This window comes from Ixodes scapularis, unplaced genomic scaffold (assembly GCF_016920785.2).
Source record: "Ixodes scapularis isolate PalLabHiFi unplaced genomic scaffold, ASM1692078v2 PGA_scaffold5__190_contigs__length_132052651, whole genome shotgun sequence".
Taxonomy (NCBI): Eukaryota; Metazoa; Arthropoda; class Arachnida; order Ixodida; family Ixodidae; genus Ixodes; species Ixodes scapularis.
This window is the reverse complement of record NW_024609880.1, coordinates 115,280,031-115,352,119: the sequence shown is the minus strand read 5'-3', so window position 1 is coordinate 115,352,119 and position 72,089 is coordinate 115,280,031. Positions and strand designations below refer to the sequence as shown.

The 72,089-nt window shown below is 42.9% G+C and overlaps 2 protein-coding genes across 2 annotated transcripts; one reads left to right on the top strand and one right to left on the bottom strand.

Moving 5' to 3' along the window:
• Nucleotides 1–37,942: 37,942 nt before the first annotated feature.
• Nucleotides 37,943–53,264, top strand: LOC115315120. Its single transcript, XM_040214306.1, has 6 exons — nucleotides 37,943–38,080; nucleotides 39,882–40,042; nucleotides 41,523–41,602; nucleotides 44,112–44,210; nucleotides 44,304–44,429; nucleotides 52,990–53,264. The coding sequence occupies exons 1-6, from the start codon at nucleotides 37,943–37,945 to the stop codon at nucleotides 53,262–53,264; spliced, it is 879 nt and encodes a 292-aa protein (XP_040070240.1).
• A 6,297-nt stretch (nucleotides 53,265–59,561) lies between these two features.
• Nucleotides 59,562–70,691, bottom strand: LOC115315119. Its single transcript, XM_040214305.3, has 5 exons — nucleotides 70,486–70,691; nucleotides 70,215–70,366; nucleotides 64,211–64,278; nucleotides 62,301–62,381; nucleotides 59,562–60,034 (listed from the first exon to the last, which is right to left on the bottom strand). Exons 1-5 carry the CDS (start codon nucleotides 70,591–70,593, stop codon nucleotides 59,913–59,915), a joined length of 531 nt encoding a protein of 176 aa, XP_040070239.1. The 5' UTR covers nucleotides 70,594–70,691; the 3' UTR covers nucleotides 59,562–59,912.
• Between the last annotated feature and the right edge of the window lie 1,398 nt (nucleotides 70,692–72,089).

Genomic DNA, 72,089 nt, shown 5'->3' with positions numbered 1-72,089 from the left:
ATTTGTCCGCTTTTCGTGAAACACCCAGTACATGTTTGTGCTTATTCGTAACGCCAATTGGACTACGACCGACAACGACGAGCCATCGAATCAAACCAAATGTCCCGGGAGCGTCACTTGAACTTCGGGGAGGGTAAAGTAACAAGCAGGGTGCGTATAGTCACGTGATATTTTCGCCGTGCTCGATTGGTTGGAAAGACTTGTGGCATCTGCCGCCGTTTGCCGTCAGGCAAAGAGTTGCAGAAAGGCTTTACACTATGCGCTATTCTGTAGAATTCATGAGAGCGAAGAAACGCAAATATGTGTGAAACTGAAAAGGCTTTTGTGTAATTCATATTGGTAGGCATGTTCTGTTATCATGAAATGATTACCCAACAAACCTTTTAGACATTAACATAACTATACTTACTGCAAAGAATAGAATGGCAGGGAGGAGCTTCGGGTGTCCGCCTCCAGCGCAAGCTTCCTACCTTCGACAACGTTTCGGCGTCCGTGCACCTCGAACGCGCGCGCTCAGCCAAAGGAACACGCAAGCATAGCCTCCTCTATACTCAGAAAGCCTGGCAGTTCGACGACAGAGCAATAGCATGCCCGGTCGCAGATTTAGAGCGTGAGAATCTGGTAGCAGAGAGCATTTCTCGGAGAACCTGAACGTCAGCGCAGAGCTTTTGCAGCGGCGAGGAACCGAAATATGGTTTTCAAAGCCGTCGAGAAAAGAAGCGGTAGCGCGAGGAACGCGAGGAGCACGGGAGGACAGTCCATCGCTCGGGACAAGTGTGTTTTGGCGTCTCGCCGCAGCCGGGCGTCCGTCACGTGGCTCCCCTCTCATCTGTTGTTTGCCGCTCTACCTTTTTAATTTCGGCGGCCGCTTCTCGTGGCGATCTGTCAGGCTTTGTAAGTATAGAGGAGGCTATGGCGCAGGGCATGGAGCGCGTGTGCTGGAAGCTGGACGTTGGTAAGACAGGCCCCTTCTCGTTCTCATTTTGTCTGTGACTATAGATTGTTGTTGTTTACGAACCCGAAGTATATTCAAGTCTTGAGTCCTAAAAGAAAACGGAAGAATCCCCTAAATGTATATAGTGAAAACCATTAATGACGACGCCACGTGCAGACGATTTCGAAGAAAAACCAGCACCTTTTTGTGCGATTGATTATATATTATTCTCAATTTTCTGCCACGTCATTTCATGTTAAACTTTACATGCGCTCTACTGTCGTCTGTGTTGATCTAGTACGAAATAATACCACAAAAGGAATTTTAAATTGAGAATATTTAATTTTATTTTGCAAGTCATTGAATCCTATAACGTTCAGAGCGCGACACTGTTAGCGCGAACAAGCGATCGCCGGTTTTTTCCAGTTTTATTCTTTGAAAGCAATTGATGTAATCCAAGTTATTATCGCTACGGAAAGAGCTCATTTAGTTTTAGAATGTAAGCGATAAAACTTCGTGCTCGCTAATGCTATTTAGAAGTAAAATGCGAAAATGCGCCGATGTCGTGTTCGTGCTAACAGTGTCGTGATGTGTACCTCTTTGTGAGAATGGTGGTTCTCTATTTCGTCCGTTTTATGCACCTTCACGTTCTTAAACCTCGATAGTGAACAACGCATTTTGAAAACTTCAATTTGCGAAGGACTTCAATTTCAGGGCATCTGAGCTATTGTAGTTCACCACATTTCACACCCCATTTTCACAATCCGCAACTTTCAAAGTTGTGCCCAAGACAGGTGCAACCCTGGTATATCATACGTTAGGTAACTATAATTATTAAATTACGGCTTGTTACGTTTTGTATTAATTTGCTTCTACATCCTGCTAGATTTTTTTTTTTTACATAATGACGTTGCACTCAACGAATACGCCCCGGGAAAGTAAACGCTCGGGCCTGTCTTGACAGCAAGACGGGACACAATGTCGCCAAACAGTTTACTCAGCCGCTGTCTTGCTGCCTTTTAAACTGAAACCGCCGCATTGCCTATTCATATTTTCATTTCTTTAATCCTTCCTGCAATACAAAAGAAGTGGCCGGATGAAATTTCATACCCAGATTCAGGCTGTGGGAAGTGCTCCCACGCAGCTCTGTGGTGTACTTAGTGAAGCAAGTAAAAACAACTTTCCATGAAACATCATCTTCGTCAAGCAGAATTATCATTCCACATTCACGGACGAGATAAAATTGTATACAAAAAAATAAACCAATTAATTTAACTATAAACTTAAGTGAAAGCCTAAGCCTTCAGTTTCTTCAAACTAAGCTTAGTTTTTCGACTCCAACTAGTTCATTGTGAATTGTGTTATACCTTAATTTACAGTTTAATTTTTGAAGTTTTCTACGTAGTAAAAAATCTTTAGTCGCAATATTGTTTCGCAGACTGAATATATAAGGCAATTTGGAGCTTACATATATAAAAACCTTGCGAAAAAACATTTCGGCCAATTTTTCACCTCTCCTTTTAAAAGCTTACAGCCGAACTGTCTTTTGTCAGCTTCTTGCACACAGTGCCCATTTCGTCATTGCCTGAGTGACTTCAGACGATGTCATACTGGTCCCTGGGCAGAACCAAAAGTGCAAAACGACAAACGCAGAAATCATTATCACACCGCATGCATACTTCATTTTTAGACGAAAACTTTTTGAAGGCGAAAGTCCTCTATGTCCCATTACGGAAAAAGGTGTCGGCGTTATGCCCGAAAGATGGCCATAAAAATACGTCATCAAGGTCAAAGCAAACGTGCCTCAGAGATAGAACACAAAGAAAAGCATAGCAACGCAGTTGCTTCGTCACGAAGGCGTAAAGCCGGCGGGGGCGCCGCGCCTACGCAGTGAGGGAGCGTGATGTCACCCCCAAAGTACCGTGCGCAAAAGGAAGACGTGACGCGCTGACTCCGGCGCGTCATTGGCGCTTCGGACTTTCAGTTGTGCTCGTTGCGTGCTTCGTGCGATGGAATGTGAAGCGACCGCGCCTACATCTACAGCCTCGACATCGGCAGCAGCTCTACATCTACGGCGGCACACCGAATAATATTCCGGTGGAAACAAATGTAATACGTGTATAAACATTATTCGAAAACATTTCAACCGCGGGACTATGATGCTTTCGCGTTGCTAAACGTAAGCAATTGTCTTCGGCGTGTGTTTTTCAATCTTGTTTAATTTTTTTTTTGTTGGACAGGTGGTGGTATCGTTCCAGAATGTTTATGAAAGACAACGCATATTCTGAACGATCCAATATTAATCTTGAAAAAATAACTCGGCTTGAGTTTATTTATTTATTTTCTACTTGTCTGTGTCGTCTAAGTGGACGGTAGAGAAAAAAAAGGTCAACAATGCGATTTTTTTCAGAACAGCAGCGTTTCGTTTGTGTTCCGACTGGTGACTCCCTGATCAAGAAACAGAATAAGTAAACATTAAGAGTATAATTAAATATATCTTGAGCTTATCTTGAAACAAACTTTTGATTTCAAATCATATTAAAACTGGTCCGAAATCATGATTCAGTACACTTCTTAAATTACGATTTAAATCATCTCAATTTTCATTCGCCACCCTGTGTCAAAGGTAGAGGTCTACACAAAGTAAGTTTGAGAATCTTCATAATAGAAGAATTATATTTTATGATGTTAGTGCGACACGTGAATCTAAAACATTCTTCTCAAAGCAATCAAAGCAAAAAAACAATAATTCCTATTATTTGTTGAAGTGTTGAAGTAAGCTTTACTCTTCCCCTTCAAGAAAATATAATTGCGAATAACATTAACATTTTAATATTACAAAATTTTAAATAAAAAGCAAGCATAATTTATTCTTACATTTCGGTGTCAAAGGTTTTCGCATGACCTACTGGCGATATAGACTGGTTCTTCATATTACCTAACTTTTTCCAAAAAAGACAGTGTGCAGTTTAATGGAAAGAGCTATAGTTATAGGGACTCTTTTCTGCTACTGGTTTTTGTGCAACCAGGTGAAAATGAAATGCTTATCGAAATTTTCTTTTGGGGACGTCCAGAAAAAAATTAGTTTTAAAGAGTTTTATGGGCTTAGCTCAAAGAGATACTAAACCGATCTTACGAGCTCACAAAACAAGCCTGGACGGATAGGCGCGACGCTGCAAAATCCAAAAACATCACTCATACAGCAAAAACGGTTAGCCGAATCTTTTTTTTTTGGAAAATGAGTGCGCGATTGAAAATGGCTCACGAGGCCCACGAGACAAGTCCATGTCACGATTCCCATTCACTTTCCTTCTCACTACGTCCCGCCGAGCTGGTGAACCGAAGCAAAGAGGATAGAAGCGAGACCGCTTCCAACGTTCCCAAATGTTCTAGGAGGACCATGACGTAAAAGACCTCGCTTGATCGCGCCCCTTTTTTCAAAAGTACGAGCATCCGTTTGAGATATCGATGTGTGAGTGATGGTTCGGAGATTGTAGCATCCCGTTCAACGCTTCTCCGGCCTTATTTTGCGAAATACAAATTTCGGTTCATTATCCCTTTAAAGGCAACTTTCAGCGAATAGTGATATATTCGCAAAGAGGAATAACGAATCTACGTTTTGTGGAAGACATATCGTGCCTCATTCAGATAGTACAATAGCTCTCCCTGGTTTCAAGGCACCCCATTGACGAGCATGAATTTAAGTAAAAGTTCACTATAAACTTAAATCTACAAAAGCATAAGTACCAAAAGCACATAAATATTCAATTTACTTTAATGAGTCTGAAATTTTTAAATCGGCGATCATTGACATGTCGAAGGCTTTCGACAGAGTCAATCATAATCGGCTCCTGCGTAAACTAGAGGACTACGGCCTCTGTTCAACGTATTGTAATTGGTTTAGCAGCTACCTCAGCGATCGTACAAACTCAGTTCGTGTATCGGGATTTATGTCCAAAACCTTTATTTCGTCGTCAGGGGTGCCTCAGAGAAGCAACTTGGGTCCACTTTTGTTTTTAATCGTTGTAAATGACATTGCATCTTCGGTAAAAAATTCTGAAGTGCTTTTATTCGCCGACGATATAAAGTTGCTACTTCAGGTTAGTTCGCATTTTTAATTCACACTTCTTCAAAGCGATGTCGATAACATAGCTAGGTGGTACTTTAATAATGATTTCCTGCTTAATGAACATAAAACACAGGCTATTGGTGTTTGTAGAAAGCGAAAGCCCCTTGCGTTCAGTTATATCTTAGATGGGGTCGTCATCCAACGAGTGGGTGTTGATCGTGGTCTTGAAGTTTTTATAGATAAGGCGTTGAATTTTAATCATCACGTGTCGGTCGCATGCAACGCATCACTTAAAACATTGGGAGCAATTTTACGTTTCGCAAGACAATTTTCTTCCTGTGCATGTATCGTTTGTTTATTCTGTTGTCTAATTCGCTCAAAAACTGATTATAATAAAACAAAACAGTTTTATTATAATCACGATCGGCTGCTCGAGAAACTTGGTTTAATAACTCTGTTTGACAGACGGCGTTGTCGCGATATCTTGTTTTTACACAAACTTGTCAATGGGGTTATCGACTGTCCTGTGTTGTTAAGCGCTGCAGGTTTTCGCGTCCCACCACGTTCGAGCTGCAATCGCAACTTTTTCTATCCATCCCCTTTTTTTGACACGTCTCCCCTAATACGAATGCAGCATGATTTTAATAAGTTGGATTGTTCGCTCCTAGAAATATACAGTGACAAGTCAACTTTTTGGTGTAATCAAGAGCGTATATTGTTTGCATGATCCCACACTCTGAAAAAAGCCCGTGCATCCGCTTTCCCGCACAACACTCGGAGAGCCAATCACGGCAACTAACGAAGTCAGCTCGGCGAATGACGATGGCGAAACATATTTTTAGACCAAAAAACGCAGTCTGAGTTGTGACATTAAGCAATGCAAGCGTGACGTTTTGCATTAATGTCACCTCTCAGACTTCGTTTTTTTGGTATTAAAATATCTTTCGGCATCGTCATTCGCCGAGCTGCCTTCGTAAATTGCCGTGATTGGCTCTCCAAATATTGTACGGGAAAGCGGACGCACGGGAGTTTTTTAGAGTGCAGTGGTTTGTAATTTTGAGCGTTTTTTGATGTTTTGGGGTTGCTGTATTTGTATTTTCAGTGCCTCTTCTTCTTTTACCTTATCTTGCTTGTCAGATGTGACTACGTGTTCTATGTTTGTTGGATAGCTATGTTTTCTCAGTGCTTATACCTTTTATCTTGTCGGCGTTTGCTGTGTACACTGTAAAAAAAGCCCGTGCGTCTACTTCCCCGCGCAACACTCGGAGAGCTAATCACCGCAACTTACGGAGGCAGCTCGGCGAATGACGATGGCGAAACATATTTTTAGACCAAAAAACGCAGTTTGAGTTGTGACATTAAGCAATGGAAGCTTGACGTTTTGCATTAATGTCACCTCTCAGACTGCGTTTTTTGGTATTAAAATGTCTTTCGGCATCGTCATTCGCCGAGCTGCCTTCGTAAGTTGCCGTGATTGGCTCTCCAAATGTTGTACGGGAAAGCGGACGCACGGGATTTTTTTAGTGTGTAGTGGTTTGTAATTTTGGGCGTTTTTTGCTGTTTTGGGGTTGCTGTGTTTGTATTTTCAGTGCCTCTTCTTATTTTACCTTATCTTGCTTGTCAGATGTCACTACGTGTTCTATGTTTGTTGGATAGCTATGTTTTCTCAGTGCTTACACCTTTTATCTTCTCGGCGTTTGCTGTGCACACTGTGAAAAAAGCCCGTGCGTCTACTTCCCCGCACAACACTCGGAGAGCCAATCACCGGAACTTACGGAGGCAGCTCAGCGAATGGCGATGCCGAAACATATGTTTGGACCTAAAAACGCAGTCTGAGTTGTGACATTAAGCGATGCAAAACGTCACGCGTGCATTGCTTAATGTCACAGCTCAGTCTGTGTTTTTGGGTCTAAACATATGTTTCGGCACCTTCATTCCCTGAGCTGCCTCCGTAAATTGCGGTATTTGAGTCTCCGAGTGTTGTGCGGGGAAGTAGATGCACGGGCTTTTTTTAGAGTTTACCACACAAAAGGCCCTGCGCTGTTGGTGGACACATAAAATAAAGCATGTTATTATTATTATTACTATTTTTATTATTATTATTATTATTATAGCACAATATTCAGACGGTCAAGAGAAACATATTAATCCAAGCCCTACAAAAATTTGATTCATTATTATATAATGTTCCCTTTCAGATAGCTAATTATTTGCCCTGTTCCTATCCGTGTTTTGAAGCTAGTTGTGGCTAAAACAGTTAGAGCGTCCGAATCGCAGTTGCGTGGCTTCTTCGTTTAACCTTTCTTGCCTCCTGATTGGTTCCTTTGCGTTGGTATCGGCTAATGCCGCAGCCTCATTGGCTGCGGCTAATGCCGAAACTAACGCTCGCCAACGATAATGATATGCTCGCCACACCCTCCGTTTCCGAAGCTGCGATTGTAATCGAGGCTAGATATTTTTATTTTTATTTATTTACAAGACTTTTTTTTTCTGAACTGTGTTATACGGTTTTGCAGTCACGTTTCTTAAATTTGACATTGGACGATAAAAGTGCTGTTGCCAACAGCCGGCTGTTGCCCCGAATGTGACGAATTAATACACCCAATCACAGAAAATACGTTTTCGACGCGGTAAACGTGATACGCGTGTACGGCATCTGCAGCATAGGGAAAGGATTCTAACAAACTCGGTGGAGTTGCGAAGCTGGCGCTCCCTGATTTGCCACGTCGCCTTTTTGGATCATCGTGATTTCAATTACGTCTTTCCTGACCGCGCCCACACGCCATCGACCACCGTTGATTGGGGGTTTCCAAGAGCCGTCAAGAATTTAAATTTAGTACTGAGAATTATGTTCCAGAATATCGTGGATAGCCGAAAAACTGTACGTTCCCTTTCAATGTAGGTTTCAGCTTTATCACAAGCTGGTAAGCTGTCAAGGCCATTCTTGACAGCCCATCACCCCATTCCTGGGAACTGCTCATTACTGGAAATGGCTGTTGCATTGTCTAGCATGGTTGCATTGCCGAACCACGACGCGAGCGCCTCAATGTGGTGGGCGGTGTTATGTGCATACGGAATGACGGCCAAGGGTTTTCTTCTGGGTGGCCTTTGCGGCTAAGAGGGTGCTTGGGGAGCTTATATATATCTCTTTAAGGAGGCCTCTAAGAGATATTCAGGATAGCCGTCTTTTTTCAGCCTGCCCATCTGGAGCATAATGCAGTTCCCTGTAAAAGCGGGACATGACTTTGATCGAAAAGAGGTCAGGATAAATTTTATAGTACCCAGCGTGATGGTTCTTGAGTGGACAATAGCGAAAGGGAATAGGGGTTTCTCAGAACGCTGCCTGAACTCTCAGCAAATTCCTCCGGTGCGCAGCACTAGGTTAAGGTCTATGTACTGGAGGTCACCCTCCGACGGACTCTCCCTCTTAAATCGATGTAAGGCAAGAGGAACTCGAAGTGAGTGCCTCCAGGGTGGTCTTAGAGATGGCGTTCTCTTGGCGAATGACGTGCTAATCGTCGACGTTGCGGTACACCAGACGTCCTGGGGCTGAACTATCCAGCACTGCCCTGATGGACCAATCTACGCAGCTGAGAACAATATCGCTTAGCACAGGTTCTAGGAACAACTCGATGCACACCCCGACCTCTGAATGTACACCTTCCCCTCGTTTTTCACAACTGTAGATCTAAGATAGTGGTCAAATTAGTGCCAGGAACATTTCAACCGAGATTCCCAAAGAGTTCTGGAACCCGCACTGGTAATTTTCGAGTATGGCCCTGCTAACGGACCCCACAAGAAAACTGATGTCTAAGGAGAACATGCCAAGCGGGCTGGAGGATGCAAGAAGAGAAACAAAGATTGGTTATCCCTATACACGTGACCGTACCAAATCCTGGTGCTTTTAAGCAAAACCGTGCCGATATTTGTATTGCGATCGCTGTAAAAAACTTCATAAACTATTTTTCAATACTGTTAGCCGCAGAGATTATGTCTGCCTCTGATAAAAACTCAAAATACAGCACCACGGCTGACGGCATCTAGCGTAGTCATTGCCAAGCTGCACGAGTTATTGTCGTAAAATCACATTTCGGACTTAAAACAAAGGAAACATAACTTATCACGTCGGTACTGTTATTAAAGATGAATAAGCAATTATCTGCACGCGGTACTTTGTTAAAATCTACACATAAAACTATAAGGTCACGTGTCTAGTGGTCAACAATATGCAACATAACGGCGGCCGGTTGTGGGTCACTTTCCGCTGTCAGTTTATCGCTCTAAACCCCTCCTTGGTCTTCAGGCTCAATCACCTTTCTCGCGGCTGCCAAGAGAAAAAATAACATGAACAGAACAGGCTGCAATTACTGCATATTTATTCTGCTGCTTTTTTTTTACTGCTCCCAGTCACTTTTTACCGTAAATCGACAGAAGCTGACAGACGCCTGTATTGGACCGTAGCTCATGCATGCTGAAACGCTGAACGCCACTTCCATGGTCACGTCTTCGGAGCGTTGTAGAAGTGTTTGGACGAGAGCAGAATAGCAGATGGAATAGCAGCTTTCGTGTCCGCGTCTCACTGGCATCGCAGACAACGATAGACAGTGGTGAGATAGTATACGATGCCGGAGACTGCCGCGTGTCTGCTCGCACGACTACTAGCAGGCTCAGTCAGACACCAGAGTTGACACATTGAATCTCGCGAAAGGGAGACACTAGTCTTGTTATTGTGTTTAACCGAGCAGCCGAGCCAATCCAGTAGAAATCGGCGGGGCCACTTGGTGGGATCCCATACCTTGAAAGAGATCCCATACTTGAGCACCATCTATCCCCGTGCGAGTGAAGCGCGCTCGGTGTGCCGAACATAAGGTGGCCGCCGCGTGGGACAGTCATCACCTAAATGTGTTTCTTCCACCGTGGTCTAGACTTAAGCTGAAACTCAGCATCAGAAGCCTGCCCAGCAGGTGTCCCCGCTGGAGATGAAAAACTAGCCAGTGCGGTACCCGTGCTAGACGTGTTATTAACATGTGTCACACAGTAGTGGTGAGCGACGGCACGCCGATACGCCGGCACCTGTGGGGATTGACCCAAGGGCATCCGCGCCCAACCTTCACTTCCGCACGGCAGCTGGAGATGGAAGGCACGGCGCCTGGTACATGCAACCCTTCTGCTGTATACGAGTGCCGTGCGTAAACAGACACGTCAACTGATTCTCCGGAGATCCAAAATCCTGAGATATTTTAGCATTGTTGGGTCTGACGTGACTTAGGTGCAGCAGTGGAATGCCGAAGATGGCGTCGTCTGATTGACGCTTCAATAGGCTCTACTCCCACTCACTCGATTGTTTGAGTCGTCGCCCAACGTTGGACAATAAAGAGATTGAAGTATCATCTTATAGCACGAAATGCTTTTTAACGAAAACCCCCCTGCCAAATGTTTTCGCCGTCCGCCCGTTCGTCCAGGTATTTCCCGCTAAATTTAACGGGGAAACTTCAGTAACGTGGTCTAAACACAAATTCAGTTTCCCCGCTAAATTCAGTGGGAAACGTGATGTCACGTGACCTGACGTCACGAGACCTATAGAACAATTCATTTTCCCCACTGAATTTAGCGGGGAAATTGACGTCACGTTACCTATACACCAATTCAGTTGACCCGCTAAATTTGGCGGGGAAATTGATAAAAATGTAGGTCCTTCTTCATTCTCCAAAATTAATGGTTAATGTGTTCTAAAGAAATTTAAAAGATTGTTTGTCGAATACCGCATTCCATGCATAATAGGACTTTGAAGGTAGAGATCGCTGTCAAATATCTTGCACAAAGGAAGCTATGCCTTAAACATTCACAAGGTCACGTGGCACTACCATGCTCCTTAGATGATATTTTGAGATCCCGGAGTGTAGGTGGTGATATTTCCTGTCGATTTTATAGCGATCCTGAGGATTGAAAGAATCCTATATTCGATAAAAAATGCAGTAAGTTAGTTCTCTAATTTTATGTCGTTGTGTACGTTCAAGCGAAGCAAAAAAACATTCCTATAGAAACCGTAATTATGCATTGTCATCTTTGTGTATTTTCTTTTTAAACTGAAATAAATTTTTAATTTGGCTTAGTTTTGGCATATTCGCTTATAGAAAAAAAAATATTTTGCGCCACCATTTTCATATTGATTAAAATATGATTTCGTGTAATTTTACAGTTTAAGTTATAACGCAGTAAACAGCAGCGAATTTGTCTACCGTCAAGAACGAAAAATGGCAGACAATAAATAACTGAAAAAAGTTAAAGCATAAAGGGGACCGAATTTGTGCTTATAAGCTTAAACGAACCCGACGGCAACTGTTTCATGTTGCCAGTCACTGTTACCGTTTTGCATCGCCGAACAGTTGTCCGGTCTGACTAGTTTTTCTATCTGGAAATACGACAAACAAAGCCGACGCGCTGTGTGAATTCCCATGCTCGGGAAGCAGACGATGCAGGCCTGCGTTCGTCGGGAGTTACCGGCGCAGAAGTAGAGTAATGGCCCGTTCACACATTTGCAACCGAGCAGAATCAGCTGAGACAAGATCGGCATTTAAGCATCATGCGAGGGCTTCGCACCCGCTCAGCAGCAGCACATCGGTTCCTACGCCGTCGCGAGAGGCTTAGAAACGGGTCTTGTCTCAGCCAATCCTGCTCGGTTGCAAGTGTGTCAACGGGCCTTAAAATTAAAGCGCCAGTATCATTACGTAACGTAGAGAGGATTCAGATGCATGGAAGTTAGGATAACGTCCACTGCAACTGAATAAAACGTATTTTCAAAAGGGCGTTGAAGATCTTGAGGTGGCGTCTCACACCATTGACGTCTCGCTGGCTAACGCCGGCGTGCGTCGCCTAGGAGGCGGGCGTCTGAAAGCATAAAGAGGCTCATCTATAAAAAAAAAAGTTCTCAGGGGCAACAGAAAATACTTTTCTATTTTTTATATGTTGAGAACATGAGGTGGATTGAACTTATCACTATTTTGAAAGTTCTGGGCACTGTTGCCCACATTGCTTTTTCTGGCTCTCACTAAGGCCGTTTCTGTATCAACTATAAATATTGTCATTAAATTAATACGGAAAAAGGAAGGATATGAAAATATGATATTTAATTATTAGTTATATGAGAACAAAGGAAAAATGTGTTGCAGCTAACATCCAGCTCCAAGTTTAAACATACTAAACAAAGATATCCTCATAATATCGTTTCTTTTGGGGCCTTCTATTTGGACACAAAATGGCGCCCTTGCTGTAGCCTTGAAGGCGGACAGAGCACTCGGGAGAAGTGATGCGGACGACAATGGACCTGTCGTCTGCATACTGATCATGTAGGGTGTTGCTGCTTTGCGGCATGTCGTTAACATTGAAGGAGGACAAAGTTGGACCAAGTACGCAGCCCTCTGGAACTCCAGAAAGAGCTGGGTAGCTTTGGGACATTGACCCATGGTGCCTAGCAGCACAGGTCTCCATACACATCCACAGGACATCCCTAGCAGGAACGTTTTATTTTATTTTATTTTTATTTTATTTATTTCGCAGTACCGCCAGCCCTGTTAAGGGCCAAATCAGGAGTATATAATACAAAACAAGGAATGTACACTGCACTCTGTACATCACACACACACACAATAAAAAAGCCGGTGTTACAAATCCGCTTACAGAGGCGCACGTGCCAAAGACACAAAAGCATATATTCTTTTTTTTTTATCCAAGCAACACACGTAGAGCTTTTTCGAAGTCAGAAATCGACTCGAGAGCAAGAACAGCAAACAGAAGTTTATTTTAAAAATCTATGGCCTCCACAAAAAAATGATTATTTATATATATTTATACGGGCGTGAATGGGTTCGAGCACTTTCGGGTAATGTAAGCGCTCTGAACGGGTGGCTTTTGGGTATTACATATTTAGAGCTGTCGATATTTTGAAGATGATTGTAAATGTGATAAAATAATTTCAGGCGTTGGCATATTCTCCTTTTTTTCAAGGGCTGCATATCTGCCTGCTTTTTTAGCTCCGTTACAGGCGTCGTAGTGCTGAAATTAGGTGTCTTATACAGCTTCCTTCGTAAATACCACAGTTTCGTAGTGACCTTTTCTGTTACATAATCCACATGTTTGTTCTATTTCAGATCGCTTGTAATAATCACAGCCAAGTATTTATAGCTGTAAACTTTAGTAAGCCTGACAGAGTCAACCTCCTAATCAAAGTAAAATATAGTTTTCTTATTCCTCAAGTGCATGTATTGCGTTTTCTGGGTGTTTACTATCATAATATTTTCACTACACCATGACGAGAGTCGATATTAAATATAATTTACTTCTATCTGATCGTTAACAGACGAAATTGGAGCATAGTAAATACAATCATCGCCAAACATTCTTACTTTCACGCGCCCGTTACTCCAGATAGCAAACACACTGTTGACATGTACTAAGAAAAGCTAGGAACCCAACACGGAGCCCTGTAGAAACCCTGAGTACTCTTTCAACAATGCCGAAAAGGTGCCATTTATATCGACGTACTGCCGGCGATTACTGAGATATGCGCTAATCCATCCTATAACCAATGAAAAATCACCGTAGTCAATTAAAACATTTATAATTTTAGAATCTGGGACTCGGTCGAACGCTTTAGACAGATCTATAAAAATTGCATCCACTTGCAGCCGATTATTAACATAACCAGAAATCTCATGATAGCATTCAAGTAGTTGGGTTGTTGTTGAATACTCTTGCCGAAAAGCATGCTCATTGGAACTTAGGATGCCTTTGTCCTCCATAAAAAAACGGTACACATGCATCAGACTAAACCCAGTTGTCTTGACCGTTTGGTGATTTCCTTTTCGAAATCTGAGAGGTAGTCGGGCACCTGAAAGGAGAACTTCGTCCGATTTCCCAACCCACCGATCACCCTCAGTGGTACATGTGCGGAACGCCGCCAGCGTCGCCATGTTTTCCGAGTGAGGATAAAAGCCAGGAGGCGACATCACTCCGGACTCCGATATTCGGTATTTCAAAAAGGTGAACCGTAGTGGGTTCGCAATTATGTTAAAGACATGTTTTGCGAATTCTGTTTTTAAATTTTATGAAAATGTCGCTTACAAGGCTTCTAAATTTCATAATTTTTGACATCACAAATAAAACGAAGCGAGGAGGTGAGAAGAGGAAGAGAAAAACGCCAAAAATAAAAAAGCGCCTGCGTGCGTGGAACTTTTTTTTTTCTTTTAGCGTTCTGCAATAGGTTTGTGCGTTCTACAACTGTTGGTTTCTACAACTTTTATTGTTTTAGACAACAAGCACACCTACGACCTCTGGGGTGTCGTGGCCCCTTTAAGGCTGAAGTTTATACTCGGTTTCACTTTATAAAACACTGAAATAAAAAATAATTAAACGGTTGATTTAGGGCACGTCTACTTGTTTATTATTTTTCCACGAAAAAAACAATTTTTTTCGCAATGTTTACGTTGTTAGACGCAATTTAAGTAGAGGAAGCCCACCCAAGAACGTAGTTAGCTACGCTCCATTTCTCGGTTGACATCAATTGAAGAGATGACTGACGAATGGATCGTTCGTCGAAAAATTCTTTCTCCGTGTCGTAATAGTATTTTTACCGAGGGGATAGTTCGTTGAAAAATTGTTTCTCGGTGTCGTAATAGAATTTTTAACGCAAATATTTTTGTGTATGAAACAAACAATCTAGATAGAGTCACTATTTATTTTTTTTAAATGATCCCAAAATCGTCTTTTTCGAATTGGTGTGAAACAAAAAGAAACACAGCTCCGGGCGTCTGCGGAGTTCTCAACAAGCCCAGCTCGTCAAGCTCGTATTTTTTTCAATAGTGCGAGTCGTTTTGTGTTCACCGTGGTGTTTAGAGAAAGATCTCCTCAACCCTCTCGAGCGCAGGGAGACTCAAAATTCTGGGCCTCCAACTACAGACAGACGCCAAATCGTCGTTTAGTGTCCGAGTGCTGCGCAAACAGTGCCACAGGTTGCCCACTTGATCCGAAGAGTCACTAACAACCGTAGAGGACTCAAGGAGAGATACACAATTACGATAGCTCAGGCTCTGCTGGTGAGTCTCATAGTGTACCACACGCGCTTCCTAAATTTTCGCCGAAAAGAAATCGATGCCCTTGACACCACTTACTCACATGGCGGTCAAGACGGCCATTGGCCTTCCGAAACACACTTCGACCGAGCGCCTACTCCAACTAGGCTTTCACAACACGGTAGAGGAGCGGACTGAGGCACAGTCGATTGGACAAAGAACCCGGCTCGGCCGAACTAAGTCCGGGAGGGTCCTACTTCATAGACTGGGCTATCGAACTCCAGCATCCTCCCTTGAGGAAGGAGGGCAGAAACCCGCTCCTCCAGCAATCGCCGCGAGAGTTCGGGTAATGCCCATCCCCAAGAACATGCACCCGCAAGTCAACGCGGTCAGGAGACTCGCAAGGGTCCGGTACCTACGGAGACGACATGACGGAGACCCTGACGTACTCTATACGGACACTGCTTGCTATTCTTCACCCTCGGCTGGCAAATGCATCGCGGTGTGCGACTCGGACGGCAGGAATGGGACTTGGGCATCCCTGAGGGGCTCCCCCTCCTGCGCTGAGGCCAAGGAAACGGCGATAGTTTTAGTCATATCGACCGCCCAGTATGGAGCAGACTTTGATTCCAGTACCACGGTTACCCTCATAACCGATTGTCAAGCCGCGTGCAGGGCCTGGGTTGAAAACTTCCTTTCTACCTGGATTAACCTAATTCTATCCAACTTCGATCACACAAGACTGCCTCTGGTCCAGATAATCTGGACACCCAGCCATTCCTCTCTCTCGGGCAACGGGAGCGTACACGCCCTAGCCCCACGATTAACTATCCGGGCTTTGCATAGGGAAGGGACGACAGTCGGGGACAACACTAGCCTCGAGGACGAGCAGGAACGCTAACCTCAGAAACAGCACCTAGGAGGCCTCATGTCACTGAGTGCCACTGCTCGAGGCGAAAAAAGTACCCCCCCCCCCCCCTTCCCACAAGGACCTTAAGAGGAAGGAGGCCTCCGAATGGAGGAAACTCCAGACTCTCTCCTTCCCGAACCTCCTTCACATTCATCGATTCTTTTCTGAAAGGTACCCGAGCGTATGCCCGGGCTGTCAATCACCTGAACCCTCCATCTACCACTGTACCTGGGCATGTCCCTATCCTGTTGGAATAGGAGTCATGCCCGTACCTAACCCCACTACAACCTCCTGGAAGGCCGCTCTACTCGGCTCACGGTCCGAGGAGCGGCGAGAGCTGCTTGAACGGGCTAGACGGGTAGCGGTGGCTTGCGGCGTCTTGGACTTGAGGACCGGACCCGGGGGGTTTCATCACTGAACAGATTGAATTAAAGTTTTTATCTCCACCTCCACCTCTCCTCAACAAACGTAGTTTGCCACAAACAACTGCCGCAACTCCGCGCCTTCGAAAGCCACTTTCTTGAAACACCTGAGGCTGCGTAGGAAATTTGAGACTGGGTGGAGAAGCCATTTTCTTAAACCACCTCAGACTGGGAAGCGCTGTGCGGGTGCTTGTTTTCGCAGCGGTATACTGGCCTAAGACTAGCGTCTCACGTCAACTACCCTGCTTGATCTGGACTTATTTCTTGGTTTCCACGTGTTGATGCTGAATAAAAATGTTGGTTCCCGGAAAAGTGGTCCGCTCCTTTCTGAATTCTGAAACCGTCGTGATTGCAACCATGGTTTCAATACCGAAAAGATGCCTACACAAGTAAGAACTTGCGAGCCATTTGGCTGGAGGCAATCGGGCGATCAGCAAGCATGAAGTTTACCTAGCTATGTTCCCGTCATTTCACTTCAAAGGTTAAGTAGCTAAAGTTTTCCAGTGCACCTAGCCTTCAGGGCACCAGCAGAAAGGCTTAGAGTGATAAACTGGTATCCCGTTCACCAGGCAAGAGACCTACTCCCCCCCCCCCCCCCCCCCTTTCTGGCTGCCGCCATGTTGAACAATTTTGACTATCAGATCTGAGGAGTTCGTCAGGCGCAAATGTTTGAGGGTGTCAGGGTGGGAAGACGCTTCTGCAAAACGGTGGCCAATCTCTTCTGCCTACATCCGTTCTCCCAAAATTGTACTGCGTAGGGAAACATTAGGTTTGTTTGTTATTTTTTTGTGGGAAAAACACAAAGGTATACTGCTAGGCAGACGAGCCTGTAGCGCTCTTTAAAGAATGCAGGTTGAGACTCGCACATGTTCTTTAGATTCGGATCTAAAATACCCCGACGGCATCCTCTTGAGCAACACAAAGTCCTTCCCGAGAGCGGCGTCCACCTTCCGGCCGAACGACCATTGTCCATGACGAAAAAAACTCCCGTCTTGTCCAACTTGAGAAGCTTCAGCCTGGCGCAGCGCATCTCCTCGACCACCAAACGTACAAGGGACTTGCCTGGTGGGGGAGGCAGATGGGTTCACGCGGATTGAACTGCAGCTCTCATGAACTCCTGGCGGTCATGCTCTTGGATGGAGGCGGCTACCTGGTGTACGGAGGCCAGCTGGTCCACCCTCGAACCCGAAAGATCACGAGCGATCTTCGCTCCCTGGAAAGGAAGCCCCAATGTGTCCGGGGAGAGCGGCGTGTCCCAGAGTACCATTGGAGGATCCGGTCTGACAGCGGGACTGCTATGATGGGAGGTGCGGAATTTCACCTGGACCTTTTTCCGGGCCGACTCGAGGAGCCGAGATGACTGTAACCTTGGAATTCAAGAACCCTAATTTGTTTAGAGTAGCGCCTTTCCTTTCGTAAATGGGCGCACTTACGAATCATGCGTCGACCTTACCTTATGTTGGCTCATTTAATGTAAGGTGAACTTACTCGTTTCCTTACAAATCGAAGACCGAAGTAGCTATCAGATGATTTCTTTACTTTCCGCTGTCAAGATGGCGACGCTCCGGGTTAATAGCAATTTTTCTCACGTTGTTTATTACTGTAACAGTGTGCAGGAAGAGGGGCGGTAGAGAAAGCGGAGCGCGTCTTTGATGCAGACTAGTATGCCTCACTGCGAAAAGCAACCGATTACCATTACAATTACTTTATCGAAAAATGTAACTGATTAGAGTAATCCATTACTATATTACAAAAGTAACTGAAACATTACCAGAAAGTAATTAAATCGTTTCCACGAAACTTTTTTAAACCTTTCATTTCAAAATCAAAAATGCATGCACATGTTTAAAGATGTTACTTTTTTTTTTTCGTCATTCACACATGAAGTTTCAACAGCAGCATCAACAGCTCAACAGTCAAACGTCGCTGAGCGCGTTGACATTCTAATCCTAGTATGTTGGTATCTCATTTTAGCTTTTAAGGGGTTAAAAATGTGTTTAACGTTAGTGCAACATAGAAGAGTGACACACGGGTAGACAGACGATTATTTACGTGAAAAAGCTCAGACGTATAACCTATAGTGAGCATCAGCAGTTGCTTTATTTTAGACATGTCGAACAGAGCCTGATTTTCTTCAAGTGTAAGTGCACTAAATATTTTATCTCTTTCGGAAACATATAATTGGTTACTTGTAACTTATAAGAGAAAAATAATGATTGAATTACACCGAACTTTACCGCGGGAAAAATGCACTTGAAACGTTAAAAAGTTGGAAGCAAATGTAATTTTTTACAAGTAATTAGTTCCTTCTAACTCGATACTTACAAGTCTCGTGATGGCTGTTGCCACCAGCGGCGAAAGACGCGACAGCATTGCTTGCGTCTGGCCTTCAACGAGTCCGCTGAGGGCTGTTCATTTCGGTCTCGTGTCGAGTTGAGTTTCGGGGCCCCGTCGCTTGAACCAGTGAGATTTGAATCTGTGCATCGAAGCTATTTCGCATCAGCGAATTCCAGGAAACGTCGCACCTAAAGGCTAAATTGCAAAAGAGTCTGAAATTGGCCTTTAGACTATTCACGCCGTATCAACGGTGAGTAAGTTCAGGAATGTCAACATTTAACCTGGAGGCTGTCCAACAAATGTTCCGGACGCTCCTGCTTATTCGTGCTCCTTTTGTTTTCGAGGGGGGGGGGGGGGGGGGCGGGAGGGAATTGAGAAAAAAAGTACAAATTTGTCATTCCAGCCCAGGAGGTACCATTCTTTACTACGGACAAACCTCAAGTAGACTGTGGATAAGCGGTTGCAAGCGTCGCCACGTTGAGAGACAACTCGGCGTAACAAGAATTGGGCGCTTCACGACGCCGAAGGAGAGTATTTTACTCCGTGCCCGCCAACCGCTCTCCTAGCAAAGGGGAAGTGAATGTGAAAAAGGTAGAGTTTTTCATTGAATGCCGGCGTTTCCTGCTCCGAAGATACTCGTGCTACGTAACCTTGTGGCAAACGTGGCAGGGCCGGGACAACAAGATCCAGAAAAAGTATAGCAGCAGGGCGTGGCAGCAATCAGCTAGGTCGCTTGATGAACACAGCCTTACAATGAGCGTGCATGGCAAAACGTAATGCAAGTTTCAAGCTGCTTTCAGTATTAACAGCAAAGGAAGGACAACAAAGAAGGGAACACTTTGCATTGCTCGCATACATCTAGGAAAGCCCTCTTTATATGGCAATCACGCCCCAAACAGCGAAAAAAAGAGGTAATAAAATTTTAAGAAGAAATAAACAATTTGTTTTTGTTTAATTCCTTTGTGCTCCTCTTACTGGTTCGACCTCTTGGCTCACCGTAAATCTCTTAACTCATTTAAACTCTTAATTGGACCTCAAGGATCACATTTCATATCTTGATTCATGTTCAACAAGTCAAAAAGTATAACGAGTGAGGAGTTCCAATATTACGTCTGAACTCGTCTTCGCATTTAAAACACATTGACTTCACACATATATTCCAGGACTCGTGATGACAGAGTGCAGTGTTACTACATTGCAGCACAAAAACCTCGATCGAGGACTAGAATAACCGCCTTACAGCAAACGTTTTCTTATGCCTAAAACAAAAATGAAAGCCGTTTACACTTCCCTGCATCGCCGGTTAGAGCGCAGCTCTTGAGGAGAAGGATGGAAGCGTACTGAGGGATAGGTGACTCCTTGAGGTCACGTGACCTCAGGGGCGAGGGGGGAGGGTCGTGCGAAGTCAGGGGGGTCCGTTACCTCGGGGGGGGGGGGGGGGTTACGTGACCTGGGGGGTCACGTGACCTTGTGGTTACGCCGAAGGCAACGACGACGCCGACGCCGCTCAAGCCGGAAACGGGCCCCTAAGAGCTGCGCTCTAAAAATAGAAATACTTGAACGGATTTTAATTTCCGATTAGCACCTCTTATCTAATTCTTAGCTTGTTTTAAATACACCAAATTCGCTGTAGAGTTCAGTTTGAACTAACCATAGTTTTCTTTAATAGTGGATCGTCGGAGTCGTATATATTGACTCGTTGAAACTCGACTTGAACATCTTGACTTATATTGAATCTCTTGACGCGTTTGATCTCTTGACTGGTTAAATTTCTTCACCCGTTGAATCTATTGACCTGATCCGATACACTGGATACCGATCACACCTTTGATTTATGCACCGTGTCTCTATGTGTTGGAGCTGTAGAGAAGCCAGAGGAGCGAGCGTAACTATTTGAGCGGGTCTTTTATGTAAGCGCGGTCGTGAAGTGAACGCGCCATCGAAAAGAAAATGATTGGGCTTCTAGTATCGGCTTTGCTAATACTTATGATAAAACAAAGTAGCTTTTACTGACAATTTCACAATTCGTCGTCTTCTAAAGTCAACGGTAGCCCAACGGGAAACGTAAACGTGCGAGCACATCGCACGTTGTCCCCAGACAAGGATGCGATCAAACATGGTCAAAACACGCCCGTTATTGATGCCCTTGAACTCAGCATTCTTAATTTTAGATATTTTTTTAAAGGACTTTAGATGTCAAAATAATTGCTAAAATATTTTTCTTGGGTATATTTTACATGTGCTGAGACCAAATTTCACGATAATTTCGACCCCAGATACTTTCATCCTTACCTTACTGAACGAAAGAGCCCTTCGTCTGTAGCTTACCTGATGAAAGGATAAAGTTGGCTTCTGCAACGATATGACGCCTTTCCTTAAGTAAAGCGATTTTCTTTCCTTAAATAAGATAACAATACGCAGACAGGAAAGGCCCCTTTTTGAATTCAGAGGTTAGTCCATTATACTTACCTAAAAACGTAGTTTCATAAGGCGTCTTATGTTTATTTTCAGATCAATTTTGAGATAGGAAAAGATTGAAAATAACGCAATGTTGGAAACCGCGTATTTCCCATGTCCTGTAACAGCCTGTTTGTCGTCTGCACACTGGTTTATAAGCTAGCTCCCTGGTGGCTTGCTGAAGGCGAAACTGCTGAAGACAAATAGCGCAGGCTGGCGATGAGCAAGGTAATCGCAATAATTATTAGGCTTAACCAAATATATATAATTAATGATCACCTGGAAGCAAGCTCACAAACCAGTAAACAGACGACGAACACCAGGCACATAAAACAGGAAATTTACGGACGCCGTTTTTGCTCTTTTTTATATATATTTGGCCATGTCTGTCTTGAGCATTCAAAAATATACATAAAACTTCTTTAGAAACTAAGTTTGCGTGCCCACTTTCAGGTATGTATTGTAATTTCGGAAGGCGCTCCAAATGTTTTAAGCATAGAACAAATGAACGCTGAAACTGGGCACTGGGCGGCACTTGCCACTCGCTGCTAGATGCACCACAGGCGCACTTCCCAGCATTATACGAATCGAGCAGGTTCGAGTGACGCGGCGCCGCCAGGAAGAAACGTACTGACGCCAGCACCGATTGCTAGGAATGCTGCTGTGCGGTGTCCGTTTTCGTCCCTCATGTGTCCCCTGTTTCAGTTCTTACGACCGCACCGTGTATTATTTAAGAGCTGTTGCAAGGAGAGTAGTACAATAAGGCATCACAACCTCCACAGGTTTCCTACAAAATATCTAGTCTCTAAATGCACTTTTAATTTATTTGCCCACCACTTGGCGCAAAGGAATTTAAGAAATGTCGTAAAAAGCTTGTAATTTCTAATTGCTTCTAGGATTAAACAATAAGAGTGGTTGGCAGCGCGTCTTTACAAAATAATAAATTTGAAAATATTGGAAGAACACAATAGAATAACTTCGAAATATTGGAGAACACTGACGCTTTCGCCAACACAGCTGGCATGAAATATTCAATGACGCGGGATCAGAATTCCGGGAGCGGTTTCGGGTAAGAAATGTACGCGTTAATAAAAACAAACGAACCAAATAATGCCATTGTTACTTGCTCAAAAAGTGACTGCCACGTCACATGTTACTGAGATTCGCCACGAACGCATTACTAGCTCAAAAGTAAAGCGTTAAAGCGGAAGCCGCTTTTTAATGTTGTGGCGTGGTTAAGAATGCCTTGATTTTTAAATCTATTCGTGGACATACTGAATTCCCAGATCTTGTCATATGTTACACGGAATAATCGCCTGGAGATTAGCGTTGTGGTGGGCGTAAGCACCTGTTTTGTATGAGCATAGAAACATGGACGTAACCAAAACACACACTCAGTTTCAGGTACTAGCTGGTTGCTGATACCATTATTTTCTAAACATGGAAACGCTTTTTAACGCCACCCCTAATCGCCAAATTTTCTCCGTACTTTCGTTCGTCTATGCATTCCCGGCAAAACTTAACGGGAAAACTGAATTGTATAGGTCACGTGATGTTAATTGATGTCACGGGACGCCATGTTACGTGGCCTATACTTTATTTATGTTTTCATGCCAAAAGAAGGGGGAGGAGGTGGGAGCGGAATTTATATAATAAAAAAAATAAAAAATAAAATCCCGCATTCTAAAGACGCGTTTACACTAGCGGATTCGCGGGAGGAATCGCGCAGGCAGAATGCGGATTTTTTAGGCGTGTTGCGAAATCCGCTTGTCGCTGCCGGAAAATCTGGATCAGTCCGTAGCGCATATCTGAGTTCTCCGCCAGTTACGTGTCGAATTTGCCACCCGGCTCCAAATTCCGCTTGCCCCATAGGCGGGTGCGCCCGCAAATCCGGAAGTGTAAAAGCGCCATGAGACGGTTTTTTTCTGGCAAAAACACTACATGAAACCTCTTACGATATATACCTGCAGAGCGGCATTGTTAGAAATACTGAACGTTTCAGGAGGTTCGTTCTGTAAACCCCAATTTTTGTGCGATTGATTATATATGTCTTTTAATGCTAAACTCTACTTGTTCTCCTCTGTCGTCTGCGTCCATCTTGTACGAAATAATATCACAAAATGGAGTTAAAGTTGGCAAAAATTAATTTCATTATGCTAGTCGTTGAATTCTATAACGTACCTAATTATTGAGAAAGGTGCTTCTCTATTTCTTCCGTTTTATGTATCTTAAAGTTATAAAACCTTGATAGTGAACAACACATTTTGAAAGCTTCAATTTGTAAAGGACTTTAATTTAGGAGCACCTGAGATATTGTAGTACACAAATTTTTATACCCCATTTTAACAATCGGCAACTTCCAAAGTTATTCCCAATACAGGTGCAAGCCTCGTTTGGTATATCATACTGTCACGCTTTATTCTAAGCGTGTCCCGCCCCTGGTGTTCTTTTCTATCATTTTAATCCGAACCCCTCTTTTTCTTCTTATTCTTCATATTTTTCTTCTTTTTCTGTTTCTTCTGCTGACATACTATCCACTCACAAAAAACTTAATGACAATAAGTTTGGTTCACGCTGAGCAGACCTCGTACCAAGAAGTGGTTTCCGTGAACCACAAGCATGCGCGAACGAGTATTGCGTTGCACGTGGTATACCACATCGTTCAAGCGCGTGACAACAATGAATGGTCCTTGCCAGTTACGCTGTAGCTTGGACGAAAGCCCTCGTTTTTGTGAAGCCACACTTTGTCGCCCGGTTGAAACATTTCTTGAGTGGTGTGCTTTGTCGTATCGTGCCTTCATTCGCTAGAAAGCGATAGACAGACGCCCTCGATCGAAGTCGTTTGTCCGCTGAAGACGCGTCATCAAGTCACCAACGTAAGGCGCGGGGTCAGAGGAACGGTCTGGCGAACCTGAGAAGGCGAGGTTGCGCTGCATACGAAATTCCCGTCTAAAAAGAGTCACGGCGGGTGTATACCCGGTACCTTCGTGAACTGCAGCTCAATAAGACGAACAGAGGGACGAAGCAGCCACAGTCTTCTTGATAGTTGTTGACGAACATCACCAAATTTTGGAGTATGGTTCGATTAAAACGCCCCACGAGGCGATTGGACTGGAGATGCAGCGGCGTCATCTTGTTTTCGTGATGTTAGACCGTCGAAAGGCATCTTGGAATGCCTTTGACTCGAAGTTTCGTCCCTGGTCTGAATGCAATGACAAGGGTGCGCTATAACGTGTTATCGAGTGGGTCACCAAAGCATCTGCCACGACAGGGGCAGTTTGTTTAGGAATTGTGATGGCTTCAGGCCATTTTGAGAAATAGTCTACTATGAGATGGAGAAATCAGTTGCCAGTCTGTGTTCGTGGTAGGGCACCTAGGACGTCTATGGTGACCCGTTCAAATGGTGCTCTACTGACGCGTTCTTGCAATGGCGCGTATGCTTTTTAGAGCGCAGCTCTTAGGGGCCCGTTTCCGGCTTGAGCGGCGTCGGCGTCGCCGTCGGCGTAACCGCGCGGTGCATCATGGGAAATGTCCCATAATGCACCGCGCGAGCCCCCCACCGGGGTCACGTGACCTCGTGGGGGGGGCACGGGACCCCCCGAGGTCACGTGACCCCGGTGCATCATGGGAAATGTCCCATAATGCACCGCGCGAGCCCCCACCCGGGGTCACGTGACCTCGTGGGGGGGGCACGTGACCCCCCCGAGGTCAAGTGACCCCCCGAAGTCACGTGACTCCCCTTAGGTCACGTGACCCCCTCCTCGAGGTCACGTGACCCACCGAGGTCACGTGACCCCCGCCGATGTCGCGTGACCCCCCGATGACGTCATCGTCACTGATGACGTCACCGGCATTCACATCGTCATCGTCATCATAACTGATGACGTCATCATCACTGATGACGTCACCGGCATCCACATCGTCATCGTCATCATCACTGATGACGTCACCGGCATCCACATCGTCATCGTCATCATCACTGATGACGTCACCGGCATCCGCATCGTCATCGTCATCATCACTGATGACGTTACCGACATCCGCATCGTCATCGTCATCATCACTGATGACGTCATCAGTGACGTCACTGATGTCGTCACCGGCATCCACATCGTCATCGTCATCATCACTGATGACGTCACCGGCATCCGCATCGTCATCGTCATCATCACTGATGACGTCACCGGCATCTGCATTGTCATCGTCATCGTCACTGATGACGTCATCAGCGACGTCACTGACGACGTCACCGACATTCGCATCGTCATCGTCATCATCACTGGTGAAGTCATCAGTGACGTCACTAATGACGTCATCGGTACCCGCATCGTCATCGTCACTGATGACGTCATCAGTGACGTCAGTGATGACATCATCGGCATTGGGGGTCACGTGACCCCCCAGGTCACGTGACCCCCCAAGGTCACTTGACCCCCCCTGGTTAGTTTAACCCCGCCCCCCCCCAGTGCCCTTCCCTCCTCCTCCTCAAGAGCTGCGCTCTAATTCGGCGTTACAGGGAGTTGTAAGCGGCTTTCACTTTTTGTGTGGGCCCTTACGCAAAGCCCACAGGTCGCATTTACGGCACCACAACTCGACATCGTTCTGGCACTGCAACCAGTACAAACGCTCGCGTATCTTCTGTAGGGTACGGTTTACGCCAAAATGGCCTCCTTCGAGACCGCTATAAAGCTGTCGAATATCTGGGAGCGGAATTCGGGTGGTGCAATTAGTTGCCACACGACTCGGTCATTAGTGTGTGACTCCCAGCGTCGGTACAGAAGTCCGTCACGTAACTCTTGTGTGTCCCACTGGGCCCAATATCTTAATGCTGCTGGAGATATGTGGGATATCTTAGTAAGTTGTGGGCGACGGCCGTTTAGTTTCCACTGGACGCACAGGCTGACAGCAGGATCTCGCGGCTGGGCCTCTTGTATCTCTTGCGGTTACCACATGATGTTCAAGATGGTGACAGGGCAGAGGGTGCGACTCGGGCCCGAATTACGGCGAAACGTGCTCATTTACTGTCGACAGGAGCCCTCACTACATGGCGACTAGAGAGGGAGTCAGCGTTACTATGTTGTGATCCCGCACGATATTCAATCCCGAAGTCGTACTGCTGGAGATTTTCTAGCCAGCGGGATATTTGATCTTCTGCTTTTTTTGTTGTTTTTTTAAACCAAAAAGCCATGTCAACTCTGCGTGGTCTGTACGGATAATGAATTCCTGCCACACATTTAGTGACCGAAATGGGAAAGAGCCTTGACTATAGCTAGAAGTTCACGTCTTGTGGTGCAATAATTTTGTTATGGCTCTGTGAAGGCCTTACTGTAGTAGCCAATTACTCGCTCATGGTCTTCCTGTTGTTGAGAAAGTACTGCACCTGCCGTATTGCTCGGATCTGTGTCCAGAATGAACAGCGCTTTGTCTCTTCGTTAAGCCAGCGCTGGCGGCAACGTTAGCGCTCACTTTAGTGCGTTAAAGGAGCCTTTGCATTCATTAGACCGTTTGGATAATTCGGACTTCTTGGTCAAGGCATATGGAGGCTTGGTGACTCGTGAAAAACCAAGGACGAAGCGCCGGTGGTACTTCGCCAGAACGAGGAAGCTCAGAACGTCACCACCTGATGCTGAAGTTGGCCACTCGGTGATTGCTGATAACTTCAGTGGATCAGAAGGGACGCCACTGGCTGCAATAACGTGTCCTAGAAATCGGATTTCCCGAGCAAAAAGGGTGCATTTCTTAGGGGCCAACATTAGGTTTGCGTCTCGAAGTCTCTTGAGCACCAACTTGAAATTAGTCAGGAGTTCGGTGAACGTATTTCCAAAGACAACAATGTCGTCTAACTACAAGGCAAGCGGACCATCTTAGTCCCTCGAGGACCTTTTTCCATTAGACGTTAGAATGTTGCGGAGGCGTTGCATAGCCCAACGGGCATGACCGCCAGTTGATAGAGCGCGTTGCCGGTGTTGAAGGCTGTTTTTTCGCGGTCTGATGAATGTACGGGAACTTTCCAGTAGCCGCTCTTGAGATCAAGGGTGGAGAACCAAGTAGATCCAGCGAGCGCGTCTAGGATACCATCTGTCCGGTGTAGTAGAATATTTCCTTGTGATGTAACTTAGCTTCATATAATCGACGCAAAATCGAGTATCCATCCTTTTTCTTACCAGGGTGATTGTGGTGGACCAGGGTTCATAGGCCGGCTCAATGACACCTTGTCTGAGCATTTCTCTAACGAGGTCATTCATGTGCGAACGCTTTGCCAGTGGTACCCTGCGAGGTGCTTGCCGAATGGGGTCGGCATCACCGGTTATGATGCGCTGCGTAGCCAAATTGGTATTTCCGAAGTCAGTGTAACTAGCTCTGAATACAGTCGAAAAACGTGATAGTAAGTTTTCCAGTTGAACGGCAAGGAGCAGTGGCAACATAGAGAGGGATAAGGTGAGTTTTGAAACCAAGGGAACATGGTGTTAGCGAGTTTAATGGTAGCCCATTTGCATAGCACACTGATACAGTCGCCGAGCCGAAATGAAATGCTTGGGCACCAACGTGAAGGACCCCTTGAGCAAATTCGAGCACGCACTTGTGGCTCTTTAAGAAATAAACTCTTAGTATGCAATCATCTATGACTTCTGCTATGACCACGGGTCGTGTAGTCTGCAGACCACCAAATTGGAAGAGAACATTGGCTTGTCCCAAACCTGCAAGGGTAGCGCAGTTGCAGTCTGAAGACTAGAATCATGTCCCACAGGCATGGCTGACAGATGTAACTGATCGAAGACTGTGGGTCGGACGACCAAGCTTGTCGTTCTTGTGTCTATGAATGCTCGCACAGGGACGGCACATTCATTGTACCTTTGAGGTGGATGGATGAAGGTGAAGCTAACGAGCAAGTAGAAGTAATTTTCTGTCGTGACGAATTTTGAGCACCTATTGGTCGGGCATCTGCAGTTGTAAGGGTTGATAGCATCTGGGCTGTGTCCTTCTTGTCGGCAGTTCCAGCAGATTATCTTTGGTAGGACTGAGGCGGGTGCAGCAGGTGGATGCCTCGTAGCCAATCGTGATGCCTTGCGGGCGGCCTCCATTTCTAGGGCAAATATGTAGGCGGCTCGAAGTGTTTGAGGACGAGAAAGGCGGACTGCATCTTGGATCTCAATTAACGCAATTACGTCAATAAAAGCCGTAGTGCCAACGGCAACTACAGTCTTTTCAGACGAACCCACGAATGACAAACGTGTAAGACGCTCGATGTCGTCAGCGAGCTGAGACAATGCCTTATCCGAATTTTGTCGCCGGTGGCGCAGTTGGGTGTGGTGTAGGTAGCCTTGATGCCCATCACCGAAGCGTTGCTCGAACGCTTGAACTAGAAAGGTGTACGACGTACTAGATTCTGGCGACAAAGGGTAAAGAACCTGCAATGCTGAACCTCCGAGATTTAGTGCAAGTGCCTGTGCCTTTTGCTCGTCGGTCCATCGACAGGCGGCAGGGAGTATCTGAAACTGTGTCACGTAGGTGAACCAGGTGCCGGTGCCGTCAAATATTGACGACCGTAGCTTGAGATCCGTCGCAGACGGAGCGATAGTCGGTAGAGCCGTGAGTGGAAGTCCATTTTCACCAGTTGGTAGAGATCTTGGCCGTGCCAGCGCTCGGAAGCTTTTAACGATTACGACTGTTGTTCTCTCGAAGGAGCTTGAAATGGCCTGCCGGAGAGCCGCATTGCGTTCCCTGAGCTCCTTTGCAACCCGCTTTTGGTGGACGTCCTGCAGAGCTGCTATGGCGGTCGAGGCATCGGCTTGTATGTTACGCTCAACGGATCAGGAACTGATCCGGGCGGGATGGGTCTTCCTCCAGGTCGCGGAAGCCCATCCTCGTGTTGTCGAAAAGGGTCCAGGCTTGCCGGAAGACGTTGTGCCGAACGGAACACCACTTCTGACGCCAGTTGTTACGCTTTATTCTGAGCGTATTTTTCCTCTCTTTTTAAACTCTTCAGAAGTAAAAATTTACTTCCGAAAAGTTTTTAGGCGCTTTGTTTAAAGGGATACTGCACCGATATTACAAACTCACAAAACGAGGCTGGACGAATAGGCGCGACGCTGCAAGACCCAAGAACATCACTCATACAGCAATAACGAATCGCCGTACTTTTTTAAAAAGAAGTGAGCTATTGCAAACGGCCGACGAGGCCGACGATACAAGTCACGTCACGATTCTCAATCCCACTTCTCCTTGCTACATCCCGCCGAGCTGGTGAACCGAAGCAAGGAGCATAGAAACGAATCCGCTTCCCTTCATTCCCAAATCGTCCAGGAGGACCATCACGTCATAGACCTCGCTAGATCACACCCTTCTTTTTCAAGAGTACGACCATTCCTTTGAAATATCGATGTATGAGTGGTGTTTTGGAGTTCATAGCGTCCCGTTCAACGCCTCCTCCGGCCTTTCTTTTCCAAATACAAGTTTTAGTCTAGCATCTCTTTAAAGGGAACTTTAAGCGAATTGTGATATATTTACAAAGAGGAATAATGAGTCTACGTTTTGTGGAAGACATATTTTGCGTCATTCAGATAATACAATTGCTCTCCTTGGTTTCATGGCACCATATTGGCGAGCGTGAATTTAAGTAAAAGTTCACTATAAATCTAAATCAAGCATAATTTCCCAAAAGCACATACATATTCAAATTACTCTAAATCGGCGATCATAGCACAAACGCCAGACATTCGAGAGAAAAATATTAATTCAAGCCCTTCAAAAATTCGATTCAGTAATGTATAATATTCCCCTTCCCATCGTTAATTAATTTGCCCATTTCTATCCCCTGTTTCGAAGCTTGTTGTGGCTAAAAACACAGAGGGCTTACCAATCGCAGTTGCGTGGCTTCTTAGGTTAACTTTTCTTGCTTCGTGATTGGTTCCTCCGCGTTTGTATCGGCTAATGCCGCAGCTTCATTGGCAGTGGCGCGATAATGATATGCTCGCCACACCCTCCGTTTCCGAAGCTGTCAGTGTCGTCGAGGCCATACATTTTATTATTATTTATTTATAATACCATTTATTGTTCTAAACTCACGTCATACTTTTTTTTAAAGCATGTTTGTGGAATTTGACATTGGACAATAAAACGGCTGTTGCCAACAACCGGCTGTTGCCTGGAATGTGACGAATGAATAGACCCGCTGACAGCAAATATGTTTTCGACGCGGTGTACGTAATACGCTTGTACGGCATCTGCAGCAGAGGGAAAGGATTTCAACGAAGTCGTTGGAGCTGCAAAGTTGGCGCTCCCTGATTGGCCACGTCGTCTCTTGGCATCATTGTGCTTTCAATTGCATCTTTCCGGACCGCGCTCACACGCCATCGACCACCGTTGATCGGTAGTTTCCAAGATCCGCGAAGAAATTAAATTGGGTGTTGAGAATTCTGTTCCACGATCTCGTGGATAGCCGAAAAAGTGTCCTTTCACTTTCAATGTAGGTTTGAGCATTATCACAAGCTGGTGGGTTGTCAAGATTATTCTTGACAGCCCATCAGCACATTCCTGGGAACGACCTAATACTGGGAACGGTGCTTGCATTGTCCATCATGGCTAAGAACTTGCATCAGTCTTTGTAGCAAAGATGGACTTTACATAATTCAGCTATATTGTGACATATTTTTTCGACCTCATGACCTCTCGGGGACGCTTTAAGTTATGTTATGAACGTCGCGTAAGAGATGGTACTCGGTATCTAATTTTCAATGCTGTCCTGAGCCGGCGTACCCGTTTTATGTTCCCAACATGACGGACAAACTGCCGAATATGAAGGAACTGCAACCAAGGCTATGACAAAACCAAGGAAGAACACAAAGAAAGCATTCTCCTGGAGATGTGAGCTGTGGTCCATGTTCCACCAATATAGTCATTCTTTCGTTGAAAATCACACATATTATGGGGGCTAACTCTCAGAGAAACCAAAACTAAGCAACGTCATTCAGAGTAGACCAACTTTGAGAAGTAATAGCCACGTGTCCGGGGCGGACTCTGTATACTCTGAATTGTTTTCTTTGACGTTTTATTTGACGTAGCTGTAGAAGTTTCTGCGTTTATACGCCTCCCGCATGTACATCGTAATTTCGAAGTATTGAATTTCGAAGTCTTCTTTCTACATTATACTAACTTGTTTCCTTGAAAAAACAACTAATCAGCCACATTTTGATGTGTCATGTTGCTCCACACGCAAATTGGTTAGGGGAAAAAAGGCGGCTGCACGGGTCTTCCGAAAATTACTGCTTGGCCCGTGGTCAGGAAAAAGTTAATAAGTCACCTCTTACATCATATCACGGGAGAGGAAAAATATCTTTCCTATGTAGGGTGTTTGGAGGTAAACAAAAGCAAATAATGGTGGAACTTCCGAGGGCAGTATGTTACTTCCGGTTGGTTATTGTTTTTGACTGTTTTTGAGGACCGTCAGTGAGTAGCGCATACTTTAAAACTATCACGGCCGAGGGCTAACTTCGGTACCTCCCTGAATTTACTTATACGGCATTGATATCCCTTCCTCTTCTCTTGGGTGAAAGGAAAGAGCACTCCATCGTCCCAAGGAAATGTCAAAACTGCCGAAGGTATTGTCGGTACATTTTCAGGACTACCTATTCGACTAGTCTGGTTCTTTAAGCCGAAAACAACTTGTTTTTGTTGTTGTTGTTGATTTTTATTTGCATCAAATACAGAGTACATGATACTGAATGCTTGTGGAAAAAGCGGTCATAAGACCGGCTTGACAAAGCCACAGGCCCCCACATTGGCATTTGCAGCACCAAAAAGAAAATAATCAACATACCATACAGATTACAGCATTAACAGAAAAAGCAAGATAAACATAATAAAGAGAAGCAACAATGGACACACTCAAATTACGTAACAACCACGCAATCGTAGGATATCTTGAAAGGCATTATTAAGAAAAAAAAATAAAAATAAAAGATTACTTACATGCACAACTAGTTTCACGTTTAATAGTATTACACAGCATTTTTTACATAAGGAACGTCGACTGGGGGCCGAAATAACGACGCAATGCTTTAAACGTCATATCTAAGAGCTCGACATTTTCGGCAGCTAATCTATTTAGTAAGCTTAGCAGTTTGTTTTTCAAAGTATCTTGCCCGTAGATTGTTCTGTAAGTGCTAACATTCCAAGGCTCACCATGGCGCGTAGTGTAGGCGGTAGTATTAGAACCTACAAATCCCTAAACGTGTTCAACCACTTCGTGAGCGGCAAAGCATCGGAGATGGGCACCTACTTCCCCCAGGCACCGAACATACGCCGCGCAGAGCTTCCCCGCAAGGGTCCCCAAGCCGGGTCTTGGTTTTAGCGGACAATCATCCGAAAGTTTTTATTCCGCTTCAATTAGCACGTCGCGAGTCTCTGTAGTGCACAATTTTCTTGAGTTTTGACTTCCTTGCGTCGGTATTCACAGTTTATTTCCCAGGATACCATGATGCGCATTACATTTGTGCGTGCCGTAATGGCTCAACGTTTTAGGGAGATGGTTGGTGGGTCAGTCGAGGTACCGCGGCCGCCGCCGCGCCGGCTCCGGATTCTCGTGTTTGTTCCGTAGCGCCATCTGTCCGCAGCACATCGAAATAGCTAGCTCCGTCTGCGAATGCCGTAGTCCTGCGATCACCAATGCTTGGCGGCGTCGGTGTCTTCAATCGTCTCGAGATAGTCGAACTAGCTTCATCTGTGACATCTTTTTCGTGCCGGTACGGATCGGAAACTTTAAAGAACGAGTAGATGTTGCAGTGCGCGTTGGATAAAGTATAGTTCACACGGATAGAATGAAAACACTTAAATAGACGAGGGACCGACACTCACAGTTTTTTCATATGAAAAATCTGTGAGTGTCTGTCCCTCGTTCATTTAAGTGTTTTTATTATTTCTGTGTCAAGTAAAGCACGACACCGGTACATTTCTAGAAAGTAGCTCTCACGGAATTCATCGCTAGCCGTCGTTCACCCAGCCAAACGCAAGGTAAACATAGAAGGATCGGAAGTAGTGCTCTCCCCGTGTCGTGGCGGCCGGAAGTTGCGCACACACCGTGTACATGCCTCGTTTTAAATTTCCGAATCTCAAGCAACATTTTTGTAACTTTTCAACATTCAAGAATCATCTCACAAAAAACACATGTATTTTTGGTATTGCAGTTTGACCCCGGTTTTTTCGTTTGTGTTGAAAAAACTCTTCGTAAATAAATTTTCTCTGAACGTTCCCAAACTAAATCTGCGATAAGTATTTCAGTTTCACCTGGTGGCATAAAAACATAGTACCAAACAATGGCAATAATCCTCTAGCTATTTCCATTAAAACACACACACTATTTTGGATGAAGTTGGGTTATATTAAGAACGCGTCTCTATCGCTAGTAGATAATGCGAAAACATTTTAGAAACCAAAATGTCCGAATAAATTATGCTTACTTTTTTCTTTGAAAGGTTAAACTCTATTTGCAATCGCATTTCCTTGAAGGCGAAGAGTAAACCTTACAGTACCACCTAAACAAAAACTAGGTGAAAAAATTTTTTTTAGCTTTGCAGGCTTCGAGAAGAATATTCCGCATCGATACGTCGCCCGTCATAACATAAATGTAATTTTCCTATTATATAGAGCTTTTAACTTACTATGTGTAGTCCTCTCTATCCGACAAAGGATGGCTTATAAAAATTTTTTCATTTAAGACGCGACTTAAGTCATCACTTTACACCAATTTTAGTGTGAATTTAAATTTAACGTTTTCCGCAAAATATCCCGAAATATTTTTACAGTATTTTAATTTTAGTACGCTTAACAGTCTCTTAATTTGTGTTTGAATCGGAAGGTCACCAGGTAAGAAAACTTTATATCGATATGAACACGAACAAAAGGCTGAAAAAATCTGAATAAATGGCACCATTCAACTTTCTTCCTTGCGTCCACTTCTACGACAGAAAAAAAAAACTAAAAAGAGACAATAAACAAAATGACCGAGGGATACTTTATAGATTAATCTTGCATCGTTCAAAATATCCGTTATGCTTTTCATTGATTTCTGGAAGCATACCACCGCCTATCGCTAAAAAACAAGATTGCAATGATTACCGATAGGCAACTCGCAAGGTGTATTCAAAGGTCACAATTCTTCATCATTGAGGTTGTTGTTTTTGCCGCTTTGCAGTTATGGTGCTGCCCAGAGACCACTATGACGTCGTCTCAAATCACAGAGGGAATGGCAAAAATGTGTGCTGCGTGCACGAATTTCCCTGAAGAAACTTTGGCCGTATGCTTTTAAAAGGAGATGTGACAAAATAACCGAAGGGTGTTTTCCAGAGGTTCTTATAATTCAAACTCCAAAGTGCCTCATATTTCCATCTTTGAAGCATTGTAGCTAATAAAGATTTTCACTACCTCATAATAAACCTAATATGTTATGCCTAAACATACTGCTTGGTTAAGTTTAAAATGATGACTTGAAAATATAAAGTGTAAATTAATATGTATTTAAATTTACAATAAATTGGTATAAGTCGAAAGAAAAAACTTAGTTTAAGCAGATAAACTCGATTAAACTATTTTGTTAAAGTAAATTGGATTTATTTGATTAAAATACTCATTACTTTTATAGCCTGATTCTACTCAAAGTTTATGTAATTGTAATATCATTAGAAGTTTGGAATAATTCTCCAATTTTATTCGGGTTCTCGTTTTGTATAAGATAAGGAAATCCGTCTGGCTAGAGCATCACTTTGCAGTCGCGTCCGTTACATCTTTTTTAGAAAAGGAGGGACAGAAATGTAATTTTTTTACAACTCTGTTATAGTCTCATAATTATTTATACGACTCTCAAAGCTCTTTTACTGTCTTCAGTTATTTAACCTCTTAGAAGCCTCTTAAGATATTATAAGGACTCACCAACAACGTAGGCAAAGAGTTGTTCTGGGTAACTAACCATATCGGCATTATGAGCAATGAGACATCCGACCATGCAGAATACATGACAGTCTGCTTGCCTTGTTTGTTATGAGTAATGGTATTAATCATCTAACAAGAAAATAATTTTTGTATCGTATATTAGTCTGTTTTCATTAAAAAGAGCAGGTACGGCCGTAAAATATATCTTTCTTCAGTAGCGCATAGAACTGGGCAAAAGGGGTTAAGGCAACAACGTCCTATCTTTCTGCCGCGTTTGGTTGAAGTGAAACACAAATCAAAACAGTAGGCCTTAACCTGAGGTTATAGTTAAATTAATTGGTTAATTTTTTGCATACGAATCAGTATCTGCCGTGAGTGTACAATGCTAATTCTGCTTGACAAAGATGATGTTTTATACGAAGTTTTTCTTACTTGTTTCACTAGGTATACCAATGTGCTGTGTGGGAGTATTTTACACAGCCTGAATCTGAGCATGAGATTTTATCCGGCCTCATCTTTTGTTTTGCAGGAAAAATAAAATATTATTGAAACTATGGTTGGCAATGTGGCAGCTTCAGTGTGAGAGGCAGCGAAAGAGTGGCTAAAAAACTGTTCCGATACATTGCCTGCCGTCTTGCTTTTATCCTTATGCCCGGAAAGGCGCGAGTGTCTTCTTCCCCGCTGTGCATTTGGTGAGCGCAAGGCCATTATGTAAAAAGAATTCTCAGCGTTGTAAAGGCAAATATAAACAAAAGATAAAAAGTTGTAATTTTATTATTATAGTTACCTAACGTAGGAGATACCAAACAAGGGTTGTACCTGTCTTCGGATTGCCGCTGTAAGTTGCGGATTGTGAAAATGGGGAAGAAAAATGGGGGTGGACTACAATAGCTCAGGTGCACCGAAAGCTACGCTACTAAAATACTCAGTTGGGAAACTCGCCTTCGAAACCTGGGCCGCTGGCATCCACCGAGACCGAGCTAAATACAATAACAGCGCCAGGCTTTATCTTTTGTCTTAAGTGTGGTCACCTTGAGCTTTTAGAAAGCATGTTTTTGGTGAAAACCAACGGAAAAAAACTCTTTGTGTAGTAACTTTTATTGAAGTTTAGTTCAAAATAAGGGCGGCTGATGTTCTCTCAAATTTTTAGTTAGCAAGCTTTTCCAGCACAATTATACTGTTTTTATACAACCATGCCTCAGCAGTGATTTCATGTAGCGCGTCCCGACCTAGGCGCATTTTGACTTTGGTAATATTTCGCGGCGCGCGTCCGCTGGGGAGATCGGTGTGGCACCCCTGAAACCCCTTCCACCGTATCTGTTTCGGCGCCAAACTGGCCGATTAAAGCCAAAATGGATGTCAGAAGTCACGTGCAATCCCTCGAGTGGCCGCTGTGGGAGAAATGGCGGCGTTGTGATCGCCATTAGCTCGGTTCGGGAGGGCGGGTCGGTGCCACTTTTTCAGAGCAGTCCCTATGGCAGTTTCCCAACTGAGGGCTGCTAGTAACGTTGACCGAAAGTAAAGTTTTTCAAATATTCAAGTTTTCAAAATGTGTTGTACACTATCAAGAAATATCGAGATACACAAAACGGATGAAATAGAGAAGCACCCCTCCTACTAAGAGATACGTTCTAGAATTCGACGATTAGCAAAATAAAATTAACTTTTCTCATCTTTAAACCTTATTTATAATGTTATTTTATAAAAGATCGATGCAGACGACGCTGGAGCGCTTGTGAAATCTAATAATAGATGACTTGGCAGAAATTTCCAAATAATAAATAATCAGTCGCATAAAATGTGCTGTTTTTCTTCCAAGTCGTGTAAACCTGGCGTCTTTTCCTCTTTTTATCTCCCTTTTGGGCAGTTTTTTTGTTTACTTCCTCCTGCCCAGACTTGGATATACTTCGGGTCCGCAAATAAAAACAATCTATAGTCACAGAAAAAATGAGAACGGAAAGGGGCCTGTCTTACGAACGCCGAGATTCCAGCACGCGGTCTTGCGCTTTGCTTTGGCTGAGAGCGTGCGATCGAGGTGCACGGGACGCCTAAACGTTGTGGAAGGTTGGAAATTCGCACTGTAGGGTGGACACTCGAAGCTAATCCTTGCCGTTCTAACCTTGCCAGTAACTCTAGTTATGTGCACGTCTAAAAGGTTCGTTATACAACCATTTTAGGAATATGGGAATACGAATTACACAAAAGTTATTTCATTTTATCACTAATTTACGTGTGTTCTATGTTTCTTCCGATGCAAAGATTTCTACAAAATAGCGCGTAGTGTAAAGCCGTTACGCTACCTTTTACCTTACGACAAACCACAGCGGACGCCGCAAGCCGTTCCAGCCAATCGAGCGGGAGAAAGTATCACGTGACCATACGCACCCTGCTCGTCATCCCCCCCCCCCCCTCCCACCCCCCCATCCCCAAAGGTGACGTGACGCTCACGCGAGATTTGGTTGGATTCGATGGCTCGTCTTGTCGTTCGCGTCCAATTGACGTCACGAATAAGCAGAAACTTATATGTACAAGTGTTGAAGGTGTGGCTGTAATTCCAGCAGAATTCACTTTACTGCGAAACAACAACAACAACAAAACACATGTGGGTGTAAGGTTTCGCAGAAATAAGCAGCGAAATTGCCCAACAAACATAAGCAGCAAAGTCTATATTGTTTCTCCTTAGCAAAGGCGGGCCACACCTACGATTTTGAAATACTTGGAAGTGTATTTGGAAAATAAGAAGTACGTCTACGTATCTTAGCTATAAAAGCGGCACGAAAGGGATTCCAGACGAAGCTTCAAATGATAGTTGCAGCCCTTACAATGGGTCTCCAGTACGCAGCTTTGTTCGCTTGCATCGCCACTACTTGTGCCTGGCAGGGACAAATCACCATAAAAAACCCTGAAAACAACCCGTTGCTTAACGATCCTGAGCTTGGACCTCTCCAAAGCGCCTGGAAGGTATGTGATCAACGAAATGTATATATATATATATGGGAGGGAAGTTACACTTATTTTTCAAATGACTAATAAACAATAGCGTTAAAATTCACAGTGCTCATATTACAGCGATGGCTAATTATGACTTGTTGTTGTGTTTTTAATTTTAATAACGTTGAATTTATGTTTTGCATATATTCCAGTGATCGTAGTTTGTATATGATACAAAATGAATAAAAAAAGAATTGACTGAACGTCTTTATGAGAGGAAATATTCTGCTGAAGCCCTTTTGAGTTCTGCCGTCCCTGGTGAAGCTGCTAGGAAAAATCCGGTAGCAACAGGAAAGTTTATGAAATTAAAAACAACTTCTCCTAGAGGAGTGTTTAATCAAAATGTATATTCTAGCGGTATGTTCTGCCTTGAAGTCTTCAGAGAAAGGTTTGGGATGCCAGCATAAGGAGCTACATCGCTTATCTCAGTTTTGAGGAAAGGCGGCTCTGCTCACTGCCTGCCCACTGACTACATCCCTACAGGGAATTGTCCTCTGCCTCCGTCCCTTTTTTTGTGTACCTTCTTCATGGTTGATTCAATATATTGTCTTTGTTGTCTAAGTATGCGCTGAAATATTAAAACTTCTTTCTAAGAAGGTTGTGATAATAGGGAAAACGGTCAGTATGTCAGGTTTTTTATCGCTCAACATGGGGCACTGCTTATTTTTCTGGAATATATAACTTTTATTATTTTTTCCTAATTTGAAAAGCATCTGGACTGCGCACAATTCTGATGCTCATTCTCACAAAAAAAAACGTAATATAATTATATATAACTCATATGTGCACCGAATAGTGAAACACACTGTTGGGAATTTCAGACACCGGAAAAGTCCTAGGAACAATATGTGCTACAATGTATTTAACATCTACTGTTTGATGAAAAGAAATACGTTTCTTCCTTCAAATATTGACGATAATACTTTGTGAGATTGGAGTAAGTTCATATCGTTACCTTCGAAGAGGTAGCTTTTGGCGCTATTATATCTTTGAAGTGGTAGAGCCAGAGCAAGATCAGACGTTACCTCATACACATTGTCCTCCTTTGGTCTCGGCCCCGGCAGCTTGTCCCTCTTTCATGAGATGGCACGTCGACATCGATGGTGTTATTACTCGAGAAGGGGAATGAAAAGCAAAACGCTAGATGAACTGATTATAATCATAAAGACTGCATTACAGAAGTATTTCGACGAGCTCTACACCCGCTGGAGAATGAAGTTTGCTGCAAAGGGCAGGAGGACATATATTAAAGCAATATGTGTTTCGGGAATCCCTGAATTGTCACGAGAAGTGCCAATTTAGTGAATGTCATCGTCCGTTTCGTGGTTATAAATACGTGGTTGTGCAGTGTAATTATTACGCCAGACGTCGTTGTCAAGTTTCTGTTAAAACAAACGTTGCAAATGGAAATCGCTGTGTCATTGCTTACTTTAAGTATAAGTAGATTGCGCATAAAATTACTATTCATCTCTCGTCCAATCATAGCCTATGGCACGCATCAGTTTAGAAAAAAGAGAAGTCCTATTCCTCTGTTCTTCCCACGAAAAAATTGCATTATAATATCTGAGCAGATTTAGCTAGCCATTCAATGGCGTATGAGAGTGCAGCAAAATACATAAGGCTGTAGGTCAGCTTTAAGGAAAACGTGGACATCTTGTTGTATCACTGCGTAATAATGATTCCGGATGCATTCATAAACACTGAGAGCTAAAACACAATTCTCAAGTTATATTCTATACTTGATAACAAAAACATTTATTTTATTTTTCAGGCCATTAATAAAACAAAGGATGATCCATTTGTCCTAATGTTTCGCACAAAAAACCACGAACCCAGTATTACTTGTGTCCGAGTTACAGCAACTCTCCACGATGAGTCATCAAAAATTGCAAATTTTACGAGAACGTATTATAACAAGACTTCTGAAAAGAAGTAAGTATTTTTAATTAACTCATGTTTGATGAGGGTTCAATTGTTAAAAAGCTTCGCTAGAACATATGACCGTTAGTTGAATTGGAATATCGTGCATAAAAGTTTGGTTTTAGAAAAGATTAGATGATGCCATAGAAAACAACTGTCCAATTCTTGACGGTTTTGTGGTTGAGAAATGCTGACTGATTTCTAAACTGTAACTTAACCTTTACTACATGACAGTTGAAAAATTTCTACATAAAATAATTAACCAATTCTGAAGTGGCTAAGCCTTGAACTTTTTTTTCCATTGGAGGAATAAATTTGAGTTACGCCATCTATTTGTCACTGATGTGCCTTATGATTTGCTAGCTTGTTCATACTAACAAAAATACCCGTGGTTCTTAAAAAAGAAAGGCGCTATTCATTTATTTTCACGAAAAACAAATATTGCACCAGTTCTAATTTTGTGGACGTATCAGTCAGGAATGTAACCGAGTATTTTTGTGTGTAACGGAGAGTTTGGCCAATATATTTTAAAAATAAGATAATAAAATCAATATACTAATAAATTCTAAAAACAAAATCCACATTTTTATGCGAAATGATACCCGCCTATGGTCCACGGGAAGCTAAAGCGACATCTGTTATATTTTCGCACATTCCAAGCATTACACTAGTAAAATGGTACTTGAATGTAGCCGGATTTAACCAAGGGAGCCATAACTATAGAGCTGCAAAGAATTCTCCCACTGATACATTCGATGCACTGAAGTCTTCACAAAAGGGCTCCTAATGTCGTCTTCAAGGCATCTGGAGAAAGGACCCCCGTCGCCATCATTCTTATTATAGGTAAAAGGAATAGCCCAACTGGAAAAAAAATGCTTAAATACATGTTCTAAAAACGAACTAAATATCACGCGAAAACCTGAACGTGCCCAATTTTTTTTTCTGTGCAGTATTAAAAAACACACATACACACGAATCAAACAACAAAAAGTGGAAGGGGGCATAGGGGAGGTGTTACTGAGCAGGAATAAAAATGGCTTTTAAGGAAACCGTACCTGCAAGTCTCGTGAGGTACATTTTTTATGGCATCTTATTTGAAGATTTTGTAGAGATATCTCAGCGTGTTCCATTTTCTGTCTGGGGTTTGTCTTGTAAAGGAAATTTACTTCAAGCTCGAAGAAAACAAAAGACATCAACGTCGTTACACGAAACACTCTGAAGCGTGCCTGAGTTTCTCTAGTTTGGCCGACTGCTGGTCAAGCTACAGCTGTACAGGCGGCCTGAAGCTTCTCTCTCAGTCGAAATTGAGACGCAATTGTGACGTCGGCAGAAAACAATTGAACAGAAACATTAAAGACACGACCAGCACTAGTTTCGAAGACGTGTTTGAGGCACCATATAAGGCATAAATTTGAAGTAGCTGAGCAATAATATTTTGTTTTTGCATTAATTATTTAGGTACGAGAATAAAAAGGAAATTGTTCTATTTCAGCGAGACTTTAATGTACCAAGTAAGAGCTCTGAATCAAACCGGCTACAAACTGGAAAATGTCATACGTGCAGATTGGACTGGTATGTGATTTTAAAATTTAATATTCAATTATATTTTAGCAGAGCAATATTTCATGTTTTAGAAATCTAGGCTTATAGAACAGTCTCCCGAAACTTTTGTAATGAATAAACTGGAATGCACACATGAGGGTTGTCCTTCATTCGTGGTTGGGAAACAATATGATCTGAAGCACTTCTCTCAATAAATGTTTCTAAAACATATTTTCTGGTTGGCGTATAATTTCACCGAAATATCAACAATGACACATACAAAGTGATAAAATAGGAGCAGTGTAACTAACTATTACTCTAAATATATTTATGGTAGATGAGATATGAGCAGTCATTTACGAGTTTCTCAATCAAATAATTCTTTCCACCTTGTATTGTACGGCATTTTTACCTTGTACGGAGAGAAGCACAGAGACACTCGAGATATAATGAATTAAGCAGAATTGAGGGAGTGATCACAGAATGTGTTCTAGAAGCCAATGGCGTAGGAACAGGGACATGATCCGTAAAAGTTGATCTCGCTATCTCCCACTGTAGGTTTACTTGAAACATAGGAAAGACCGAGGAGGTACATGATGCAGAGGGCAGGATTTGAATTCAAACAAATGAAAGACCTCAGTGAAAAGAAAGCATAATTTTACGCTAGGTTCGTGGTCTCTGAAAGGGGTTAGGTTACCAGAACACTTGGTAACCTAACCCCTTCGTGCAGTGGTTAGCCTAACCACTGCACGAAGCGCTCACAATGAGCGCTTCGTGCAGTGGTTTATTTTTAGCTAGGGTAATATGGATATTTTAGAGGCGGGAAATCATCTTAATCTTTACCAAAAAGAATACTAAACAGCATTTTTATAATCCTCACCTGCTTAGGCTAACATTTAAAAAAAATCTAGGCTTTCATTTAGATACAACACAGTTCTTAGGCCGAAGCGGACTGTATTTTGATGGTTATTACCTAAATATAAACTAAATATAAGCTAAATATGAACTGACAAAAAATTATGTGACGCTTTATATATGGAGAAAATATCTGGTTGGATAAAACCGCCCAGGTCTATGTATTCGGGCAGATCAGAATACAATAATATTGCATATTTAACATATTAAACTAATTGTTATGAAGGAACGTTTTAACATACTTTGAATAAGTAAATACGGTTCAACATCGTGTGTTAGTGGTTAGACGGCATAAGCCAGCTTGCCTGACTTCGATCATGGCAGTGCCATAATTTAGATATAAACAATAACGTAATGCTAACCAGATGACTTTAAAGTCCATGTGATATATCTTCAAATCCAGACGGGAAGAGTATATTGATAACTTGTAAACGTAAAAAAAAAGCTTAACAAAAATAGTGCACCGCACAGTTTACACCTAAGGTCTTGCGGCTGCTGTAGAAGAAAAAAGAAAACAATATTATGCGGGTTTCAGTTTTCTTTCATAATGTACGACATAACTCTTACACTGTCTAGAAAAGAAACTTCGCTTATTAAGCGTCACTAAATACTGATTGTTATCTAGAGAAATTGTCCAATAACGTACCAATATTAATAAAGAAAATAAAACCAAGTTTTCCGGCTGACGTAAACAAACTGCACATTGCAGAGAGCATGAGCTTTTTCATATTATGTCACTAGCGTTGGGGATATAGGATACGAAAGTTCGGGAGCATAACATCACCTGGTGACAATAATTAAAAAAAAAAGAGCAATTACAACTCCCACCGTGAGCCGACGTTCATATAAGCCTAATTTTGCCGAAACAAGAAATAATATTTTGGATTCCTGTAGTACTTATTTCTGTAAAACAAACCTGTCAACAAGAAAGGGAATATTGTTTGCTTTCTTGCTGACAAGGCTGTTTTACCACTGGAAATGCCACAAGCGCTCATATTTATCGCTTCTTGTTTTGATGAAATTGGGCTTAGATGGACGTCGGCTCCCCCTGAAATTTCTCCTCTCCTTTAGATGTTCTGATCCAGGTAAGGACTTCCCAAACTTTAGCATCATATTTCCACCGCTATCGTCATATTCTGACGGAGTTTCAGCGGTCTACTATACGTGGTTCGTGTATATGGGCCGGAAACCGTGTTTCATTTTCTATATTGATCCCGGTATATCCAATTAACGACCATTAGTTTTTAGCACGCAGTTTCCTGAACAAAAAAAAAAAGATAATTATGTTTGTTGGCTTTCGAGTACAATAGTGGTTTTTACTCCATGAGACTATTAAGAAGTCTGAACAGCAGAAGAGGCTTTATTTTTGACGTTTCGAGCAGAGCCTGCGCTTTTTGAAGTGTATTTTTCTACACTTGAAATAGAGCAGGCTCTGTTTGAAATGTCGAAAATAAAACCACTCTTGTTTCTCACAATTTGTTCTACGTCTTATACTTTCTTGGTGAGGAAAAGTTCATTAACACTTTGGATTCGTGAGACTAGGCTATTTTACCCATACAGTACCAAATATATTTGTTTCAAATATAATCTACACGTATATACTTTGTTTTCGCCTTAAAACTAGGCACTCCAAGTGATAAACCAACCCCTCTGGGAAGCAACATGTATATCGAGTATGGTGATTACTCCTGCAATTCCTCAAACAAACCCCTATCGGATATGGGTAAGTTCAGCTTTCATGAGCTACCAATATTGTGAATCTGTCTGCCTTCCGAAAGTGGACGGTTGTGCGCTGTAACGTTTTCTCCGCACGCAGTGAGGGCTGCACGAGATGCTGATTCTGCATCAACGGAACCTGTGGAAGGAGTTAATTACCTTGACTTCTATGTGGTCTCCAACCAGCCGTTATGCAATATTCTCAGGTCTCCTTTTCTCAAAGGAGGTAAGCCGGGTAAAACTATACTTAATACAAAAATATTTCACTCATAAACATAGAGAAACCAAAGAAAGGTAGTTCACTGGCGGTAATCAGAAACGAAACAAGCCAAGATATATAATAATTCCAACGGTATTTTAGAGCACACACATAAGTAGATCCCTGTGTGGGTAACCGTTTAACCATTCGCATCCTATCCCTATACGATTTTGTAGGGTACCCGAACCGCTTCCTCATGGCTTTAAATTAATGTATCTGCATCCGATTTTCATCCGCATATTTGTGTCAATAACTGACCTGTAATCCGAACATTCATTTTACATCATAAAATCAAGCTGAAATCAAGAAGAAAAGAATCTGGATGGGTACATTTAAATTGTTTGCTTCTCTTATGCTTGAAAAAAACCGGAGAGAACCGAAGAAGAGGGGGACAAACACAAAACGTTTAAATCGCAGCTACTAAACTGTACTAAAGTGGGATTTTGAGCTAGTTTGTACATCACTAAGATTAAGCATTATTGGCACAACCGTTTATGTGTCATCGCTCACAGAGAGATGGTGTTTGCCATATAGATGCCATATTTGCCAGCGCCACAGAGATGGTATACTATATACCATCTGTCACAGAGAGATGGAATTCAAAGAACAACCTCATTCCCCACGCAGCAAACGTCTCCCGCAATTTGCACACGTCTTTGTGGCCTTCAACCGCGGTGGAGACCTTACAAAAGAATGGTTCATTTAATTGTAAAAGTCGGTTGGGTTCCTTGTACGCTTTTTTGTAAATATTCGGGCCACCTTACGATGTGTCCGAATTGAGTGCCGCTCCTAACACTGTAAAACACTGCGCATCCCTTTTATTCTCGTGAATTGAGCTGATTTAGTAGTTGTTGATGATGCCCAAAAGAGTTCCAATTGAAACCATACATGGAAATGTACTAATTTGGAATGCAGTTGATCACAAGTAATTTAAAACGTATCTGAACGTTACTCTTTTTTTTTAATGCACCCCTTGACAGAGACGAATATCACATCAACCTATTTTACTCTAAGAAAACAATGGAGCGCGACTTACACTCTAAAAAAAAAGGGTATCAGCTTACACCCTTTTGTCCCATATAATACACCCCAAAACTTCATTTCGACGTACAGGGCCCTATAGTTGAACAGACGGCACCAAATTTTACCAGGGGCTTGATAACGGTGCGATATAACTTATTAAATTGCTAAAGCACGTATCAAAGACCAAAGAAAGAAAACACAGAGCTTTTGCAGTACAGCCAAGAAAACTCCGATAACCTTTTTTTGTAGTCAATAATACGTACATCAGATATCTTAATAAGTTGTACCACACGGCTATCAAGCCCGTCATAAAGTTTGGCGCCGCCTGTTCGATTATAGGGCGCTGTACGTCGAATTGAAGTTTTGGGGTGTATTATATGGGACAAGGGGTGTAATAATACACCTTTTTTTCTGAGAGTGTAGTCCCTCGGGGGACTAAAAGCTCTGTCACTACCATTGGTCCGCTAGGAGACTGACGTGGACGAGAGCAACCTTTGCTTTACTCCCGTTAGTCCCTCAGAGATGGACTCCCATGACTAACTTTTGAGCCCTTGCATTTAAACCCCTCGGACTAATTGGCGGCGGAGAGTGCGGTGGCCTGATCGGCTGGTTCTTTCCGAGGGCGCCACTCCCTCGCCCTCCTCTGTCCCCTCTCCCGTTCCGCCTTTATAGTGCACGCCCTTTCTTTCTTCAACTGGCATTGTCATCGCCTACACTGCAACTCCCTCCCCCTCCCTCCCCAATAAGATGGGGTGGCAACATCTGGCGGCTTCTTGTCCTGACGTAGTAGCTTGGCAACACCTGACGTTGTAGCGTGACCCCTTCTCCGCTTTGTTGGTAGCAAATTTGTGAGGTGTATCGTTTACAATTTAGGTTTGATTCGTTAATTTCAACGAGAGTTACGGGTTGCTTTTGACCTGATTCTTTGGTTTCACATCTCACCAAAATTAAATGCAAGCAGCGCGACAACAGTTGCGTCCCGGCCGACGGAACAGGACCCAGCTGACCCAATTTCGTGTAATCGTACTGACCACAGCAGAACAGGAGGTCGTCGTGGCTTCAGTGATTTGTCAAGTGAATAAAGACGTAGATTCTGACAGCACAGTTCCTTAACAATTTTTCTTCTTTTTTTTTTTTTTTTTTTTTTTTAGCCTGTCGCAAACAGACAGCAAATATAGAAACCAATCGCGAAGATGGCCTAGCAAGCGTTGAACTTGCCATTCCGGTCGCCGGTTGTTTCGTTTTTTCGTAGTTTATTCACGTGGCTTTAAACACACACGCAAAAAAAAAAATAATGCATACGTACCAGATGATGCGAGGGTAACCAATAGCGTAGTTATTTCAGCTTTACGTCAAAGAAAGCAGCAAATAGGATTCACTAGTGTATCACTGCGTAGAGTACGTCCGCCACCGCAGCACAACACTCCAAAAATGAAAAGGGGAAAACGAAGAGATCAGACTCACCTTCTAAGCGGAAGATCTAGGTCAAGGTTCAAACTATTCATAGATTAGGTCCACGTAGAAAGAAAGGTGTCACGCGAACATATACATTTATTAACGATGCCGCTGGTCGTTAAAGGCAGGGAGCGACGAGCGACTTGCAAGTCCTTCGGACCGACATTGCTAGGCTTTCCAACCGACTTGAGTGGCCGTTGTCACCATTGTCGTCGTCGCTACCGGAATCAGCGAATCGAGCTGCTTTCGCCGAGAATTGTGGTTTTGAGTACGAATTTCCTTTTGTTTACAACTTGAAGTCGGGAAAAGCGTGAAGAGCACGTAGAAGTATGATCGCTTGTTTCCACTGTGAAGTATCCGAGCCGTGCTGGCGACCATGAAGCTATTGTAGGATTGCATCATAACTTACACACAACTTCCGATCGCGTCGCTTGGCATATTTGAATTTGTTCTTAGGTTTCATCCTGTGCACGTTTTTCGTGGTTGCAAAACAAATACACTCGAAAAGACACTGAAAGGGTATTTCTGCTCGCCAAGGTTTTTATTTGTGCGTGAGATACGAGAGCCCAACTACACATAACACAATTCGAGGCTCGAAACTCGTTTTCTTTCTGCCCGAAGACAGCCGATCGAAAAATGGCCGGTTTGAGCCGCGCTCACTCTCTTTTTCGTTGTCGCATACCCTTTTTCTATGTTGTAGACATAACCTCCAAAGATAATCAAAGTCGTGGGTCATCGGAGGCACACACTCACTACAAAAAGAGAAAAAATGGATGCCCATTTTTTGTGACTACTTAAAAACCGCAAATGCGTTGACTGAAAAAAGAAGAAAAAAAGTTGCACAGCCACGTGATTTCTGCTAACTTTCTCCTCCTCTATATTTCTTCTCCCTCGCCAGTTCAGTTTCGGTTTCGAGCAGTTGCGCTTGTTTACTTTATTATACATATACGCGACGCTGTGGCGAAATATTGATTGGGTAGTACTCTGACAACCATAAAAACTCTCGTGGCAAAAAATTTAACAAAATTGGGGGAAGAAAGGGGGCGGGGGGGAGGGGGGTTAGTGCCTCTTTGAGGTTGGTTCAAACTTTTGCGTGAGTCCGACCGAGTTCACGGGTTGCTATGGCAACACTGCGTCGGCTCCAACAAAACCGGATGCAAACCGGTTTTGTTGGAGCCGACGCGAGCTGTTGCCATCGCAACCTGTACGTTGCCATGCCAACAGCTGCGTTGTACTCGAGCACAACTGCAACCTGTGCGTTGCAGTTGTACTCGGTCGGACTCAACGCAAGTGTGCGAATCAGCCTTTAGCGAACAGTTCCTGATGCCAATAGCTGAAGCTCACGATCAAAGTAAAGCAAAACAGAGAAAATATCCGGCCTCGTCACGTGATACTTATCCCTGCGTCATCATCGAGCCACCGCGGCGCTCTAATCGTTCCCGCTCGGGGCTAATATACCGTCGGAGTGCGGAGCGGCGCCACGTGGTACTTGAACGTGTATCACGTGATTTCGTTGACCATCGCGGCGGCAGTGGTCTGCGGGGTGAAACATGACGGTGACGGATATCGGTTTCCACAAAGTGTTTAAAGTGTGCACGTTCAACGGGGCGAGGATGCAACGGACGGGAAGACATTCGCTTGTGACCTTGACAGAAAAGCTCGAAGTGAGAAGTATTCCGAGTGTTTTTACGAGATCGCTCATCTCTAGTCGGGAACCCGGTGAGCCTAACCGATAAAGAAACAACTCGGAGAGCTCGTCGCTGTTTTACCGGGTTCAGTGGACTAATTCTCAGGTTTGGTAAAAGTGCGTTCGAAGGCTTGTGTCGTAAAATAAACTGAGAGCCGATTATAATGCACTGTGATTTGTGTCACACGGCAATACGTGCTACGTCCTACCGGTGATGCTTGAACGATATTCCGAAGTGGAAAAAAAATGCGGTTTATTAGACATTAGGAATTTGCCTGTTCTGCTGTACTCATGACTGCTATCGCAGGCCGTTCACTGTCGAAAACGCGATAAGTTGACAACAATTTACAAACATTGGCTTTTGTTCCGTTCTGCCAAAAATCAATTCGTATGCTGACGATTTGTTTTTATAGTCTACAGTTTGTCACAGTTGTTATTCCAACACGTTACGAGCGTAAATTATGTTAAATCGTCCATCGTACGCTCTAAAAATGCTTTAATGCGTTACCAATGTCAAGACGTTTTACCTTCCGCAACAGGTCCGAGAATGTCAGAGCGCTTTGAGCTTAACAGTTAGGATCGATTGAAAGGATTTATAGTCTTCTACAGACTTTTTGAAGTTGTGTAATTTGAAACGAAAACATTAATGTTTTAGTACTCCGAGGTGTTCTGTTTGGATAAATGCTGATATGTTTGCGCGGGGCAAATTCCGTCAATGGAACATGTCCAATATCAATCACTTCCCAGGCAGCACAAAACGTCGTGGAAACGTCGAGAAAAAGTCTCGGACGTCCGTGACGTCCCGCATGACTTCGATCACGTTTTTTCGATGTTGAGGTGACGTCCTTATATAACGTTCCATTAGAGTCAAATCAGTGACGTTGTGACGACGTTGTATTTCAACTCAAACGTCGTCAACGTTCCCGCGACGTCGATGCACGACGTTCTCACAACGTCCAACGCTAACGTTTCTTTGACGTTGAACTGAAGTTCATAAATGACGTCCCATTACCGTCCTGTCCGTGACGTGCTGGCGACGTCACGTTTCAACTTTAACGTCGTCATCGTCACCACGACGTCAAGACAAGACGTTTTAACAGCGTCGAACATTCACGTGTATTCAAAGTTAAAATAAAGTCCAGGGTGACGTTACATTATTGCCCCGTCAGTGACGTTTCAGCGACGTCGCGTTCACACCCAAATGTCGTAAACGTCATAGAAGACGTGCTGGCAGCGTCGATCACTCACGTTTTGTTCAACGAGAAAAGAGTCAAAGTGCAGGCTAGCTGGTGGAAGTCAACCATTTCGTCGTTTACCCTGAGACTGGGGGGTTTTTTGAAGAGCAGAAGTGTCTGTTTTTTCTGTCACTTCTGCTCTTCAAAAAACCCCCCAGTCTCAGGGTAAACGACGAAACGTTTTGTTCGACGTTTTTAGATTTTCCAGCTCAATCTCCAGCCGCAGAATCACTGTGGTCAAGGTGACAGTGCTCAAGAGCCGGAAAAAAAACTTAATTTTTGAGAGGTTGAGAAGTTTAATTATTTATACATTAATTCGCGTATTTCAAAATGCTATTAATTGCACATCGATGACGCTAAAGAGGGCATTTACAAAACTCAATGTACACGGAAGAAAAAAAATAATATGAAAGCATGTTGGGAATATAATTTCTTTTAGACGTGCTTGTTATAATATTGGCTTGTTTAAAATATTGTTACGGGTTTAAACTGCGAAGGCCCATGGCGTCTACAACGGATCGAATTGTACCATTCTTGCATTTCGCACGCGCGTTATCGTCTTCCATGGGTCCCGGGCCATCGCACGCGCCTCAGGGGCGCCGCTACACTATCCCCTCTCCAGGTGATTTCAGGCCTGCAACCTTTCCGAGGAGCATCCATACTGCTCCGCGACCACCCGAGATTGTTTTAAGGTTCGCCATTTTCTCTTCGTATTTTGTAACCCATGCTTACCTGCGCACAACCAAAAAAATTCGCATCAACATTACAGTTCATCCATAACACCAACTTCCAGCGCCCTAGCGCTTTCGGTAGATCGGGGCGCAGTCTTGTCACGTGACTGTCAGTACAGATCTGGCTTTCGCTGCCAGTGGGGACGTACCCAAACCTTCACTGCACACTTGCGCATTTTTGGAGTTGACTCAAAAAAAAAAAAGAAAAAAAAAAGATAAATAAAATGCCCGGCAATGACGAAATCCGGTAGATACTGTCAACGGTTTGTGAAAATTGACATTCATGATGCCAACACTGGATGGCCCAGATGACGGTCCAAAAAGCGTTCAAGCCCAGTCCGCACTTACGTGCCGAAAAAAAAAACACAAAAAAAAAGAAAAAAAAACAAAAAACAGCCGGCACGTCGCGAGAGAGAGGGGGAAAGCTAGGCAAAGGAGATGCCAGTGGCAACTCCATAGAGCCCCATGCGATGCGTCGGGAAACTCGGCAAGAAGAGGGCGAGAGAGAAAAGTGGGGGACGATAGCGACGACGAACAATTGACAAGCCTAAGTTCCGGGTGCACGTATTTTCTCAGTCGTTCCCAAAATATTTCACTGAACGTTCTGTTCTTCGAATCGGCCCAGAGAGAACAGCTCTGGGACCCGGTCCAGCTTTTTCCGAAAGCCAGTCACTAGCACCGGCCGTCACGTCTACGGGTCTACAAGGCAAACTGCTATGTCGCCGTGATTTTTTTTTTTTCGAGTCTGCATACAGTATAAGTGCTGCGATTGGATGAGTCCTTCAAGTCTCCCCCATGAAGAAGTCGGTGATCGCCAAAAACGCCGTCGTATTCAGTCACGGCTCGAGGAACTTTTTCAAGGCCATAACGCTTCACACGTTGAATCGTACTACTGCTCGGATCAAGGTGCCTGTGAGGATATGAATGACGACCCCCAGAAAACAAGTGACAGTGCACATAACGGCGCGTCAAGTCCAGTCTCCAATCAAAACCCTTCAGACGCCTCCGACGATCCCAATCAAGAACGCCCAGCGGACGGGATCCCCCTTCTGAAACCATTCCCGTGCACGCAGCGAGAGTACCAGCTACGCGCAATGGGACGGCTAAAGCACGCGCGTCAGCGCATTAATCAGAAGCCGAACGAGGTAAGCGGTGGAACATTCCGCGCCGCGTAACATCGTCTCTTGTTCATTTATTTACGTGAATTTGTTTGTTCTTTTATATCTTTGAGGCTGGCACATCCAGGGACGTCTTTTGGAAGCGCTCCGTATTGCAACTCGTGTCTGAACATGCTCAAATAAACAGTTCGTACCAAACCTGTGTTTTAGTTACTTCCTTCGTACTTGCATGATAGCAACTTGCCTTCGCAATAATACTAAAAAATACTTTTTTTTTCTTTTTTTTTTGGGGGGGGGGGGGGGGCGGGGGGACATAACGTTTTCCCACGACGGCTAGGGAACGTAATTTGAAAAGGTTTCTCGACGTTGTGTGAACGTCGTTGGTAGTCCGGATGTCGTAAACACACGTATCATAAACGTCGAGGGAGGACGCAACGGCCCACCGAGACGTTCATGAGACGTGCAACAAACGTCATTTGGAACGTCCCCTCGACCTTCTGTGCACCTTTTCTCGCGGACATTTAAAGGTTTCATCGACGTCGAAGGAAGGTAACGTCCGGACCTTAGACGTTTTACGACGTCACGTTACAGACGTCTTCGACGTTCTTTCGACGTTTTCTTCACGTTTATGTGCTGGTTGGGTTGTGACGAGATATTTGGGTGTATGAATAAACACAACCGTTAACTCACATCCCCATAGCGCTCGAAGGTCAGTGTACCATGTAATGTCTGAATGATCGTTCCACGTCAAAGGAATTCGCAAGTTCTGGTCAATACTTTCAGCCGTGCTGAGTTGAGTCGCGCCGATCCACAAGACAAGAAAAATTCAGCTGTCTTCTTAGCGATCATTTCGTTCACCTTCGGGGATTAAAAGACACAGATGCACCCTGTCCGAGAATGACTAATGGCTGCTTTTGCTCGCGCACGCCTTTCGGTTAGTTCCAGTCAAGTGCAGTTAGTCCCCAGCGTTTGCACAAGGTACCTAGCTTAAAATAGATGGTCATTTCGGGGAGCAAAATTTCAGTTCAGAGTACGAAATGCTGCCATTAGTCCTTTGATACCAGTTTATTTTCCTTAGCGCACATAGCGATTTGCCAGCGAGGAGCGATTTCGACAGCGTTCCTTGAAACACCCTGTTTGCTGTCCTTATTAAAGTGGCAATTAATTTATTTATTGATTTTTAGTACCTCTTATGAGCCCCAAAAGGGGTATTGCATTACTGTCCCCAAAATGTTCGTAACTAATGGTCATCCCATTAACCTTTTTTTTTCTTTTCAGGATGCGACTTTTGGCTAAAGGAATCAGAGTTGAAAGAAGTGTTGCAACGCGCCGATAGTATCGAAAAAGATAATTCTAGAAAAGTAGTGGCCAGGGAAGCTGGTGATGACGAACGAGCTTCAACAGCAGAAGAGGAAGAGATTAACCCCGCAGAAGCAATATTCAGAAGTCTTCCCACCACTTGCCGCTATGCCTTCATAGCAGCATGTGGATATCCAAAGGACCTGATGTACGACAAGAGCATATGCAACAATGCAAGAGCAGAAAAGGCCTAAACCACACCCCTTCGAGTTGAGCATCGTAACGCTTACGCGTATCCCGGATGGTGGTGGGTGCCTTTGTAGGAATGCAAACGACGGGGAAAATAGGCCATCGCCTTAATTGTCCAGCTTGTGCGCGTAGAATGAAATAAAATATTAGTCCAAGAAAATTCCGACTTCGTTTAGTTCCTATTAAGAAAGGGTACACTGTGTCTCGACGTCTGATCGTGCAACAGTAGTGCAGGTCCTTTATTTCTATATATTTATGTCACAGAAATATATGTTAAAGCCATGTCCTAGAGAGGAGCATTCAGCAATACGAGAAGCCAATTTTCTTCCGTAGTAATTTTTTTTCTATTTAGTTTATGACATTTTTGCAGCAGTACGCAAAACAAAAAACAATATTAAAAATAAAAAAGATGTATGTCAAAAAAATTGATCTCGTTAAAATGAACACATTTTAGAGGCACAAGCATTCACAAATTATTTGGCAACTTTATATAAAACGACGCAAAATATAATAGAATTATCATCACAATTTTAGTTGTGCTTTTAATACAGAAGCGCACGTCATTTTTCTCAATAACGAAATTGCACGTCAATATAAAAAAAAAAGACAATCCACTCCTTATTTTCTTTAAACATCTTACTATCCGTTTACAGTTACTTGAACTAATTTGGGATTGCAGAAATTGAATAGCACCATGCCCTGCTTAAGAAACAAACGACAAAAAACCACTCTAATTGACCTAGCTTGTCTTCGTTATAGGGGCTTTGCCGCACGACGTAAGCTACAAAGACACTTTTTTTTTTATAACCGTAAAAGGCTGTACAGCGGTGGTGCTCTATTGTAGGGTCTAACACATTATGGCTTCTATTGTTTAGATTTATACGTGTGTTCCCTCACGTTGCCTTCCAATCACATGTGTAGCTTGAGTAATGTAGGGGGTATTTCTCCCCTTTAGAACAAGTCTCGTGTATTCGTAGCCTGCACTTCACAAGGCTTGAGCAAGCAAATTTTGTCACAGACAACCCCAGATGCACAATCATAGGCCCCCATACCCAAACAAGAATTCTGCAACAGCGTCTTGCAAAGTAGCGGAATCCATTCGCTTCCTCTTTCAGTTCGGGTCTTCTCTCACAGTTGACATGTTGATCGGGCACCCCAAGAACCTTGGCGAAACTGCTATAGGACTGAGGCGCCTGCAATTCAGTGGCGCAGCCAACACGCACCCAGTATTGTCTTCGACATTGGAATTTTACCGAATCACTTCATCGTGTGAGCAAGTAAGCTTGCACACCTACACTCTCAACAAAAGGGTTGTCGTAGGGTACTACTTTTGGGGTAGTCAGAAGCCGTCACAGATATCGCTACCCCTCCCCCCCCCCCCCCCCTTTTAGTAATACTAACGACCCCATGGGTAGTCACGCCGCGTGTAAACAACAGGTAGTCACTGTGAGCACCCCCAAAAGCAACATGGCGGCTGGCAAGCGACAGTGGAGTAATACGACTAAGGCCTAGCGAGCTCGACTGCTTTTTGCTAAAATACGATTTTCAAGTGCGCACGCCCGTTCGCTGCCTTCCGTGCGCACTAAAGCACACCAAACCGCGTCTCAAAGCACCGGCACCGCACCTATTACGAGTAGGGGCGGCGATGTGAGGGGGGGGGGGCATTCGAGGGGGTTTGTCCGCGACTGCTTTCGCGCGGCCGGCTGCATTTACTTAGCGGCCAGAAAACATTCAAAGAAGGAATCGTATAGCGGCAAATGAACTGATGTCTTTATTGAACAGACACTCTGCTTGCTGTGCATGCCGCAAGTGATCCGGCGTTTTCGGTTGACAGCGGCGAGGCGAGGCATCACCGATTCAAGTGGTGTCGGTTCCGATCGTTCAACGCTCCTCCTCACCTGTTAGCGTTCGTTATCCACTTTCAAGTCTCTGGTAATCCCACCGCGTCTGTGCACGCACTATTCACCGCACGGAACACCCATTCAGCTGGCTATGGGACTGATCCCACTGAGACGAGAGCACGAGAGGCCGAGAACCGAACCCTTTGTGGCTGGTCCGTGGAGCCATGGAGCGCCTCCATTTTTTCACTCAAATATATAGATACATAAACGCGCGACTCCTTGAATTGGGCGGCGACACGCGCCACCTAACGGACAGCGCGCAAACTAAGAAAAAGAATCCAACCGCCTTTGCTCTGAGCCCCTCGCCAGACTGCACTTCAAACAAACGCGACATGCAGACACCATACAGTATTATACATAAACGCGTTCACAAACAGCACAAGGTAGAGCATGAGATATTGACACTCTACATTCCTATATATACGACTAGTCGACACCGCCAGCTTTTATACTGCTGTATTTTCTGTGACCGATTAGGGTGGTGACCACTGTCATATTTTGCATAAATACGGAAAGGCTGTGCAAAATTTATCCGTATATATTATTTTCCTCTACTGCCCTTACGAAAGCGCTCGTATCTCTAATTTAATCCATTGCAAAAGTGAACTGCAGGTTATAAATCAAATTGAATTGTCGCTACCCGTCACGTTTTGATCAGTTTCGTTTTCTCGCTTGCCTACACTTCAAGTATACAGAATCCTGTTTAATTAATTGTATTAATTATCGAAACCAATTTCTGCAATCACAACTTTCTAAACACGCTGATGCATTTTCTTTTTTCTTTTTACATATCCGAATGACTTCAGCCACTTCAGCGGCGGTTGAGTAAATGTTGAGTACACTGAGCGCGCGCAGGTGATTCTAGCGAAGCCCGTCTGGCCCGTCCGCCGGTCTTCCCCGAAGCGTTGTTTCAGTTTTCTTCTTTTCGCTACAATTGTTTCTGCTCAACGCGTGTCTTTCAAATATGCGTTCTATGCGCTCGCGCTCGCGCCAAGAGGAGAGTGCAGAATTGCCGTTTTCGGGCCCGTGCCTTCACCTACAGCGAACGCGAAATACGTATGCTAAATGATCTGAAGCCTGGTTCAGACAGTTGCGTTTGACTGCGTTGCGGAGCGAGAAACTAGGACATCCCTGCTGCTTATATCACGTGCCAAGACGATTCCTTGATTTGGATTCCACGCTTCATACGAAGCACAGATGTGCCGGTGAGTCGCTTTCGGTTCTCGACGTAACACTGTCAAACGCATTCAAACGCAAGTGTCTGAACCGGCCTCAAGGGTCAAAGAAGGCCAAGAACATAGTTCTCTGCGCTGCACCTGCTGGCTTCTCCAGCAGTACTTTTCCTAAAAAAAAAAAAAAAAGTCTAAACCGAAAGTTGCACGTGTATGTTTGCCAAAGCCTTATTTTTGAAAATTTACTTGGAATCTTTTATATAGGTAAAAGGAACGCGTGCCGAAAGGCCTGAAATCCTAGTCCCCTTCAAAGTACTCCACCTTAGATGACACACACTTGTTTCAAGCATTTTTTATCGAGTATGCTCGATGAAATGCGCCAAATGAGCCAATGAAGGCGAATCATATATCCCAAGACAGAGAAATACTAAAATACACGGGCATGATCCCAGATATCTGTGTACGTTCGTCCTGTCCGGCCTCCAGTCGTGGTGTTCAATGCTTCATACTTCACTGCTCTTGAAAGCAAAAAAAAAAAGAGTATGACAGGCACGCAAGTTTGGCGGAACCGAGGAGGCCATTTGCAACTGATCTGCACGCAGAACTCACCGATCACACCTTTAATGAGAGCACGCTCTTTACTGAACCGCACAATAAAAGACGACAAGAGTATTTCGTCCGGGGAACATTCCAATCAACTCACGCCTGTGCGTAGCTTCCTGTGCTTTTCTAGAGATTTGGTTAAACTCCTCGAGCACGACGCCAGCTGCCAGCTGTTTACTAGCAGTACATGGTAAAATCCGCGACGGAACCAAAAAGGGCAACCGCGATACTTTTTATCTGCCTTGGGTTTTAGTAGGTGCCTACCAAGGTTGCCTGTACTCTTTGGCATGTTTGTTTTCTGCCAGTTTAGGCGAACCGAGCCACACGCCTGTTTCGACCGGTTCAAATTTGAATAAATGGTAACCAACGCACAAAGAAAACAAGTTTCGAGTACTTTTTGAGATTTTTGAAGTGGCTTTTACTATTGAACGATCGACTGCATGCACTTGAATGTTCAATTCAAGAGTTTATAAAATGTGACTACCCCATGCTTGTCACTTGCCAACAGGGTGGTAACGCTCAATGGCTCGAGCCCAGTGGGTAGTTAAGTGAGCCTGTGGGGTTGTTACAGCCGTCAAAACGCATGATGACTAGGGGGGTGCTCACTTTTTCTTAGAGTGTAGCAAATACAGGCGTCTTCGTGCGAGCAACGGCAAGTGCTATCGAAGAGACTAGGACAGACAACAAACGAGTGAACGTACTGAGTTTTAGTCATTTACCGAACTGAAAAACCTCTGAAAACTGTTGAAACACCATAACAGTCGCTAAAAGACAGTAGTCGTACAGACAAAGCAGATAAAGTTGCGCGTGTTGGTTTCGGTAAGGACCCAACCACGTGAAGGTTCTCGAATATCGAAACGTTAATTTTGGAGAAGCTACTCTCATTTTCACTTCCACGCTTGTTTGACTGCATTTCTACATCGTGTGCTTTCTGCAAGAGCAAACAATGACTAGAAAGAAAGGGAGAGTTCCCAACCTGGTGTGGCTCGAGATGACGAGGTTGTCCCACGGAGTCGCTCATATCTAAGCTTCACGAAGATCATTCTCGTTCGGAAATCGGAACACAGCTAGTCGCGTTCGGGTCTCCGGTGTAATTACTTTTGCACCAAGGGACGCAACATTACAACGACATCGATATACGGATGTGACATCTAAGGCAAACGGGCGTGCACGCTTGACACAGTGACACAAATTTTGTGAACAAGACGAAAACAGCTAACAAAAATGTCAAAACAAAAGCAGAAACAAAAAAAAATGCGCGCTTTTTATTATAATGGGTGTTGAACGCCGACGGATGTCGGCGTTCAACACCCAACACCCAAAAACTGCGGCATTTCCTGGTGGGCCTGTAGACCTATCTGCTGTCGACGGTAAAAATCACGCCGTGTGCGACAAGCCCCTGAAATTGTATATTTCTCCTTAGAACGTACGGAAACAGATCGACACTCACTGAAATTATGCGAAAATTCAGCTGCCATTACATAAGAACCTATATCCCATGATCAGTGCTGAATTTCACGAAACTTTTTCCGTTTTAATTTTGTCTTTTGTTCACTACATACTGAATGGTATACAATGCAGGACTATCCACTTAGTCTTGCCAATGTACAAGACACTGGATCTCATAAAAATGGGCAGAGGCTCTTTATGTTTAATATATACATTCTTTCCGCATTTTGAACAAAACTCTGTTTTTCTATTGCCACAAAAAGAAATACTTCGTCACGACTGGCGGGTTACACACGTATAACTCGTCCGTGGGCATAATACTATCTCACGGCGAAAGGAGCAACCTGCTTCACTCTCCCAGGTCATGTTGGCAGAAGAAAATGGCGAAATCAACCTTAGACAACACCTGTCTTCTTACCACTTTGATTTCTCTGATAGCCTTGTTTATTGGGGATGATTTTGTTAGATATTATACCTGTTAAGGGTTCTGCCAGCTATTTTTTAAATACTGAAGACTTTTACACTTACCACCGGTTCTCTCATTTGACCTACTGATCAGCGGTAGCTGATGTGGTGAACAGTTCGCAGAAGCTTTGGCAGTCGGGAGTTGCGAAACCGCGACAACATCGACACTTGCGCTTTGTCGTCCTTTCTGTCCATAACTTCTTCGTCCAACCTCCATAATCGTAAAATGTTGACAGCAGAGCACTCCAGATCTTGCGAAGGCATTGTTTGACAAGTCCAAACCAATTCGGACTCGTAAACGGAATAGGAAACTAAACACACAAATCGGAGACGAGCTCCAGGCATTGTCGTAAAACGTCGCACGTCGGCCGACTCAAGCGTCACATATCTCTAACTACTGACCTCTGACAGACCAACTCCAATTGCCAGAGTCTTTCCCGCTACACCAAAAATAATGTACTTAAAAAAAAAGAACTCAATTCCGTTTTAGCAATAAAGAGGGGGAAAAGAAGAAGAAGGAGCCCCTTTGATGTCTTGGAACCCCGACCTAGCTATGATGCCTCTACGACCAGTCCCTCTCTGATGTCGACTTCATTACGAAACTAACAAAAACAAGGAAAATGTTTTCAAAGCAATAGATACAGTGTTCGCAAAAAAAAATGTAATATATCTTTTATAGCAATATAAAATAGCACAATTGGGGAAACAATTGATCCAAAGAAGTTTATTTTGGTTCAGTACTGAAGAAGTGGAAGTTAAGTTCCTATTTTATCTTGGAAACTTATATAGGCTATATATAACCTCATAACGGCCAGTTCTTCTTTCGTACGAAATCTTCTGAAACCTAATCACAGCAGGCCATCGTTTTCAACTCCCAGTAAGGTGTTTCGAAGAATGTATTTTATTAATTATCAAGAAAGTGATAGTAAGGTGTGGAGGTGCCTTTGGTTTGAAGTCAGGTATACACAAAAATGGTGGCATGTTTTGTTCCTATTATTAAGTATATAGACAAAAATATACAAAAAATGATATTAGGTGCCAATATTTTTTCAGAAGGTGGACTTCACGTCAGGCATGTTGCGTTGTAAACCTCGTATATTTCTCCGTCGCATAACGTCTTGTAAGTACCAAGGCACTCTTGGATAACATCATTCGTAGGGTTTTCGTACGCCCACAGCTGGCATTCTGGAAAATGAAAACGGAAGACATTACACAGAGTACATTTTATTTAAGTAAAACATATAAAATAGCGAAACAGAAAGACAAGGACAAGAAGTATACAGGACAGGCGCTAACTTTCAACTAGTTTTATTAAGGAAAATTGAACACATATATACACACGACAGGCAAAGCAGCATCACGTGAAACGGACTTCCAACAAGTTTTAAAACTAGTTGAAAGTTAGCGGCTGTCCTGTATACTTCTTGTCCTAATCTTTCTGTTGCGCTCTTTTATATGTTTTACTAAGATGAACCAACTAGCCCAACAACGTACCCTACTAAACATTTTATTTAAAATTCGGAAGGCGATCTAAGAAAAGTACAATTTTCTCAAATCCATTCACAGAGTGCTCCATCACCCTTAAGACAGGAAGCTCGTCCCCTAGGTATTTTATAGGAGAACATTTCTAAATGGTGACTTTTTTAAAAGTTACTTTTGATTTTTCACTACCCACCGGCCATTATATGGTATATTTCTAAAATATAAAGCCGGACTGGCAGACTCAAATCTCTGGCTTAAATCGTACGCATTAAAATGAGAGGTATATGTAAACATAATTAGGCTTTACTTCGTAAAAATTTACGACCAAGTGAGGTAGGTTTATCGCAGAAACATCTATGAACACCACAATATCAGAGTTGAACGCTTCTTTTATCTGCTGTATAGAATACAGATATTGTCATGAACTGATTAGCTCTTTTGTTCACTTTTGTTTTTGTATCATCTTCCAGATTTGCGTGCCGTCAGCAGAAATATGTTTCTTGCAGGAAACTGGTGTATCGTTCTTTTATATGCGGACTTCTGCTAAAACATATTGTCAAAGAAAGTAATAGTATAGAAGCAGCTGATATCCTATATTGATCAATGCTGTGATGACTGGTTTACGTTATTTGCCTTATTTATATTATTGCGACAAAAATAAACGAAGTATTTTTATCTCAGAGATATAATCTTTCAAATCTGAAACGTTTTGCAAAGATATCGCTCTTATCCTATTAAAAATCTAATAGAAGCACCGAGTTTCGCTCCTAAGGTATATAAAAAAATACCTTATTAAAAATTATATGACCCATAGGAATATTATTCCACAAGTCAACATCTAAAAACCATCCTGACATCATATATTCATTATTGCCAATGAAAGCGACACAGATCTGTATAATGTGTGGAGATATTTTTGTACATACATTGTATGACAGATTTCACATATTCAGCATTCTATGCTTGCGAAAGCATGCTGGGGCGGGTTGGTAAGCATGATTTGAAAAACACGAAGAAATAGAGCGACAGATATCGGTTTCTAGCTGCATTTAATGTACTGTCTGTCTTTGTCCCTACATGTTCTACTATTTTGCGTATTTAAAATCTGCTTTGCTTTCACTTGCTTATTTTTTTAATTTGTGAAAATGAATAAACTTATTTAGAAGGAGATGGCAAATTCAGGTGACAATAGTTGCCGTTTTGGTTGTTATATTAAGTGCATAAGATAAGGTTATTGTCTAGAAGCCCTAATAGAGACACTAATTACGTACCCCTCTCTGTAATAGTCTGCGGTTATAACTCACTCTATGGGTTTTGATGATCCTAACAAGCCAAACATTACATTATTGCGTGGCCGATCTTTCTACTAGAATTGGTATCAAAAGATCGATTACCTAGGATCTATCAATGACACCAGATGGCGCCGTTGCACGAGGAATGGCAGGGCTCTGCCCCTCTGGTCCGATGGTGCCATCTGGTGTCGATCTTTGTATGTCGTTTATAATAGAAAACTCGGTCGCGCATGAACGTCATGTTTGTTTTTAGGATGCTTAGGGCAGGTACACTGAGTTATGACCACAAATATGCTATCCCAGAGAGAGGTTCAGTTACTCTTTAAAATTGTAAATTTCAGAGGTGAAGTCAATACATTTTTAGTTTCTGTGTCTTATGGCACTTCACAGTGGTGTTTTGCAAAATGAGTCATATAAGGGCTTGCAAACATCTTTTCATCAACTAATTTGAAAAAAAGTCTAAATACTGCGAACGCTAGAATATACAGTTAGTTAGCTTTGTTTATTGAGTGAATGCCCAAAGTTCCCATTTCCTTTTATCGTTGGGGTCAGGAAACTCATAACGGATTTATTACTTGACATGGATTCATTAACCTCCTTTGATCTCGGGTGTGTTGAGATATAAGGGGAGACTATTATTGGAGTTGAATGAATCAGCCTCTCAGCTGGTTTCTTACCTTGTTGTTCTATATTAAAGAAGATGGTGCAGGTTTCAAAATTTGAGTACAAAATCACGGACTGTGATACCTTTTCTCCACCTGAGGTGATGTAAACGTTTTGTTAAAGCACCAAAAACCAGGCATGATTGCATTTAAGGTTATCGCGAGCATTATGTACAGGGAATTTGATTCTATTTCCGAAAATATTTATTTCAAAATATCTGTAAAAAATTCACTAGAGCGGTTTGTGGTGGTGAGTTATACGGCGAGGGGGACATTATGGAGGCTGCTAATTTTTGCCATGAGTCGTATAATTAACTGAAATGAATATTTCAGAATTTAATTAGTGAAAATAAGGATATGGTTTTGATCAGACAGGTGCTGAGCGAGTTTCCATACCACGAGCCACACCTTGTCAGCCGCAGTGCCGATATGAGATCATGACGATTTGTACGTCGCGAAACCCTACGTCGATTCAACAAGCCTCACGTCGTCATATCTTTCGGCGCACTCGGAAATTTCAGTTTCGGAATTGGAGGATGGACATGGGAGAAATTGACAGCACACATCACCAAGCCAGTTGCGTTATTTTTTATTTTTTTAATTGTGTAAGTTGGTTAAGCCTTTCAGGGCAGCTGTCTTCCAAATTACTCTTTCAACTTGACCGATAATACCAATTATTAAAACGTTTATTAACGAAATTTAGTTAATTATGTACCAGTCTGACGGTTGTTCGTCCCTCGAATGTCTGCCGAGCTGAACAAAATGGTGTCTACGTAATAGAAAGACGCTTTTTTTTAAAAATTAGTTTAGACTAAAAAGTCTGCCCTTGCAAAGGGTGCTAATTTTCGCGATAAGTTGCATAATTAAGCGAAATGTTTAATTAGAGTTTTAATTAATCAAAATACATATGAGATTTCAATGAGAACTGGCTGAGTATTATCGGAAACCACTAAATCCGTCTATATTCGAACAAATTAAAGCACATGAGAAACGCAGAGGTACCCCAAAATTCTCACTCTTGCAGCAGGCGCAAAGCTCGCAACTGGGGTGCAGGGTTGCTTGAATTACCATCCGCATTTCCCACCTGCTTGCTTTACGTCTGCTACGGAAATGGTAAAGTTGATGCTCCCCCCCCCCCCGCCCCCTGTTTCCCACGTGTTTTATAGTCGTACTCAAATTGACTGATTTAGTGGTTTTCAATGCTGTTCATCAAGTATTTAATTGAAAACATATATGTTACTTTTGATTAATTAAAAAGATAATTCGAAAATTTTAACTAATGATCGCACCTATTGCCAAGATTGTCGACCTATATAGTGTTCCTCTGACCGTATAACTCATTTGCATATATGATATTAGTGTATCTTAAAAAAAATTAATAAATATTCTTGAGCTAAATTCAAACAAAGCGTATAAGTGTGCCAAGTGTGAATTTTACAACTCATCGATTAGATTTTTTGACAGCGCATACGGCCAGCAATGCTAATTTTGTAATTGGGGATTCAAATCTCTAAGAACGATTTACCCTCACTATTTGCCAATATCATTGTGCTAACCTTCCGTTTCAGCGCTACAACTTTATAAAAATTAAACTGGCATCAACTTGCACATATAGAAGTAAACCGTTCGTTCTACTTTTAAGGATACACTTGATACTGAATTGTATTGACACGAAATCGAATTTATTAGCTTTTAATCTCTTACATTTTTCTTTCCAAAGTTCGCATACTGTTTTACTGATGATGCTATTCCGCGAAAAGAAACTTTCCGTTGAATTTTATCTTGCCTAATATTATCCGCGTGTTATTAGTTATGAATATCATCTAATTACCTTCGAATTTCCTGTCGATCAAAAGTCAAGAAGCATATTAAAATAGGTGTTTATGTAAAATGGGGAAGTTACGGCGCACTATCATTTCACTCACTTGTCTCGTTATATACCGCTATGAGGCCCTCGCAGTTTTCAACCTTCGTGGTAATAGGATCATTGTAGCTGAAATAAAAACAAATAAAAAATTATTTTTAAATTATATAAATCGAACTTACTCGTACATATTGAATTTATTTTATATAAATCAAATCAATATGATTTAAATAATTATAGCTAGAAAGTAGCTAAGCTTTATCAGTATAGATGTATTTTAAAAGAGCCAGCTTGAATCATCAATCTGTCCGATCGCAGCAAACAACGTGAAAGAACATTAATGGGTGATATATTTTCGAATCGTACAAGAAAAAAACTTTGAGTCTTCAAGAAATATATAAAAAAAATATTTGTTCATAAAGAAATTGGTGAGAAGAGCAAAACTAATTAGTGTATACATACCTGAAATGTGACCATTGTTACGATATTTGAGCTCAATCACCATTTAGTAAAAATGGGGCGTTACTTGGTATGCATTATGATTATGTAAAAAAAAATCAAGCACGTGTCCTGTTTATTTATAAAGTCTCAAGATTTACTACTTTTCTTTAAACAAACCCATTAAAGTGTATTTTTATTTAATAAGCATAAAAATGAAATCTCACAGACCTTTTTGTGAGACATTGAAGCGCATGAGGCGACATAAATTATTTAAAAAAAACAACGAGACGAGGGGGAAATTTTGCGGCTTTCTCTGCGACCGTATTTTCGAGTATACTATCAAGAAATCAATCAAACAATCAGTCTTTATTCAGCTTCACTAAAACATTGAAAATTTCGCAGTCACAACTGGACCCGTACCCTATTTCGCTTGCTATGAATCCGTACCTATATCCTCGCAGGCACCCTTGTGCGGCACAAATGAAATTCAAACGATTATATTCCCTTTTCTGAACATTTCTAAGCCTTGCTTTTTTAGCTTGAGTATAAATGGTCTCGTTTCATCAATGTTTGGGCTTAATGGGTTTCAAAGTTTTGTGCCCATATACAGCATTAACCGTTTTCCATATGCATTGCTATTGCGTGGAGTATTAAAAGTATTTACTCTAATGTTTCTCACGATTGAACTCGATTGTATAAATACAAATGATGGGAGTCATGTATTATTGAATAATGATTAAAATGAGAACACCGACTTCACATAACAAGAAAAACAAACTTCATTAAACGTTTCGCCTCCCATGCGGGAGGCATCATCAGTACATACACAGGAATGAGGGAGCTTCGGTCAACGCAGTCCTATTTATCGGGAACGTTCATATAAGCTTCCGGGAGGGGGCCACGGTTTTTGTTGCACGCCGTCTTATCTCCGCGGATGAACCATGACTCAAGTAGTTTGCGTGGGCCCCACCTATCCACCTTCGCCAAGGTGGTCGCGGCTGTGAAGTCAAAGGTGTGTCCCGTGGTCCACACGTGGTCGACCAGCTCCGTCTTGAGACGGGTGGCGTTCGTGGAATACTTGACGTCACGTTGGTGTTCTTTCATCCTGGTTATCTTCTCGCGTCCGGTCTCCCTAATGTACGAAGAGCCGCAGTTCTGGCAAGGGATCTTGTACACAATGCCTTTCTCCGTATCCGCAGGGGTGGGGTTCTTTGGCTTAGACACAATGCTTGGTATAGTTCGGTACGGTTTATACACAGTTCGAATACCTACAGGTTTTAGGGCGCGGCTTAGCGACTCAGACACTCCCTTAACGAATGGAATGCACAAGACATTACGTTCTTTGTCGGCTGGATTGGAGTGCGTTTTTCGTTTCGTCTGGTTGATTACCTCATCTACAAAGCGCCCGGGGTAGTTTCGCTTTTGGAGAGACTCTTGTACACGTGGGAACTCATTAGCGCAATAGGTCGCGTTAGAGGGCACAGTGTTTGACCTGTGAACAAAAGTTCGTACAACAGACTTCTTATGCTGTACAGGGTGGTGCGAAAGAAATCTAGAAAATTACCACTGTGGAGAGGTGAACCATCAAGTGAATGGCTGTCCAATGGGAAGCCCTGTCTCTGTCACTGCCGCTAACCTTGTAATGGAGTATATCGAAGAGAAAGTGTTCGGTGAGATTGTATTTCCTGTCAAGTTTTATCGTAGGTATGTTGATGACACTTTGGTTATCCTAGACAAAATTTTGTTGATGATTTTCACCAATGCTTAAACAGCGTCCACCCCGCGATTATGTTTACCTACGAGCCTGAACAAAATAACATGTTGTCCTTCTTAGATGTGTGTGTGATCAGAACTGACGAGCCGAACAACAGGATGGGAACCAAGGTGTATCGTAAACCATGTGACAGTGGTAATTTTCTAGATTTTCTTTCGCACCACCCTGTACAGCATAAGAAGTCTGTTGTACGAACTTTTGCTCACAGATCAAACACTGTGCCTTCTAACGTGACCTATTGCGCTAATGAGCTCGCACGTGTACAAGAGTTTCTGCAAAAGCGAATTTACCCCGGGCGCTTTGTAGATGAGGTAATCAACCAGACGTAACGAAAAACGCACTCCAATCTAGCCGACAAAGAACGTAATGTCTTGTGCATTCCGTACGTTAAGGGAGTGTCTGAGTCGCTAAGCCGCGCCCTAAAACCTGTAGGTATTCGAACTGTGTATAAACCCCACCGAACTATAGCAAGCATTGTGTCTAAGCCAACGGACCCCGCCCCTGCGGATACGGAGAAAGGCATTGTGTACAAGATCCCCTGCCAGGTCTGCGGCTCTTCGTACATTGGGGAGACCGGACGCAAGAAGATAATCAGGATGAAAGAACACCAACGTGACGTCAAGTATTCCACGAACGCCACCCGTCTCAAGACGGAGCTGGTCGACCACGCGCGGACCACAGGACACACCTTTGACTTCACAGCCGCGACGACCTTGGCGAAGGAGGATAGACGGGGCTCACGCAAACTACTCGAGTCATGGTTCATCCGCGGAGATAAGACGGCGTGCAACAAGAACCGTGGCCCCCTCCCGGAAGCTTATATGGACCTTCCCGATAAATAGGACTGCGTTGACCGAAGCTCTCTCATTCCTGTATATGTACTGATGATGCCTCCCGCATGGGAGGCGAAACGTTTAATGAGGTTTGTTTTTCTTGTTATGTGAAGTCGGTGTTCTCATTTTAATCACAACATCTCCCGGCTTTTGGACTATTTTTGCATTATTGAATAAATATCACGTACTTGAATTACAGTTTTGTTTGTCTGTACATATTAAGTGGCATTGTTCAGTGTGTTGTTTTTTAAATAAAGAGCTGAATTAGCGTTAAAACAAGTATTATGATATTCGCAATGCTCGTTTCTGAAGCTTGATTCTTGGTTGTAAATAAGTTTGATACATAAATGTCTAAAATTCTAAACAATATCATCGACGACTATTAAAAATACTGTAGTATACTAACCTTAGTGTTTTCAAATCAAAATACTGCCTTGTGATAACTAAGGTGTAAATGTAATATCCCATTTTTACATATTGTTTGAATGTGTGGTTTTCAGTTGAAAAAAAAATCAGTGTCCCCTAAATATTTAATATTTTCTACTTCTTGAATAAACTTATGTTTCAAATGCATTTGTTTTGTGCATCTTTTGGCATGATTTTGCATGGAGAATTGAACACCACATTGTTTTTTTTTTGGCTTAATGATGACTTATTTTGTATGAACCTGTTATCAATCTAAGTTCCTGATTAATTTCTACTTCCAATACATGCCAAGAGTTTCCGTATACAAATAATATTGTATCATTTGGGTACATTACTGCATGTAATCTGCTCATAGCTTTAGGCGAATAGTTTGTATAGAAGGCAAAAATGATCGGTCCCAGCACGGATCCCCGACGCACTCCTGTTAACACCCTCTCACTGGTAGAGTACTGATCCCCGATATGGACTAGCTGAAATCGGGATGATAAAAAGCTCCTAAAAAATCCAAAGTGAAGCCACAGAACGCGCACTGTTTTTTTTTTTCAAATTTTCCGATTAATATTTTTTTATTAGTGGAATCAGAAGTCTTTTTATATAAAAAGATACCAACTGCTATTTGATTGTTGTATACGGGCGAGTTGACGAATCGGCTTACAACTGAGACTGCTGTACCAGTTGATTTGTATGTTTAAAAGCTGCGCTTCTCTCCTGCTATAATGCTATTTCGTGTTAAATGGTATTATCTTTTCAAATATAGTGTTGGTACTGCTTAATACCGAAATTAGTCGGAAGTTGGACAGTTGATTTTGTCTACATTTTTGTAATTTGGTAACACTCTTGCTACATTTAGCATGGGGGGAAAGTACCACTATAAACTGCATGGTTAAATATTTTTCTAGAGGTTTACTACGAGTATAGATATCGTGCTTCATCATTTTGACTGATGCACCATACGTTCAAGAGCGCCGCATCCCTTGTCATTGTTTCAACCATTGTTATTATCTCATAACTAGCTATATCATACAAACCAGAATAATATGGAACTTGGCTTGTAGTGCGGTTTATTGTTGGTTCTTCGAGAGTACTTGTCTACAGTACCTATAGTGCAGAGATATTGAATAAATTTTCTTGAAACCGTCATCTTTATTTTCACAACCAGTATCCCGAAGTTTCGGCAGAATTGGACTTCGTACAGATAGTTTAATGATAGAGTTTAAAACATACCACACTTGTTTTGTATTCCTCGACAAAACCTGAAGATGTATTCATCGGGTTGGCTAATAGTCGTGAGCGACTAGATCTGGGGACGATATTCAAATGCGGCGCATAGATTCAACACCAGCTTTGCGTGTCCAATCCCTGGGATTAAACACAAACTCCGACTTGCTCGGGACGCCTATCGCCCGAAAAGCGCAATAGGCGCCGAGATGAGCTCCGCGATGGGCGCCGCGATAAACGCCAACTTGTTGAGGCAGTGCGATCCCGTCCACTCATTTGCCTAGCTTTTTTTGTTTGAGAAAGCATAATTAAATATATTTTGTTTTCATGTCGTATTTTTATATATTTTTAATAATGATCGCTCCATAAAAAGAAACTGGAACGTTTTTTTTTGTTTTGTTTTTAACGAGATAGAGGAAATTATATCTTATGTTTTTCCTGTGAATTCGTATATCACGAATATTCGACCGCACGTAGCTATAGACGCGATCAAAATGGAAAAAAACCTGCCACTGGGTGTGACGTCATACCCAGAAGTTTCAGCGGCCTTGCGCCTGCCGCTTGTGAGGGAACGCTTGGAGCACTTTTGGCTGCTCGGGTAAGGCTTCCGGAAAGCACGGAAATGTTGAGATCTCTGCATAATTCGTTATTATTCCCTAGTCGTAACGAACGCGACAGAGAGGAGGGTCTTCAACGCTATTTTCAAAGTGCTGTTGGGGCTATTTTGCGCGTCAGTCTGAAATATTATTTTGATATTCATAACCCCGAAGGCGAAATACAGTCGATTTAAGAGTGTTTCTCTTAAAAAAAAAACACACACACAACCGCTTCACTTTCCATTTAAATAGAGTTGGCGATTCAAGGCCGAAGCAAATGTTAATGTACGAAGTATTGTTTTTACAACAACAACAACAAAAGACCTCGTCATAAATTCGGGTTGTCTGGCTGAGACATGAACGGACAAATACAAGACTACACCGGAAAATAGATATCACCAAGCAATGCGGTGTCAAATAAATTTATTTTCCAAGCTCGGGACACCTATCTATTGAATCTGGGTGTACTATCATGAACCATCTCTCCGTGGTAAATATCATGAATACTCGATATTTTCTCTATAAGGTCCGAGTTTCTACTTCGGGAACAAAAAGTCTCGCAAAAAGACTAAAAAATACGGAAAAAATGTTTTCTTGAAGTTATTCTTACATTTTACTCTATCCCTTAAAAGTCCTTCTATGTTTTCTTTATTTTTCAAGATGTTCTATAACCGATTTCGTCTAACTAAAACCCCAATAAAGTGATCTCATAAATATTCAATCACATTAATTAGGAACTATATCTAAGTGATAACATAAAATATGTGAGGTACTTACACGACAGGAAGGTCGTTGATTTGGTATATGAATTTCCCACGTACGGACATCGTACTGCTGTCTTCACTGTTCTGCGTTACGTAAGTGCACACAATGACAGACGCATCAAAGCTGGTGTACAGCATGTGCCCTTTATCGGAGGACTGCAATGCCTGTAGAAATAAAGCAGCAATAGTTAGGCCACAGATACTGGTCAAATCTGCTGGCTACTTTCCCAGGCAAAGGAAATACGTACATCAGTTCGCAGAGAAAGAAGGAAGCATATTCTTACCTTCCATGCTAACCGGCCTCTCGGGTCAGTGCAGTCATTCGTTTCTTGAGCCCCGATAAAAAGAAAGGAAGAGATAACGACTGTTGCGACGAACGGTATTAAGGCCATGTTTTATGAATTTTAGCTCAACGAGACCAAGAACAAATGGCACTTCGATCAGCGGTCTTTTTCACGCTGCAACGGTTCAAGCGTGCAGCTGTCTGGAGTCCAAACGGTCACCGCAGAGCATATATAGGCTCTTCATGGCAAAAATATAGCTCTGCTCAGTATCAGTCAATGAACTTCGTATGTTTTGCGCGCATGCTTATTTTTTTCTTCCGCCCAGTTTCCATGAAGTTAATTGCGAAAAACTTATTTTTTTGTTTATGGGATAAGTTAATGAAAAGTGCTAGATTGGATGTGTTTCGCCTGCAGTGGAGGATATCCGCTGCAACAGCGGGAGCGCATGTCCTTCGCAGAACTGATAAAACGATATTTTTCTAAGTTCGCAAAAAGATAAATTTTAGGCGGAATGGAGGCCGTCGTTTCCACATATTTTTCGCCCTTCAGGTCGTAAATCAAGCTTACCTGTGTACTACTCAATGAAAATATCTAGATAATATTTGACAATATATTTTAATAAGCTTTGAAAGAATCGCTGCTAGAAAATAATATACTTAACGCAACTAAAAGAGAGCGCACCCAATATTGAACTTTCTATTCTCGCAAATGTTTACCGTCACCTTTGTTCTTTCAGGTGTCACTTCAATATTCTGAGAGTATCCTAATTATGAACTACGATTTTACTCATTTGCAACTTCACTAGGCGAAAGAGCCTTAAAAAATTTACGGTAAAAATAGGCGAGTGGATTTTTCAAAACAAAAATGACAGAGAAGTACGAATATTAACGGTGTCTCACACCAAAGTTGCTGAATTTGAACGTTGTAGAAATGTACCTAAATAACGGCTATGCTTCAAATATTAAAGTGCACTTAGTGATTCAAATAAAAACGCTAGAAAATTATAGGCATTACTTTGTGTGATGCCATTAAAATATTAAGCCTCTCTTTTATGGTGTAAATTTCAGCAGTGATTTCTAAAGGACTAAAATTGCGTTTCGAAAATACGCATCCGCGCATTCACTGGAACTTGTGATTTACATGAATGCTAACGTACAAAATACACCTAAAATGATGATTTCATCTCAAATAGGGCAGGCTAAAAAGTCCTAACTTTTAATTTTGACGTGAAATATATGTTTTGGGAGCATTTCCCAAATAAAGAAGGGTGAAAACTGCATGTCCCCCAGATTTTTCGTTTTCGAGTTACGAAGCCTCGAAGCCGCAAAGGCAGGAACTAGTATTTTTACCTGCCGTCGCAGGTCGCGTATTTGGCACCCTCTGCTGACGCTAGTTGTGTCCCTCCACTTTTTTAACTTCTTTCTCTCACCTAATAGGTACTACAAAGATATCTTGATGTATTCAAATATTTTTAGGAATTTTATTGTTTTCTAAAACGAATGTCAAACGCGTCACTCAGGTCGATTTTTGGTCAACACTTGACAGTTCCTTACTTTGTCTGTACTTAAAGTAAATTTTGTTTAGTTAGCTCTATAGAAAGCTCA

Excerpts from the sequence above, each read along its gene's own strand:
- LOC115315120 (XM_040214306.1), top strand. The coding sequence starts at position 37,943 with ATGGGTCTCCAGTACGCAGCTTTGTTCGCTTGCATCGCCACTACTTGT. Across the intron at positions 38,081-39,881 it reads CTCTCCAAAGCGCCTGGAAG|GCCATTAATAAAACAAAGGA; the intron begins GTATGTGATCAA and ends TTTATTTTTCAG. Across the intron at positions 41,603-44,111 it reads CATACGTGCAGATTGGACTG|GCACTCCAAGTGATAAACCA; the intron begins GTATGTGATTTT and ends CCTTAAAACTAG.
- LOC115315119 (XM_040214305.3), bottom strand. The coding sequence starts at position 70,593 with ATGGCCTTAATACCGTTCGTCGCAACAGTCGTTATCTCTTCCTTTCTT. Across the intron at positions 62,382-64,210 it reads AGCGGTATATAACGAGACAA|GTGGAGAAAAGGTATCACAG; the intron begins GTGAGTGAAATG and ends ACATCACCTCAG. Across the intron at positions 60,035-62,300 it reads CTTTAATATAGAACAACAAG|AATGCCAGCTGTGGGCGTAC; the intron begins GTAAGAAACCAG and ends TTCATTTTCCAG.